At 32.1% G+C, this 71,100-nt stretch overlaps 6 protein-coding genes across 18 annotated transcripts in view; 5 read left to right on the forward strand and 1 right to left on the reverse strand.

The window, feature by feature from the left end:
- Positions 1–859: 859 nt before the first annotated feature.
- Positions 860–8,458, reverse strand: LOC7468530 (E3 ubiquitin-protein ligase COP1). Of its 3 annotated transcripts, none has more exons than XM_024585582.2 (13): positions 8,027–8,458; positions 7,751–7,828; positions 7,177–7,332; positions 6,605–6,955; positions 6,119–6,276; positions 5,935–6,000; positions 5,385–5,463; positions 4,481–4,636; positions 4,287–4,385; positions 3,326–3,430; positions 2,329–2,508; positions 1,670–1,780; positions 860–1,588 (listed from the first exon to the last, which is right to left on the reverse strand). In XM_024585582.2, the coding sequence occupies exons 1-13, from the start codon at positions 8,333–8,335 to the stop codon at positions 1,418–1,420; spliced, it is 2,019 nt and encodes a 672-aa protein (XP_024441350.1). In that variant the 5' UTR covers positions 8,336–8,458; the 3' UTR covers positions 860–1,417. The 3 variants fall into 3 exon arrangements, with proteins under 3 accessions (XP_024441350.1, XP_024441351.1, XP_024441352.1); XM_024585583.2 differs by having other exon boundaries at positions 7,177–7,336; positions 8,027–8,176; XM_024585584.2 differs by having other exon boundaries at positions 7,177–7,336; positions 7,751–7,865; positions 8,027–8,176.
- Positions 8,459–18,787: 10,329 nt separating this feature from the next.
- Positions 18,788–26,661, forward strand: LOC7455965 (protein argonaute 16). 7 transcript variants are annotated; one of them, XR_008057179.1, is made up of 23 exons: positions 18,788–18,957; positions 19,911–20,161; positions 20,247–20,452; positions 20,537–20,755; positions 20,867–21,003; positions 21,160–21,257; positions 21,339–21,436; positions 21,540–21,711; positions 21,812–21,928; positions 22,005–22,112; positions 22,242–22,304; positions 22,417–22,530; positions 22,636–22,801; positions 22,918–23,030; positions 23,114–23,251; positions 23,355–23,485; positions 23,873–23,938; positions 24,678–24,741; positions 25,170–25,284; positions 25,371–25,436; positions 25,790–25,884; positions 25,977–26,008; positions 26,120–26,135. XR_008057179.1 is itself a non-coding variant. In XM_024584591.2 (23 exons), exons 2-23 carry the CDS (start codon positions 19,931–19,933, stop codon positions 26,293–26,295), a joined length of 2,733 nt encoding a protein of 910 aa, XP_024440359.1. In that variant the 5' UTR covers positions 18,788–18,979; positions 19,911–19,930; the 3' UTR covers positions 26,296–26,661. The 7 variants fall into 7 exon arrangements, 3 of the variants coding, with proteins under 3 accessions (XP_024440359.1, XP_002320489.3, XP_024440360.1); XM_024584591.2 differs by having other exon boundaries at positions 18,788–18,979; positions 25,371–25,444; positions 26,120–26,661; XM_002320453.4 differs by having other exon boundaries at positions 25,371–25,444; positions 26,120–26,661.
- Positions 26,662–36,507: 9,846 nt separating this feature from the next.
- Positions 36,508–41,633, forward strand: LOC7468531 (zinc finger CCCH domain-containing protein 3). 2 transcript variants are annotated; one of them, XM_002320454.4, is made up of 7 exons: positions 36,508–37,123; positions 37,842–38,011; positions 38,183–38,236; positions 38,925–39,041; positions 39,151–39,462; positions 40,589–40,864; positions 41,066–41,633. In XM_002320454.4, the coding sequence occupies exons 1-7, from the start codon at positions 37,054–37,056 to the stop codon at positions 41,405–41,407; spliced, it is 1,341 nt and encodes a 446-aa protein (XP_002320490.1). In that variant the 5' UTR covers positions 36,508–37,053; the 3' UTR covers positions 41,408–41,633. The 2 variants fall into 2 exon arrangements, with proteins under 2 accessions (XP_002320490.1, XP_024441207.1); XM_024585439.2 differs by lacking the exons at positions 36,508–37,123; positions 37,842–38,011 and having other exon boundaries at positions 38,227–38,354.
- Positions 41,634–50,170: 8,537 nt separating this feature from the next.
- On the forward strand, positions 50,171–54,033 carry LOC7468532 (uncharacterized). The gene is made up of 5 exons (XM_002320455.4): positions 50,171–50,411; positions 50,659–50,731; positions 51,435–51,499; positions 52,072–52,181; positions 53,498–54,033. Exons 1-5 carry the CDS (start codon positions 50,307–50,309, stop codon positions 53,709–53,711), a joined length of 567 nt encoding a protein of 188 aa, XP_002320491.1. The 5' UTR covers positions 50,171–50,306; the 3' UTR covers positions 53,712–54,033.
- Positions 54,034–59,427: 5,394 nt separating this feature from the next.
- On the forward strand, positions 59,428–62,333 carry LOC18105344 (triacylglycerol lipase 2). Its single transcript, XM_006375481.3, has 9 exons — positions 59,428–59,876; positions 59,978–60,088; positions 60,173–60,313; positions 60,407–60,517; positions 60,607–60,750; positions 60,850–60,890; positions 61,519–61,598; positions 61,707–61,802; positions 61,888–62,333. The coding sequence occupies exons 1-9, from the start codon at positions 59,688–59,690 to the stop codon at positions 62,205–62,207; spliced, it is 1,233 nt and encodes a 410-aa protein (XP_006375543.2). The 5' UTR covers positions 59,428–59,687; the 3' UTR covers positions 62,208–62,333.
- An 8,605-nt stretch (positions 62,334–70,938) lies between these two features.
- The window catches only part of LOC7468533 (triacylglycerol lipase 2), a 2,487-nt gene continuing 2,325 nt past the window's right edge, over positions 70,939–71,100 (forward strand). For 2 of the 4 annotated variants that reach the window (XM_006375482.3, XM_024584931.2), the window contains exon 1: positions 70,939–71,100. This exon is cut by the window's right edge and continues 115 nt beyond it. In XM_006375482.3, coding sequence (XP_006375544.1) covers positions 71,027–71,100 — 74 coding nt within the window. In that variant the 5' untranslated portion in view covers positions 70,939–71,026. The other 2 variants (XM_052446795.1, XM_002320456.4) reach the window with 2 other exon arrangements.

A 71,100-nucleotide genomic window follows, 5' to 3' on the forward strand; every position in this document is an offset into this window, starting at 1 on the left:
TCTTCTTTTCAGTTTTTTTCTATGGATGTTATGGGTTTCTGCTTGTTAATCAAGCAATGTGCTCGTTGGCTGCATATCTTTTAATATACTCAACGAGTTCTGATCTCATTCGCTCAAGGAAAGAAAATCTACTTTAAATACAATTTGCATGGAAGGAATTTCACTACTTGTGTTCACAAGATATATAGTCCTTCGGTTGTTTCCTTTCTTTTTCACCACATTATGAGTAATATATATATATATATATATATATATATATATATATATATATATATATATATATATATATATATATGTGCGTGTGAGATGAGAAATATGCGCCGGCTAGGATGAGCTTACTCTTCTCTTTTCTGCCTGTATACCTCTCTAGTGGCCATGGTGAAAGGGAACTATTTCACCTTTCTTTTTTTCATTTTTCATTTCATGCAAGGGAAAATGATTTCCCTCTGCGCTCACAGAAAGCTTTCGCGAAGGCTGATGCGGTAGTAGCTGTAAGGGCTGTTTGCTCTGCCACAAAAAATAGAAAACGCTTCCTGTAAAATTGCAAATATTCTCTTAGTTTATTGACAAAAGGTCGACTGCCTTCCACTGCATTTAGGGCCGTTGATGGCCAAACCATATCTGATGCGTTTTCCTGGTTAAGTTAAAAACGGTCCATAAGAAAAAACCAGTCTGCAGATGTGGACTAATTAGTCGAGGGCTTTAAGCATGCTGAGTTGAAATTTAAAGCAAAAGCCATGTTTTCAGATAATTCAACCTTTTTATAATTTTTGTGGTTACGGATTAAAGGAAAAATCAAGAAAAAGCTAGCACAGATGCTTAAAAATAACCAAACTTACTTTTAAAGTTGTTGCCACAGTAAAAAAAAAAAGCCGTCTTTAACTGCATGAGCGAAGAGAATCAGTTCCAGCTACATCTCCATCGATTCTATGGAGTCAAATACAAAGTACAAAATGATGACGACGGAGATGATAAAAAGACCACGTTACTGCACCAACCCCGCGTGATAATTATTTTTTCATACAGTTATCCGCCAAGAAATAACAACATTTATTTACATGATCTATGAGATTTACTTACTTAGCCCAAGAGAAACCATTACACGGCCCTGTTGCAGCACCCAGTATTGATATTAGGGTCCACTGCACCAACCAATCGCAGTTTTGATCCGCATGAAACTGGTTGTGTAATAATTTTTCTTAAGGTAATTTTCCTTAATTCACAGCCTCCAGAACTGTAAAACCCCGACAAAATTCGTCAAGTTAAAAACAAAAGAAGAAGATCCACCCAGCTTCAGGCTCCAATTTACATCCACAAAACAGCGAGAACTGTCTCCATAACAGTAGAACAGACAATTCCAACACAGGTTCTCTCTGTGCTTGTATTACTTTCATTTTTTCTTGTTTTTATTACCTTTTCAAGCTGCAAGAACCAATACTTTTATTGTACCCTGACTATTTGCAGATAGCATTGTAGGACTGTCACTCTTCCAGCAAACAGCACTGATGAAGTAAGATCCTGCATCCTCATCAGCATCGTCCATCTCAGGGGAACCAAATCTATGCCAAGTCACAGGTTTAGAGATTTCCTGCAAAATAAAAGCCAAAACATCACTTTGATGAACTTGGAAATGAAAATTTACGAAGGCTGATGTTTATTTATAGCTAACCTTATGGTAGACAAAGACCTCATTTGTTTCACTCCCACATGCAATATATTCACTGCTTACTGAGAGACCCACAAAGTTTTTCTCGTTTGTGTGGCCTCTAAAGGTACGAACCTGAAAGCATAACTCAAAAGGCGTGACTTAGCTATTCAACTCTGCCTAATATATCATTTAAGCAATAAACAAAAAGAAACGATGCCAGTCACACAAAGCCAAGGGGAATACTAAAATAACGTGGATGAAAGTTAATATATTCAAGCAAGCACAATCTTCCAGTAATTTATCCAACAAGGAAAATTTTCAGACTTTAGGATAAGAAACTAATCCAGATTTAGAACTTAATCGGTTCAGTTATTGCAAATTTTTTACGAGGACCATCATTTGAAAACGATTTTCCATGTGTAATTCATGAACGGACTCGTTTTCCCATCAACAATTTGAAATTATGAAGTCCCAAGTCAAAATCCAATTTAGCTTATGAGAATCGATACTATGTATGAAGACTCAAGATACGAAATGCAAGATAGAAATAATTCTTTTGGGAAAAAGCAAATAATATTTGATCTCTTTTGGGGCTCAAGCATTACATTATTGCTAGTATAGAGTATTTATATTGAAAAAGAAAGGTGCAACCATAACTGTTTCGTGAACAGATGACTTACAGGCAGATTCTCTTTTACATCCCATAACCTTAATGTGCTGTCTGTTGACGCTGAAGCAAGCTCGCTGTTAGATAAGAATTTTACATATGAAACAGTTTTCCTGTGCCCGCTGAACACATAGAGTGGATTGGTGACATTTCTCAAATCATAGTAGTGAATCTGGTGGTCTGCTGAACCAACCTGAAAATAATTCAGAACTCATGCATAAGGTTATATATATTCTGTATGGAAATAAATAACAGGAGTACGTCCATTCCAGAGGGTGAAACTCCACGGTGTTATGAATTTGTGATTTAAATAATCAAAGGTACCTCATGAAAGATGTGCATTACACACATCTGATTAACCCAGTCTTTCTTCAAGGTCACATTAAACAAATGCTTTCACTAAGTTGCATTTGGTATCAGATAAAAAATTCGGAGGTGAACCATTTAAGAGGTTTAAGTTTTAAAAGATTAAGAGTGTAATAAAATATTAACTGCGAAGTGTTAATGGTGTTTGGTTGGATGTGTTGGAAATAAAGATGATTGATGGGACCCACATGTCAACAACGTCCCACTTTTCATAAGGAAAAATAATTGATGTATTGAAAAACACAGAGTTTTCAAAGGTACAACTTACTCTCAACGCACCTCACTTTTGAGGTTAAATGCTCCTCACCACTCCTTTTGTGTTCTAAACAAGATGAGAGGGGGTGGGAAGTTACTAGGCTAACTATTCCACCTCTTTCACCTCCTAACAAAAGAATCCTTAAGGTTAAGATTTTCATAAAAGGTTAGTAGGCCACATCATCCCACTCCCTTATCAAGTGTGCAAGGCCCAAAACCAAACACCAAATAAACCCAAAAGTGGATTTCAAATAGCAGAATGTCTTAATCCATGCACGAATGCTTGCTTTTGTATAGGTGCAAGGATTTGGAGTATGAGACCAAGTCAAGAATAGTTATTTGTCTCTTTGAAGAAAAAAAGAAGAAAGTTGTTCATTGCAGGAGCATACCGCAATATAATTGCTAGATCCAGGATTGTACTTGACACAACAAATATTTGCTTTCATGTCAATGTTTAGAACGCTCGCCTCCTGCTTTGTGCACCAAACTTTGACCTGGTTTACATAGAGCATGGATTCAAAATATTGTTAGTAAAAATGTACCTCCCTTTGAATATAATACAACTCAAGAGGAAGACCATGCCACCATATAATATTTTTACTTTGGTGTTGTTTGTCTTGCCAGCACATGCTTCACAACTTGAACTTTACACATAAAACTGTTTCCATGTAAAACATAGACTTTCCATTCATTATAGGCACTTTGCTAATTTATCTTGAAAAATAGGCAGAAGCATAACCCAAATTATCATCATTCAACAGCTCATCACAGCTATTCAATACCAGTGTTCATGCACAGGAACATGCACCTACCTGTGTATCTGAATTTTCCCGTGTGACACCAGCAGTAGAATTTTCATATTAAATTATTTTCTTCATGTCCACAATAAAAAAACAAATAAAACTTCATATTTCTGCAAAAAAGATATGGAAGGGCACCACTGATCTCTTTGCAAGCTTACAGAGGAAGTGCTTTAATAACCAAACCAAAGAAATTGCCTGGGGGCTTTTTCATACTAGCAATGACAAAAAAAAAAAAAAAAACTCCCATGAAAATGCAAGAGTTTGAATGCTATTGAAAATTATAGCATCATTATTGCAATTAGAAATAATGCAAATATGAAAAACCAGTATAACCAACTCAAACTTGGTAGAAAAGTAGAGCAGAATTTTCCAGAAGTACAGAGTACCAAATAAAATATGCACAATAATACCACAGGTTTGCCTGGTTCTTCTGGACAGCAATCCCATCCTAGATATTGCTTTATTTTTTTATTTTATTTTTTGGTAGAGATTCTAGACTGTGCAGTTGTAAGTAAACTAGACTTGATACAGATTAGTTTTAGCATACCTTACAATCATCGCTACCAGATACAAGCATAGAAGGTTCTGTGCGAGAAAAATCAACACTCCATGCACGTTTTTCATGCTCTTCGTATTCCATCACACTCTGCCAAGTTAATACATGTTTGTAAGCAAACTATGGTAATAGCACATAAGTAATATGATAGTATTAAAAGGTGACCACAATACTTCAATTAGTACCTGCCTGGTTGTCACATCCCAAACAGTTACTATTCCCTCGTAATCACTACTGGCTATTTGATTTTTAGTAAACTTGTTCCAACTCAAGCAGCTAAGTTTAGAACGTGTAGACATCTCCACAACAGGGCAGTGCACATCTGCAGGTTCATTCACAACCTGGAGGGAAATAGCATAATCAATGATAAATAACCAGCTAAAGAACACAATGATTCATGTTCAGACTATAATGCAGTAACTCGAACAACCAGGAAGTATTATATTAATGCTCTCCTCTGGTAGATTTCCTGAGTTCCTATATGGTAAAACCACCAGACCACGAGATGTGGGCAAAGTGGAATATATGTCCAACAAAATTGAATATGGCTTCCAATAAGTACCCAAAAAATTATTAAATGAAAACACTGCTCTTCATTTTTCATAAGCACAGAAGTTTGGCCTGATGTTTAGAAGGGTGTGCTCCTTCCTTAGCTACCAGTGTTCAAACCTCAAGCTAGAGAAGCAAAGTTTTCATAAATCCCCTAATCTCAATGTGGGTTACTGGCGCTCAAAAGTTGCACTCAGGATACCCCTGACTGCAAAACAAAAAAAAGAATGTTTCATATGTGCAGGTAGAACCACAGAAGAGTATTCTGGTCAGATTGAATCTAGCTCTCCATAGATTTTTTGTGAATGAAGAATTTTAAGATGTTAGTGAAAATACACCCATCAAACACTTGATCGGACTTTCTATTATAAATCCACAAACTACTCAATGGAATATGCCCATGGATGGTAAACACTCAAATACTACCATGATCAAACTGCAGGACATAACTCTGTCTACAGCATCTTTCTTTTTCTTGTTTCCCTAGACATTTTATGCAAAAATGAAAAGGAGTTTGAAATAAAGAGAACGTTATCTTACAGAAGAAAAGTCAAACACTTTGATTCGCCGTGAAACTCCAGCAGTAGCAAAAAATTCATCATCACGGTCAAATTCTATGCTGCAGTCCACATTTTAAGTTGATACAATTCAGAAGAATTGAATAAAATGTAAAAGTAAACATAAAACACAAGACAAAAAGAGAAGCTAGATTGATAACTCAAGTAAGAGTTTATTGGATCCATTAGAATAATAACATGTTCAACAAATGCTACAGGTAGCATTATGAAAACCAACCCTCCACCACTTCAACCAGTGAAGTACACCAACAACCAATTATTGCATCCAATTATTTTAACCATCAAAATGTTTTTGTAGATTACTTGCTACTTATTTAGGGATACCATTCACCAAAGACAAAAGCTACTTTCCTTATGAAGAAACACCACTTGTATATTTACAACTGACAATTGCTCCAGCACAATTTTGTATCTGAAATATAATAAAGTATTCAAGTATCCTAAAGAAAAATAAAACAATTTGTCATCCCAAATTCACCTAATCTGATGGGCATTCAATAGTGTTAACTAACCTTGATACTATATTGGCCGAGTGAAATATATCCCCGTGCCTGAGTTCAGCAATGACCCTTAACCGACTGTGTCAAAAAAACAAATGAAAAATACACATGAACCACAAACATATGAGATAAAATCGTGGTAATATGCCAACATAGAAAAATATTTCAAAAATGAAATGAAAATTGGTATTTATACCTGTACTGAGTAAATGTACCCAGCACAGATTGAAAATCTGCAAGACCAGCATTGTAGCCCTCTCTATGAATGACATTTTTATCCCTTTCTGACTGGTTATGTGGATGATTTGCCAACTGGCGGCGCTTTTGCAAGTAACAATCTTGCAGGTCATTGAACTGCAATGAGAGAAAAATGAATCAAGGAGAAAATGAAACATCATTTGAAAGTTTCTAAAAATGGTTCCTAAAAAGGAATCCAGGAAATCGCACCGCAACAATAATATACACATAATCAGCTCAATGTGAGTAGGATGAGATTCTTTCATGTTGAGCAGAGCTAGATTACTAGCTGTATTGACATCTAAAAACCAATGAGGTTGACCAATAGCATTAGGTTTTATGCTTTTGGCTTTTTGTTATCCACGCAATACTTGTATATTGAAGAGTCGGAGTTGTATACTTCCCATTAACAAACATGCACCAAACTCCATTAAAGATTACCAACCTGTGCATGCACGCGCTTTTTCTTCACTGCAGATAAACCTGAGTGATTATATTGCGGGTCAGACCCACCCGATGTATCCTTTCTCTGGAGCCCATGAGAGCTTACTTGAGCCTTTCCATCCATTTTCTTGATTGGAATATTCCCAGTAGTCAGCCCTCTGGCATTAAGAGAACTGGTGACAACACCACTGTGGTTCTTATCAATTGTTGAAGGCCACGGTTTTCTCACAGTGAGATCATCTCCAAGCATTCGCAATTTCATAGAATACCTATCCCTGGCACGATACAGCTCAATTCTGTGTTTCTCTACAGCATCTATGTCCTCCTTAATATATCGAAGATCAGTTCGTACCTACAACAGTAAGAATCCATCCATCAATCTATTTATCAACAAATATAACCATCTCAACAAACATTATGGATGGTAGGTCCATCAACAATCAAATAAGTCAAAAACACAGAAACACAAAGGAAGATTGGAAGATATTAATGGAAAGTAAGAATCCATCCATCAATCCATAATGGAAGGGAAGGGAGATGAGGATTGAACAGGCCAAGCATTTAGAAGCATACCTCATTCAATTCATCCACCTTTTGCTTCCGCAAGTAGTGCAAGAAGTCTAGCAGCACCTGCATATTTCTCTCAGCTTCTTCTTGTTCCATTTTTCTCTTCCTCTCTGCAAGAAGTGACATGAGGGTGTCCAGGTCCTTAATTGAAACTTCACAACCCTGACTAGCAATCACGAGAATGTGTCATTTTCACATGCATGTGAAAGGAAAAATCAATTTTGTGCATGACTTAATCTGTTTTCTGCATCTAAACAACCCCACGAAAATTTCAGAGATTGCAGAATAAACAATCACACATAGTTTTTCAGAGTAGTAAAAATTTCATGCAAATTTCTTACAATTGTTAACAGTGGTAGAATATCACTAAACTAACGTCTCAAAATACAACTATAAGCATTCGGTCCAAGGAGCTCTTTCGCCACTCTGGTCTTATCGGAATTATGTGAGTAATAAGCAAATCGCCCTTCCAACTCTATGCAAAGCTACAATTCTCCTAATCCTCTCATTTAAAATCACAAAAAAGTGATTTACAAGGTGAAGACCAAAATTAAAGTGATTTAGAATGCAATTGACTGACCTGCTGTAAGGATTGGCGAAAATGTTCAATAGGCGACGCATTCTTGGATGTTTGACGAGCAGAGGCCTTCTTTAATAGCTACACATGTGAACCGTACACAACAACTCACAATGAGCTGCAATTTCCAAGTGAATATCATTTCAAAAATTTTATTTATTTATTTTAGTTTTCAATCCCTTTTTTTCAAAATTGACAATTAATCAGTGTGTTAAATTAAACAAATCGATAATTTCAATTATTAGAGATATTAAAAAGCAAATAGAAGGTGGAAAAAACCTTTTGGAGCAAGAAATTAGGGAAGAGCTGATTGGTAGTGAGGTAATGGCTACAGCAAGGGCAATCGTTCTTGTTACGGAGGTGAGTGGTGATGCACATGTAGCAAAAGCTGTGACCACATACTGTGAGGAAGGCATCTTTTATAATCTGCATGCAAATCGGGCAGAGGAAATCCTTCTCTAACTCAGCTTCTTCTGCGCTCGGGGCGGAGGAGGGCTCAGGCGACGCAACTGCGGCAGCCGTGGATGTTGAGGGTTTCGGCTCTGGCTTTACCGCTGGGACGATGGCCCCCGTTGAAACCTCTTCCATTTATAAAAAAAAAGAGCTGATCTTCGTTGGTTGTTCCGGACTTCCGGTGTAGTGTAAAACAAAACAAAATCTGTGCTGTCTCTGTGCTTTTCTTTTGTGTTGCATACTTGCATTTGGAGTCGCAGAGAATGAGATGGTGGGGAGTAGATAGAGAAAGGGTGTGGGGTCCAGTGTGGGCTTGTGAGTTGTGAGGGTGAGAATGGTACACGTGACACGACCGCTTCTCTCGGGTTTTTTTTTAAAAATAAAAAACAAAATAAAAAAATCTCATATTAAGCTTTTTTTAGAAATGTGGTTGTGATTGTTTTTTAAATAGTTTTTCGTGCTAAAATACATGATAATAATATTTTTTTATTTTTTAAAAATTATTTTTGACATCATACATTAAAATGATTTGAAAATACTAAAAATATATTAATTTAAAATTAATAAAAAAATAAAAAAAATTTAAATTTTATTAAAAATATTTTTAAAATACAAAAATAAACAGTACCCTTAAGGAAATTAAAGGCATGCTAGCCTTGTTATCGGCGGTACACTGGGATAGAATTAAAAGGTAATTTTAAATATAATAAACAATATGTGAATGTTGTGAATGCATTTTTTAATTTTGTTTTTCATTGAGGAAGTTTGTTCACGAGAACATGTTTATTGGGTTTTAAGTTAGTTTTTAATATAAAAATTTTATTATAAATATATTTTTATTTATCATGATTTTTTTTAATTGAGAAACAAAAATATATTGTTTATATTTTATAAAATAAACTAAAAATATATAAATCAAATTCTTTTTGTTAATACTAATTAAATATTAAAATAAAAAACTAATTTTTACTGTATAAATAAAATATAGATATAATTACAAATGTTTTACACTAACTCTTTTTTTTATTTTAAATGTTTTTATTTATTTTATTTTAGTGGCTAAATATTGTTGCTAATAACAAATGATTTTGGTTTTTATAAAAACTTTATACAAATACAACTAATTCATATAAAATTTAAAAGGAAAAAAATTCAATACCAATCAAACTAATCTCTTTAAAGTATTATACAATTAAAAAATATAAAAGATGAATCATTATTTAAAAAAAAAATTTAATTCAATTTGTTTAGGAAATAAGAGCGAGAGAGAAAGAATGAAGGGATTGTGGTAGCGGTGGCGGTTCAAAATATTTTTCGCTTAGAAATTTATCAAAATAAAAAATTTTTTATTTTAAAAAATTTATTTTTAATATCAGCACATCAAAACGATTTAAAAATATAAAAAAATCATTTTAAGCAAAAATAAAATTAAAAATGTTTGAGAACGCGGTTTGCACCACGTTTCCAAACATACCTTTAAATAAAAATAATTAAATGAAAGGGTTAAAAATTAAAAGAAAGATGTAAGGTGTTGATAAATTAGGCTGCACATGGGTTTTTTTTCCTTTGGAACGGACATTGTGTTTTCTTTAATTTTTTAAGGAAGATAGCCTATATTTGACTTAGTTTTTTGTTTTTGTTCACCTCTAATTATTAGGGAATTAGAGTTCATATTTTTGGACTCTAAAAACTCTATTTTTAACTTGTTTTAACCTAAAAATATTTTCAAAACGCTATATAAACCTCAAAGAATCACTTAACAATCCAAAATTACTTTTAAAAAATAAAAATCATCCAAATTAAAATAAATCAGATGGAACTTGGTTTTCTTTTCTCATCATGTTTAAGGAAAAAGAAACAACGTCATTGAACTCCTTTCAGAAAGAGAAACTCTTTTACACAATTCTCTGTTTTGGTGATCGAAAAATGATCAACCGACAACTCTTTCTCTTTTCCTTGTTGTTTCCATAAGAGTTTCAATTAGTTAGAAGTGTGAATGGATTATGTAATTGTATTTAGGATGGCAACCTATAAAATAAGATAATCACTTTCAGTAAATAAAAAAATCTTATTTGTTGTTTAAAGTTGTTGATTACTATTGTTTTAAATTAACCATCAAACTTCAATATTATCATTTAATTTGATGAGTTTCAATCAAAATTGTTCTTTAAATTTTAAATTTTGATAATTATATTTTATTTTCATGATAAAATATATCTATATTAATTTATTGTGAAAATTTAATATGATTAAATCAAATTTTAATAAAAAAAATATATTTAAGGTATAAACCCTTTCAACCATATTTTCAAGATATGCATACTTATTTTTAAGTGTAAGTGAGCTTGTCTCGAGCGAGCATTTATAAAAACAAAAATTTTCTACTAATTAAATTACATAATTTGTCATTTTTCTTTTTATTTTTATTTTTATATGAAAGGATAAAATAAAATTGAAATAAATGACATGAAAAATAAAAGAGTCTCCATGTATTTCTTAACTAATAAAAGGTTGGCACATGAAATGAGATATTTAAAATATCTTATCATAAATACAAAATCTCACAAATATAGATCAACTAATAAAATAATGTCATGTGGCATTGAAAAAAAACCTAAGAACCCCTACAAATCTTTTAAAAATAGAGGGTCTCACCTTAGATATAAAAAAAATTCTTGGAGACACAAAATTTTTCTCAAGACAAGCTCTTCAAGTAATGAAGTCCTCTCAAAAGCTCTCAAGTTTTCTTCATCCATGCTTGAAGTTTAATAAGAACGAAGTTTTGTTGGATTAAACCTAAACATTTCATAAGAGTTCTTCTAACAACAATTTGAAGATAAGTTAAAGGTATTCTTCATAGTATCAGATGATCAAATTTGATTTCTTAATACATGCCAAAATTTATATTATCACAAAGTACAAATTTTGGCTTGATTTTATAAATAAATCATGTCACCATATATTAAATTTAAAGGAAAAATCAAAAGATTGTTTATTCTTTTATAAAAACATTTAAAATAGAGATTGTTCGCAGTTATATATCTTAGTAAATCAAATATTCACCTATCCTTGTTTAATTTCAAATGCTAAAGATTATATCTACAAACTCATATAACTTAAACACTAAATACCTCTACCTTACTAGATTTCGTGATGGTAGGTGATAAAGAACAATTAAATTTTATGATTGATTTTAGTGAAGGAGAACAAGAGATTGATGAAACAGGGGAATTGAGATTTGAGACAAGACAGATGAGTGAAGCATAATTGTCCAGTCTCTGTTTGCGTTTTGATCACGAGGAAATGGTTGCTAATGATAGTGAAAATGAAGAAATGATTACGTAAAAAAAGAAAATAACTAGTCATGAACGGTGATTTGAAGAGTACTACAGTACTCGCTACTATTGTGTGTAACGAGTACTTTGCATAACATAGGAATAACGAGTCATTAAAGAAGCAATAATGCTATGTAAAAAAAGTTACATGAACGAGCAATTATAGCTAAAGAATCACATTGGTTCTTACAGAAGTGAACGCTTTAGCTTAGGATGTAGTAGTTCGACAGCAGGGTCACGGGGGAGGATCCTATAAGTTTTGGAAGGAAGAGGAAAGTGATAGGAAAACTAGAGTACTTGCAAGAAAATAGATAAGGTGAGCACGTGTAGGGTCAGGATGGGATATAACAACTTATGTGGAAGGCTGAGAGAGAAGCATCCTCATTGGCTGACAGCTGGCAAGAATATTCAATTTCAAGCAACGACAACGTTTAATTAAAAGAAAGGGTCAACATGCAAATCAGATCAGGAACCCAGCAGACAAACCTCATCTTGAATTCAAAATTTAAACTCCTAGATGGTGATAATAAAAAAAGGAGGAAGGGTTGGCAGAAAGGCAGGAAATTGCTTTGTAGCAAATCACATTCACCCAAGGAGGCCCGGGCTGCCTCGAAGCTGCATAGAGATTTAGTTAGGGTGTACTTTTATTTCAGATTGTCCTTTCTATTCTATTCTTCATTTTTTTTCTTCAATTCCAATTTCCACAAACTTTTATTTGTAAGCCCAAGATTAAGGGAAAAGACTTATCAAGATTCATTAAGTGGAATAAATTCCATTTTCTTTTTAGAACAACAACTCAAACTCATTCTAAGTGGTATCAGAGCAACGTTCCTTGGATGGCTGAAGGAACCAGAGTTTCACGGTTGATAGAGACAATATCAGGGATGAAACAACAACAAGAGATGTAGCAACAGAATCAACAACAAATATTGGAAGATATAGTCCAATAATTAAGAAATATGTCTGTTAGGATGGATCAGATGACTAAAGCTAAAGGGAAAAGGCCCATGGGCTCCCCTTCTAATTTGCCTGCCAAGTCTGTCAATGGAAATCCAAGACATGAAGTAGTACCGCAGGAAGGAATTTAATAGGTTCAACTCAAATCAATCCGATTGGAGTTTCCCTGATTTAATGGAGATGATCCTATCGGTTAGGTATACAAGGCAAATCAATTCTTTAAATTTCACAACACCCTAGCCCAACACATGTTATTTATAGACAATTTTCATATGGAACGAAAGGCTATACCGTGGTATCAGAAACTAGAGGAAACAGAGATTCTTACCAGTTGGGAGGCTTGTGTAAAAGCCCTCGAAATTCGTTTCGGGACATCATCATATGATGACCCAATAGAGGCCCTCATAAGCATTAAGCAGACTTCAACAGTAGAGCTCTACAAAACCCAATTTGAGATGCTTTCAAATCGGGTCAAGGGGTTATCTGATTCCCATAGGCTCAACTGTTTTCTAGGAGGTTTGAAGGAGGAGATAAAAATTGGAGTAAGGATGCTAAACCCCCATAATTTAATAGCTGCTTATGAATTAGCTAAAATGCAGGAGAAGAATTTGACAATTATGAGGAGGTCCTGGAAACCTAGTTCTATAGGATTTTAAAGTCGAAACTCAATGCCAACTCAGCCTAAGGCTGAAAATAAACCAGTTTTTATACAGAAACTCACTCCAGCACAGATGCAGGAAAAAAAGAGATAAATGGCTTTGCTTTAAATGTGACGGCAAATGGGGTCCTGGCCACAGGTGTGGAGAACCAAAGATGTTTTTAATAGAGGAAGTAGAGAAGGAGACGAAAGAGAGTAATACTGTCACGACTGAAGATCCGATTGACTTGGAGGACCCTCAGAAAGAAGGCAAGGAGGGAATCAGTATATCACTTCATGCCATCATTGAGAGTCCAAATCCTAAAACTATGAGGGTAAAAGTTAAGCTGAGTGGCCATAACTTCGTGGCTTTGATAGACACATGGAGTACACATAACTTCCTACATCCAAGAGTAGTAAGGAGGGTAGGGCTGAATGTTTTAAAACACAAGCCCATTGGGGTGAATATTGTGGATGGTTCAAGGTTATGGAGTGAAGGAAGTTGCTCATATATCAAACTGGTGATTCAGGGTGATTAGTTTGTCACACAGGCTTACGTTATTCAGCTGGGAAGATGTGATATCGTGTTAGGTATCCAATGGCTTAAAAGTCTAGGACCAATTCTTTGGGACTTATCAACCTTAAAGATGGAATTTCAATAGGGTGATAAGAAGGTCTTGATTAGGGGAATGAGAGTTGAGAAATCAAAAATAGACTGCAGCCCAACTTTTTTACAAGAATTGAGAAGAGTTGAAGAGGGCTTGATTCTGCAGATTTGGGAGATAGGTTCAGTTCATAATGGGATTTCAAAACAAGTTAAGAATTTGTTGCTAGAGTTTGAAGAAGTCTTTCAAGAGCCAAAAGGAATACCACCAAGCAGGTCATATGATCATTTTATAGTTTTAAAGGAGGGTACCTCTCCGATAAATTTTGTCCTTACATGTACCCATATTACCAAAAATTTGAGATAGAAAAACTGGTAAAGGAACTGTTAGCAATAGGCACCATAAGACCCAGCCAAAGCCCCTTTTCGTCGCCAGTCCTACTAGTTAGGAAGGCTGATGGTTCTTGAAGAATATGTGTTAATTATCGTGTCCTTAACAAGGAGACAGTAAAAGACAAGTTCCTCATACTAGTAGTTGAAGAATTATTAGATGAGCTTCATGGTTTTTAAATCTTTTATAAGCTAGAGCTCCGGTCAGGTTTTCATCATATCAGGATGAAGGAATAAAATGTTCCCAAGACGGCCTTTAGAACTCATGAAGGGCACTACGAATTCTTGGTGATGCCTTTTGGCCTCACGAATGCCCCTTCCACCTTTCAAGGGTTGATGAATGACATTTTTCGACCCTATCTCAGAAGGTTTATGTTGGTTTTCTTTGACAACATTCTAGTATACAGTCACAATGAGGAAAAGCATGTGAGACATCTAAGGTTGGTCTTCGAGACTCTAGTATGATATAAGTTATTCGCCAAACAGTCCAAATGTAAATTTGCAAGCAGTGAAATCGAATACTTGGGTCATATCGTCTCGGGTCAAAAAGTATATGCTGACCTCGGTAAAGTGGAGTCAATGATCAAATGGCCTAAACTGAACACACTCAAATCACTAAGGGTTTTTCGGGTTTAACAGGCTACTACCGAAGGTTCATCAAGGGTTATGGGGCTATTGCAGATCCATTGACTAGATTATTGAAGAATAGGGCATTTAATTGGGATTCGAAAGCAGACCAAACATTTGAACAATTAAAAAAGGTTGTATCTACCCCTCCACTCCTAGCATTACCAAATTTCAACCAAAGTTTCATAGTGGAATGTGATGCTTCAGGTCTAGGTCTCGATGATGTGCTAATGCAAGGGGACAGACCTATTTCTTATTTCAGCAAAAGTCTCAAGGGTCGGGAACCATCATTATCCACTTATGAGAAGGAATTTTTGGCACTAGTCACTGCTATTCAGAAAATGAAGGCCTTACTTATTGGGCCAAGCCTTTAAGGTTAAGACAGATTAACAAAGCCTCGAGTATTTACTAGAGCAGCAGGTTATGACACCCACACAACAGAAATGGTTAACAAAGTTGATCGACTATGACTTTGTGGTCGAGTTTCGGACATGAAGGGAGAATCTAATAGTTGATGCACTCTCTAAACAGGAGGACACAACAGGAAAAGGTATATTATGGGCTATCTCTAAACCGCTAGTTAACTGGGTTGATCAATTAAAGAATAGTTATAAAACGGATTCTGAAATTCAAGATATCCTACAACAACTAGACAAAGAAACTATAGGATCCTTGAAATATCAACTTAGGGGAGGTATATTGTACTACAAACAGAGAGTCTACATAAGTAAATCCAGCATTATAAAAGAAGCTATCATGAATTATATTCATGATAGCCCAATTTTGGGACACACGGGTTTTGAGAGAACACTAAAAAATGTAAGGAGAGATTTCTTTTGGGTAGGGATGAAGTCAGACATACAAACATATATTAGACGTTGTGAAGTCTGTCAGAGAGCAAAATGAGAGAACACTAAACCCTCAAGGCTCTTACAACCTTTACCTATACCCACCAGACCATGGTCATCCATATCCATGGATTTTATAGAAGGGTTACCGAAATCTAACTAATATTTAATAATTATGATAGTTGTGGATAGGTTTACCAAGTATGCCTACTTTTATTCCTGTATCTCACCCCTACAGCGCTACAAAAATCGCTAATTTATTCTCACAGAATGTAATGAAGCTTCATGGACTACTATACATCATAGTATCAGACAGGGATCCCACCTTTACTAGTAAGTTTTGGGGAGAGTTATTCCAAGTTCAGGGGGTTAAGCTACTAATGTCCACAACATACCACCCCCAAACCAACGGTCAGATAAAAGCAACCAATAAAACACCAGAAGAGTATTTAAGATGTTATGTAGGGGATAACCTTAAGACTTGATCAAACTAGCTGACAATGGCCGAATACTGCTATGATACCAGTTACCATACCTCTCTTAAATCCACCCTATTTGAAGCAACCTATGGTTATCCACCCCCAAGCCTTACTGATTATATCCCAGGGTCAACCGAAAATCAAGTAGCAAAGGAATAGCTACAACAACGGACAGAACAAATTGCAGAAATTAAGCACAACTTAGCTCAAACGCAAAAGAGACAAAAGAAACAGGCAGACAAGGGAAGAAAAGAGATCCAATTTAAAGAGGGTGAATGGGTTTACCTCCGACTCCAGCCATTCAAACAGTCCAGCATGCCAAGAAACAAGGATGGGAAATTAGCATATAAATACTTGAGCCATTCAAGATCTTGAAGAAGGTAGGATCGGTGGCTTACCAGTTAGATCTTCCTAAGAAAGCTGGAATTCACAGTACGTTCTACGTCTTGTTGCTGAAGAAATGGGTCGGGAAGGGTACCATTCCTGAACCAAGGCTGCCCATTCTTGAGCCCAAGTAAAAGTCTCAATCTGAGCCTGTAGAGATCCTTGACAGAAAAAGCCAATTCTCAAGGAGGAAGATGAGAGGAGAGGTGTTGTTAAGGTAAGAAGGAAAGCCTAAAGAAGATGTTGTCTGGGTTGAAGAAGCATGGTTAAAACATTCTTACCCTCACCTTGAGGGCAAGGTTTTCTAAGGGGAGGAGTGTTGTAGTAGTCTGGTAGTAGGGTCACGAGGGAGGATCCTTTGGGTTCTAAAAGAAAGAGGAAAGTGATAAGCAGACCAGAGTACTTGTAAGAAAATAGATAAAGTGAGCACGTGTAGGGTCAGGATGGGATAGAACAACTTACATGGAAGGCTGGGAGAGAAGCACCCTCATTGGCTGACAGCAGGTAAGGAGATTCAATTTCAAGCAACGACATCGTTTAGTTAATAGAAACGGTCAACATGTAAATCATATAAGGAACCCAGCAGGCAAACCTCATCTTGAATTCAAAATTTAAACTCCCGGATGATGATAATAAAAAGGGGAGGAAGGGTTTGCAGAGAGGCAGGAAATTGCTTTGTAGCAAATCGCATTCACCCTGACCTCGAAGCTGCCTAGAGATTTAGTTAGGATTTACTTTTATTTCAGATTGACCTTTCTATTCTATTCTTCATTTTTTTTCTTCAATTCCAATCCCTACAAACTTTTATTTGTAAGCCTAGGATTAAGGGAAAAGACTTATCGAGATTCACTAAGTGGAATAAATTCCGTTTTCTTTATAGAACAGCAACTCAGACTCATTCCATAGGATCTATTTGTAGCCTAATCACCCCTAATAAGACACATGTAGGATTCCATGTTAATTTCTAATGTAATAAAAAAATACCAATGTTAGAAATATGTGTTTTAAATATTATGATTTGTTAATTAAAAAATATAAAAATAATATTTACATTTAATAAAATAAATTAAAAAAATATATGAATCGATGAACAGAGAACTAATTTTTCTTATAAAAGCAAAAACATATTCATATGCAAATAATTAACACTAATTGTTATTTTTAATTTTGATATTTTTATTTATTTTATCTTAGAGGTTGATTTAAGCTAAGAAAAAATGTTTTTTTTATATTTTTATAAATATATCATACAAATACAATTTATCTATATAAAATATCAAAGGAAAAAGATAAAGTTATATCACAACAATCTCTTTTAAAGATTATAATATTATAACAAATTAAAAAATAAATACTATTAGATTATTAATTAAAAATTAAAATAAAAAATTTATGCATTGTAAAAAAATAAAAAGAAAGGGGTATTAATTAAAATTAAAAAATAATCAAGATTTAATAAAAAAATAAAAGAAACCATACGCATAGCCAACCTAGCAATCCGTGCGTGCCTCGGCTTGGATGCCTAGGGTGCTTTATTATCGCATCCATTATGTTTTTTTTTACACTAGATTATAGGTTGTTTGCTAATAGACTAGGTGTCACTTTTTATAATTTTCTTGATTAATTTTTGTGATGGAAAAATTAGAATCTAAACTTTTTTATATAGAAAAAAAATAATTTTTAATTTACTTTCACCTAAATATATATAATAAATATTATTATAATACAACTAATATATCAATTCAAAACACTTATAAATTGATTACTGAATACAAAATTAAATCAGATAAAAAATCATCACTAGGTCCAATTTCTTTTTTAAAAACATCTTAATAATTTTTTTTTATTAAATAAAATTTATTGACATAAAAAAACTTTTATAATAATTAAAATGTGACCAATAATTTTCTTATTACTTCATATTTTCAAACAACTTTTTTTTTTATCTTAAACCCAATAATTTAAAAAACTAAATAAAATGAATTTTTTTAATTAAAATCAAAACTCTAAAATTTTAGGGTTGGTCGGTCACATATATTTTTTTATTTTTTTAGTCCTCTCTTTTAATTTTAAATTTCTACTATAATCTAAAACTTTATCTTAAATAATTAGATTCTAAAAGAATTAATTAAAAAAAGTTCCAAAAAAAATGAAAAAAAGCGGCTGCACCGAATTGTTTTTTAGAAATTTAGAAAATTTTTAGTTTTAAATTAATTTTTTTAAATCAAAAATAAAATTTTAAAATATATTATTTTAATATATTTTAAAATAAATTACATTTTATAAAACAACTACGACAGTGAGAGTCAGTGACTTGTTACTTTCCTAAGAAGAATCGTTTCCCTCCATTGCCTCTCTCTCTCCAGCGAGCATTGACAGGCAGCAGAGAAAGCGAAGAGCCGGTGTATATTCTCTAGCTCGCTCCTTCTCCAAAAAAAAAAAAAAAAAACTATCTGGGTACGATTTCTTCTCATCTTCTTTTACGCGATTATCTGGGTACGATTTCTTCTCAAGCTCGGTTCGTTTTTAAACTCCATTTTACCTTTTGCTTATTTTTTTTTTAAAAGATTCTGGCCTCGTTTTGCTTGAATCACAGTGTCTTGCGTGGGACTTTTTCCTATTTTGCTCTGCATTGCTCTTTATTTCTGTGATTATGCCGGTGCTGGTGTTTCTCTTGCTACTGCGTAGTTTGTTAGCTAGAAATTGTTTATTTATCGTGAAACTATTGATTTTAAAAGTAATTTGTCTGTGCTTCTGTTTTGCTAGTATTGTTATTCCTTTTTATTTTTATTTTTTTAAATTAACAGCAATGTGTTCTTCTCGTTTTCTTCCGCATCTAATTCTCTACTCTTTTTTGTGTTGATTTGGTAGAATTTCTTTTTGCATGCCATTGTGGCTCTGATTCAATATCTATTTTATTCTGAGTTTTTTTTTTGTGTTTTTGTTTTTATTCTCGTGGCTGAGAGATTTTGCTTTTCTTTTTTCCAAAATTCGTGCATGATTATTACGGAAATGGGTACTTTAATTACTTATTTATTTATTTAACTCATGTTTTATATTAATCTTATGATTGTGGGCAGCAAAATAGTTGTCTGTTTCTGTTGCTGTGCTTTTACTTTAGTGCTGACATTATTATCTTGGCCCTTTTCAATTTGTTCTTCCGCTGGAGCTGTTATGGCCTATCTCTTTTCTTTTCTTTTTTTTAATCCTTCTTGCGTTTGAGGTGTTCATCATCTTCTAGATATTTCATTATGCCTCTCATTTTACAAAATACAGTGGCCTCTCATTTTTATTTTTATTGTTTTGATTTTTTTTAATACGTTCTGTTTGTGTCAATGTTGAAATTTAATGTGTACTGTACAGTTTGAGAAAATGTTATTGCAGTGTTCATATAGTAATGCTTTTTGAATCTTAATCTTCTATTGCTGTTGCATAAATGTATACTTCAGGTTGTTGGTTCAACCAAAATATGGAGAAAATATCAGGTGGATCTCCACCCCCACCTCCTCCACCGTCAGTACCAGCAAACATGAACCCAGAATTGGTTGAAGTTCCCCGGCATCCAGAACGATCAGCCATTCCCAAATATTCTATGATCAGTAGGCGTGGGGTTGGGACTAGTGGGCGTCACATATCTTTGCTCACCAACCACTTTAAAGTTTCTGTCAATGTTCCAGATGCAGTATTTTACCAGTATAATGTATGTTTACCTTATCTTTTCTCTTATGTTCTCTTGGATTCCCCATCTTGTTGTTCTGAAACTTAGTGTGTGGCATAATTTGCAGGTTTCCATTACCTCAGAAGATAATAGAGCTGTTGAAAGCAAGGGAATTGGGAGGAAACTGATCGATAGGCTTTACCAAACTTATTCCTCAGAATTTGCTGGTAAAAGATTTGCTTATGATGGGGAGAAAAGTTTGTACACTGTGGGCCCTCTTCCACAGAACAAGTCGGAGTTCACAGTGGTGCTTGAGGAATCTTTTGCAAAACAGTATGTGATTTTGCCACAAACTTCTCTGGTTTTTTTATATCTTTTGTGGTTCTGCATTACATTGCATTCCCTTTCGTGTGGTAGTGAAAGTGGGAGCCCTGGTGGTGGTGAGAGCCCTCCTGCAGCTGTTAAGCGATCAAAGCGCTCTTATCGGTCAAAGACTTTTAAGGTAGAAACAAGCTATGCTGCTAAAATCCCCTTGAAGTCAATAGCCCTTGCCCTCAAAGGAATTGAGATAGACAATAGCACTCAGGATGCACTCAGAGTGCTGGATATTATCTTAAGGCAGCAAGCAGCTAACAGGTTCTATAGTTGCCTTACTTCTCATACTTTCCTTTTCCTTTTATAGCTTGACTATGGTCAGTTGCATAATATTTTTGTTGTGTGATCCCACTCTCTTGAAATGTGGAAAAGGGGGTGCCTTTTGGTTAGGCAGTCGTTCTTTCATGATGATTCAAGGAACTTCAATGATGTGGGAGGTGGTGTAACTGGTGTTAAGGGTTTCCATTCTAGCTTCCGTACCACTCAGGGTGGCTTGTCTCTTAACATGGGTACTCTTTCTGTTCCTTCTTTTGGGTTGTTTTTGGATGATGCTTGAATGAGTCGAGTTGAGCTGTATATTACAGTTGTAATTTTAACAGTGTAATCCTTTGTTGTGGACTGTTAATTAATGTTGCTATCATCCTTTTCTTTTCTCTCTTGTAAAGATGTGTCCACTACAATGATCCTAACTCCTGGGCCAGTAATTGATTTTCTGATAGTTAATCAAAATGTCCGGGAACCTCGCTATGTTGATTGGGTGAAGGTAAGAAATTGCTAAACTTCATCCTCAGAATTCAATACTGCTCTTTGTCTGAATCTCAATTTGTGTTAGCTGTAATGTCAGGCCAGAAGGATGTTGAAAAATTTGAGGGTGAAGACGAAGCATAACAACATGGAGTTTAAAATAATTGGTCTGAGTGAGAAGCCATGCAATCAACAATAGTATGACCTTCTTTCTGAGTGCCTTTTCCTTATTTTAGCTTCCATTCTCATTTGTTATACCCATGAAAAGAACCTCTAACTTCAACATTATCCTCTGTCATAGTTTTCCTATGAAACTGAAAAACAGGGACGGAGCTAATGTTGAAGCACAGATTGTTGAAGTTACTGTATATGATTATTTCACTAAACACTGTGGCATACAACTTGGTTATTCTGCATACCTACCCTGCCTTGATGTTGGTAAACCAAAACGTCCAAACTACCTGCCACTGGAGGTCTGTGAATTTCTTTTGCCCAAGAATTGTTCATAATCTGATACACTTTAAAACCTATCTCACTCTTTAAGATATTCCTTTTCTTTTCACTGCGTTCCAGCTTTGTTCACTTATTTCACTTCAACGGTATAAAAAAGCTTTATCTTCAATGCAAAGAGCATCTTTGGTTGAAAAATCACGACAAAAGCCTCAGGAAAGAATAAAAACTGTGACTGAAGTAAGTATCCCTTATCACCTGTATGCTTTTCTTATTTGTTATCCTGACTCATCTAAGTCTTCATGTAATCTTTCAGGCCATGAGAAGCTACTGTTATGATGAGGATCCTGTGCTTTCTTCATGTGGTATTTCTATAGAAAAACAAATGACCCAGGTTGATGGCCGCATCCTTGAAACCCCAAAGGTAGCTTTGTGCATTTCTTTCTTTCTCTGTTTTTTTCTTGGGATGTTGGTGGGGGGGGGGGGGGGGGGGGGGTTAAGAAAATTCTTAGTTGGTTCTCGACAATATAATGTGTGTCCATGTAATTCACAGTTGAAGGTTGGTAATAGTGAGGATTGTATCCCACGAAATGGGAGATGGAACTTTAACAATAAGGTGCTGTTTTGATATCCTGTTACATTATTTTGTCATTTCTGCCTTTTTTTGGGGGTTGGAGGGCATTAACCGAGGTTATCTGATTTAGTAACTTTTGAATTGTGCTATGCAGACACTTTTAAACCCCACCAGCATCAGTAAGTGGGCCATTGTCAACTTTTCTGCTCGCTGTGATATTAGTCACGTCTCCCGTGAGCTTATCAACTGTGGAAGGAGAAAGGGCATTGTAAGCGACAACACTTGTTGATTCTGTTCTTCTTTTGATTTCTTTGTTCCATCAACTTTCGCTTTTTAAAAATCTCTCATTTAAAAAATGTACACATCCTTCAAGAATATTGAACGCCCACATACATTAATTGAAGAGGACCAACAATCTAGAAGAGGCAGCCCTCTTGCTAGAGTTGAAAGGATGTTTGAGCTGATCAGAGAGAAGCTTCCAGGGCCTCCTGAATTTATTCTTTGTGTATTGGCAGAGAGGAAAAACTCAGATATTTATGGTATGGATTTATCCAGTTTCCTAGACCCCTCTCTCTCCAGCCAACATCCACTGTCATTTGTTGGAGTTGGCTCGTTTAAATTATTTAACCAATTTGAGTTTCCTCTCATTTTGAAGGACCGTGGAAGAAGACAAGTCTCAGTGATTTTGGCATTGTTACACAGTGCATATCCCCGACGAAGATTAATGACCAGTATCTTACAAATGTGCTTCTTAAGATCAATTCTAAGGTATTTATTGGAAAATGAAGCTAAAAGTATCTTTGTATTTGTGTCCCAAGGATGGTATTGATGTTGCCTTCGCTTTTACATAGCTAGGAGGAATAAATTCTCTGTTGGCAATTGAGCACTCCTCACATATTCCATTGATAATGGATACTCCTACAATGATTCTGGGCATGGATGTCTCTCATGGCTCTCCAGGTCGATCAGACATGCCATCAGTGGCTGCGGTAATTCATCCATGATATTCCTTTCTGTCATGTTGACTTCCCAATTTGTTTGGATGGTGCCAAATAGGATGCTGTTGCTGATTTAATTTTCTGGAATTTTGAGGTTGTTGGATCTCGATGTTGGCCACTGATTTCTAGGTACAGAGCATCTGTAAGAACGCAATCTCCTAAGGTGGAGATGATTGATGCTTTGTACAAGCCTTTAGCAAATGGGAATGATGATGGTATAATAAGGTATTACACATGAGATTCTTGTCTAGACAGTGTCTTTATCTTTTTAAAATCTTTTACAGTTTACACAATGCATTCGAGATGCCAGCTGTATTCATCATGACACTCATGTTTTAGTTTTTGCCAATCCTTTGTTTTTAGAATATCCGTACATCCATTGCTACATGTCAGCCCATGAACCTAAATATGTCCATAATATGAGAATTTTTTATCTTCTTAGAAATTCAGTTGGTGGTAGATTCCAAACATTTTTAATAAAGGCATCCTCCAACTCTCTCAGATGATGCTTTCATCAGTATGAAACTATGAAAGAATCAATGGTAGATTTTTTAGCTAAATATGAAAGCAAGCAATCGAATTTCTGCTTGACATTGAATCACCTTGTTGCAGGGAACTGCTCGTGGATTTCTTTCAAACAAGCAAGGGGCACAAACCAAAACAAATTATTGTGTTCAGGTATTACTATATTATCGTGGTAGTATTTTTTGCACTTTGTTTACCATGACTAAATAACGAAGATGGTTAGAAAATCTGATATCACCATATTGAAACAATTTCCAGTTATTAACTTGGGCATCCTACATTACTGTTTTTAGTGGTATATAACCAAATGATATTCTTCTAGAATAAAGATTGCAATGCGATTCTTTTAAACATTTTAATTATTGAGCAAACTTTTATTATTTGTGACATGTTCTTAGTGTTTGCTTGAAGTGTGAACACTGAACCATGGATTTATCATAATATAGTTTTCCTCATTTAGATTTTTGTTGTTTTTTACTGCTATGGCTGGACTTTTTAATGACATCAAGATAATTGTAGCTGTCATCAACTTCTTCAATGCAGCCTTAAAAGAATTACTTTCTTTTCTGGTATGCTCAGTTGTACCAGAGACGCCTTTGAAATTGCATTTCATTTCAGGTTCCCTTGAGAGGACTTGATTAAACTAAGAGGCAAAGAATTATCATTAATGAAGATAGTCTTGTTTTTATTCATGGCTTAACAATGAGATCCGAATACCTTTCAAGTCTTGCTGTGGTGAGATAGCAGCCTATTTTTCTGTTGGAATCACTGCGTCAAGCATCAATCTGTTGCTTTTGACAGATGTTGTGGATTTGTTGTTGGGATTCATTCTTCTTTATGGTGTGTTTTCAAATACTGAAATCTTTAAATCAACGATCTTGTTTCTGTTTAGGGACGGTGTCAGCGAGTCACAATTCAATCAGGTGCTGAACATTGAGCTGGAGCAAATTATCAAGGTTCTGCTACAGTAATATACAGTACTATCTTTTGTAAATAGCTACAGTAATTTTTAGTTTTCAAATAATATGCTTACATGAAACTTTTAATATTCAATTTTTTCATACATTTAAAGTTGATCCTTCTTGATTCCAAAACTGCTTATTCCTAGTCACCTGTATACTTGAACTGTGGTATGTTGTTGCTCATTTACGATGATTTAGATTAAATAGAGTTTCTGATTGCAACATAAATCCTCCCAGCATCATTTTTTCTGATAGGATGTAGTAAACTTCACAGCTACTTGAATTCTTCACTCTATTCTGCATTCATGGCTTTGGTTCAAGAGCCTGTAATTTTTGGGTTGCCCTTGGATTGCTAACGGGATATGAGCTTTTTGGTTCTTTATTATTATCAGTTTCAAGATTATCTTTTTTTCTTATTACAGGCCTATCAACATCTTGGTGAGGTTGACATACCGAAGTTCACAGTAATTGTGGCTCAGAAGAATCACCACACAAAGCTTTTTCAAGCTGGTGGTGGCACTGAAAATGTTCCTCCTGGTCTGACACTTTCTCATACTGTTTATTTTAATGTTTTACACGGTGCTAGATGTGTTTACTCTCTCACTCTCTCTTTCTCTCCACAGGGACAGTTGTTGACACAAAGATTGTTCATCCTAGAAACTATGATTTCTACATGTGTGCTCATGCAGGCATGATTGTATGTTCTTACTTCATTTGTTCTTTCACGTGGTTGGATAGGTGCTAGGTGGTCATGCATGTCATTAAATGACATATTTGCACATTCTGTTGTCACATATTTATGATGGTCTCTAGTGTTCTTCCTCTCCTTTTTTTTGGGGGGGGGGGGGGGGGGTGGTGTATAAAGTGGTTAAAGCTTCCATTCATTCCTCTTTGCTGTATATTTCTGAAGCTTAAAGGTCACTAGCCAGTTGATACTAGTCCTCAAAACTGCTGCATTTGCTGCGAGCCTTTATCACTGTGCCCATAATCATAACTCAATATTCCATAATTTTCCTTAATTTTGCATCTCCTTTTTTGACAGGGAACTTCAAGGCCAGCACACTATCATGTCTTGCTCGATGAGATTGGTTTCTCTCCAGATGAATTGCTAAATCTTGTCCACTCTCTTTCATATGTGTAAGCCTTCAATTTCGAATAGCTGCATATCCACTTTGGAAATGTGAAAACCATCAATTGACAGGATTGTTCTATGATTTTATTTTATGCAGGTATCAAAGGAGTACCACTGCTGTTTCGATTGGTAATTTCATCAACAATTCCTTTTTGCGTCTTCAGAAAGGCAAATTGATATGAATTTATGCTTCATCACTTCTTATGAACCCATCTCTCTCTTTCTTTTTTCCCCTTACAGTGGCTCCCATATGTTATGCTCACCTGGCTGCAGCACAGATAGGGCAGTTTATGAAGTTTGAGGATTTTTCTGAAACCTCTTCCGGACAGAGAAGCATGACATCAGTTGGAAGCACCCCTGTTCCAGAGCTCCCCAGGTTACACGAAAATGTCGAGGGTTCAATGTTCTTCTGCTGAGGTGCTGCTGAAAGGTTGTTGTAAATACTGTTATCTTGCTTAGCTTTCCTACAATGTAGATACTCGGCCGATAGGAATGTGATTCACTTAGACAAACCCTAGTGATTTTGGTAGGGTGGAGAAATAGGTGTAAGATTCAACAAGCAAGCCTCCAATCTCTTGCAGATAGTAGGTAGTGATACTAGTCAGTCCAACACCAATGAGTTGACATTTTATAGTTTGATCCGCCTCAGTTTCCTGACTGGTAATTGTGCTTAGGTCCCTGGCACTGGCCTTGGAAATTTTGTTGATGATCTGATCAAAGAACTACTTGTATCGAATGAACATTTTTTAAGGGAATTGTTCTTTCAAATTTCTTGAACTCAACCTCATATCTTATGACACCATCGTTTTTCAACTTATAATCTTATATTTACTGCCTGTTATTTGCTTACCTTACAGAAATTAGAAAGGTCCGTAGAGGTTGATTGAGGCACATGATACTTGAATTCTCTATCTTCACAGACCCTTACTGCCATCTCTAACTTTATGGACATGCTCGTTGACTTGAGTTGGGTTTTCGATATTGGATTAATTGTTGATATAAATGCAGCTCGTTGTCAACAGTTCCGTGTATGGTTAATGGTCGAACCATTTTGGCCTGGGCCATGTGTCGTTCAGGCGGTCCTCTTAACGAAGCTCAGTGAGTCGGGATATCTTGAGTGCCTTGATCTGAAAGATGATGGTCAAGCTCAAATCTCTGGACTCTGTCCATAAGATCGGCCACATTCAGGCTTTATATAACCAAATAGCACGGTCACTCAGTGTCTTGGGTTGAATGAACATCCAGTAAGGGAATTTTTTTTATTCTACTGTAATTTCAGAAGAATTTTCCTAATAATATCAATACGAAGTTATGGACAACACAACTAGTAAGTCATGGTAATCAATAATATATCTATAGGATCCAATTATCCTAAACTTTATCCATCTCATAATTACATCTAATCCTACAATTAAATCGCTTCACATTTTATCACATTTTATATCACAATCTCAACAAGGATCAACTCAAATAAAATAAACAAATTTATAGAAATCATTATAAAATAAATACATGCATTCTTAAATCTATTATATATAAAAGTAAATTCATAATATCTTAAGAGTTTAATGAATAATTACTAGTTCAATATTACATTTATCATTAATTCTAACATTATTTATATATCAAAATTAAGCCTCTAAATTACATTGTAAAATAAATTAACAATTCAAGATTATATCTTCATCTTTTAAAACAAAAGATATACTAAGAACATTTATTGCTTCGCACGAGACTCTGATGTACCTGAAATTAATATAAAATATAGTATAAATAAACCACATAATTAATTCATATAGCTTATTTTTATTAAGTTCAACAATATATTTTAAAAAACTGAACACAATTATAAATTACTCTTTCAAGCCAATGTTATGGCTTCTCTAAATAATTTCACCAAATCAGGTACTCAGATCATTAGTCATACTAACATCACTGGCATTACCTAGGGTAACCAGTCAATTAAATTCATGTTTGTTAGACATACTGACGTTACTAGCACTAACTTGGGGTAAGTAGTCAAATACAAATCCTGGTTGTCACACATACTGAAATCACTAGCCCCATTTAGAATAACTAGTCAAATACTAATCTCTGTCATTAAACAAATTGATACCACTAGTCTTATTAAGGGTAATTAGTTATTTTTCTTCGTCTCTTCAATGTTCACATCATAATTAATATAATTGCGTAGAACATTTAAAAAAATTGTATTTATCTAACATTAAAAAATTTAAAAGAATAATTGGTTGTGGTGCAAAGCATCTACCTAACGCTCATGCTACTGCTCCTTGTTGTTGTCCTGATTCGACAACCTCCCTTGTACCAATAGAAATACCATCATCATAATAGCCATGTTAACCATCATACACTTCATTCAATTTTCTAAATAAATTCATATTTTCAAGGCACTAACAAGAAAATCTTAAAATTTCCAATACATTCATATTTTTATGGCCACATTTATTCTTAAAGGTTCACATGTTTAAATCCTTGTTTAACAACAATTCTAAAAGGATTTAATAAACAAATTGGGTCCTCTCACTCGTGCCAAGAATTTCATCCAAAAGTCCTTTCATAGACAACTATATGTTGTTCTTTATTTTCCATTTTGATAAGCCATTTCAATTTTATTCGAACACATTTCAACACATATTTCACACTAAAAAAATATATATAACTTAACAAGCCCACCCTTTTTTCTTTCCAATGCAGCCAAAACTTTAAAGATAGTTTCCTTGAGTTTCCATTCAAGCTTCCTAGTAGTTTAACCATGCAAGCACATCCCAAAATCCCTATTTAACACAAATATCACATAAGTTCATGACAACAATTTTGTTTCTTTATATTCTTAATTTTGGTCGAACCTAATGATTTAAAAAAGAGAATGGAAATTACTTTCAATTTACCTCATTATCAATTCTTATCACTCCTAATTTTACTCGATTCTTCTCATAATTCAAGACAATTAAATCAAATGAACTCAATTTTCAGTGTCACTCTCTTGGCTGAATTTTCTATAATAAAAGAGGATTCATTTTCTTTTTTAAAAACATATTATTGAACCTAATGATTTAAAAAAGAGAATGGAAATTACTTTCAATTTACCTCATTATCAATTCTTATCACTCATCATTTTACTCGATTCTTCTCATAATTCAAGACAATTAAATCAAATGAACTCAATTTTCAGTGTCACTCTCTTGGCTGAATTTTCTATAATAAAAGAGGATTCATTTTATTTTTTAAAAACATATTATTCTCACATCATCAAACTCTTTTTCACATGTAATAACATATCACAACATTAATTAATCAATCTCATTCATTCTCCAAAATAGTCTTAAGGTCGAATACATTCAATAATAAAGTCATATATTTTTCTTCATTTTTCATACAAAACAACCCTCTCTCATACTTCACATATCTCAAATAAACACAATCAAACACGATTTTCATGTCAATTAACTCAACAATTTTCAATCTTTTTTTTTTTCTGGTAATGGGCGAACTATGCTTATAAATGGGAAGACATGAATCTTTTTTTTCATTTTTCTTGTAATTTAGTCCTCACTCTCACATTAAATCCTTTAATTAACACCAATTAACACACATTTTATGTTAATTAAATCAACAAATTCCACCTCCCTACTCAACACTATGGTTAACACATGCATAAGAAAAAAGTACCGAAACTTCTTTAAATTTCTATAACTCACCCATTAGTAAGTCATTTTACCCCTAAACCAACACAACTCTACACAATTTACATATCAACTAAGTGAAACAAATCCAATTCCTTTATTTAAGATTGGTCGAAACCCTAACTTTCAAGTTTTAAAATGCAAGAATGCAAGAACAACTCAAGTTCTCTTCACTTTTCCCTTCTTTCCTTAAATCCCTCTAAAACCCTAACTTTCAAGTTTTAAAACTCTATAAACCACCCAAATTTCTCTTTTTGATTACTTAATAACTCTTTTGATCACTCCAATTTAGTTTTTTCTAAGTGACTTCATCAAGAATTGAGAAGGAGAAATCAAAGAACCCTAACCCCCTTTTTTCTTCTTGAAAACTGTCGGCCATAAAGGGTGGGAGGGAGTATTTATAGTTTAATTGTTTGTTATTAACATGTTGACCCCACTTTGTATCCTATATTTCATTTTGTCCCCACTAATTTTTTTTTTTGACAAATTAGTGTTATATTATCATTTCATTTCATTTAATTTCACCATTTTTCATCTAATCAAGTTTTCTTAGTTTAATTTAACCCATTTTATCTCCGAATTAGATTTTAATATTTTAGTAACTTGGGAAAAATTCTGACCGGGGTTTACATCAGGTCTCTATTAGTGTCCCTTTCATTTAATGAAATGAAAGTTGCACCTCTCATTCAATAAGACATGACATGATATAGAGCTGGGCTTCTTTGGATTGCTCTAAACAAAAGTAGTCTATGCAACACTTTTTACTAAAAAAAACCTACTCTTTGAAATGAAGAGTTTCTAATCCGCGAAGCAATGGATAACTTACTCATCAAATGTGTGGATAAACTTGACATAAACAAATATAAAAAAGAGTAAAGGCACTTAAAAGAACGAAATAAAAAGAACATGAATGGACAAGACATATGGATCAGGATTAGGTCTAAAGCCAGATGACCTATTAAGAAATGAGCCTAGTCTAAGGCTTCATGTTTAGGCACATCATCAATAGGAGGTGGCTAACCCAGACCCGAGATGTTCCTTTCTTAGAGAGTTGAAATTACAAAAAATTTATAAGCCCTTATAACATGAAGTTAACCATCACAATAGTATATTATTTGCCATCTGTAAAAGACACATGATACTCCTAACTTAATCAACCTCATGCAAAAATGGTGGTATAAGTGATGATTTTATCCAAAGAAACGTCTCTTTTTAACACTTATGATGGTAAAAAATCATCATGAATGGGCTTACCATAAATAGAGGTACATAAATGACCCCTATACTTTTAGGGTTAGCATAAATACATTCCTCAAGTTTAAATACTAGCAAAGGTAACACCTAAAAGGGCATTCTTTTCACCCTTGATATCTACTAACAACTTGTAAATTCAATAGCTTAAACATTGTTTGTCTCCCTTAAAATTATCTTATGAGTGCCATGAATTGAAGAAACAATGTAAAAGCTCCTGGTTATCCACTACCTAAGTAACAAACAAACCCAAACTTGGTGAAAGGCACTTTGTCATTATTGTAAATTCTAAACACACGTTTAACTAAAGGATTTTATAAAAAAAAGATCTGAAAAATATTAAAGTTAAATTGATTTAATCTTCGAAACCCATGATCCAGGTTATGAGACTTGGATTACCTCATAGAAGGTAAACATGAAAAAATCACGAAGCAAAATTTCTTATCATCCAAAATAAAAAAACAGCACTCAAAATAATGAGAATCAAATCTGGTATAAAAAATAAATTAAAGAAAATAAGGAGGGTTTAAATTGAAAAATAAATAAATAAATCAAGAAAAAGATAAAAGATAAAAAAAAATAGAAATAAAAAATAATTACCAAATTGGATACAACAATTAAATGAAATAAAATGCTAAGGGATGAAATTAAAAAAAAAACAACTTAAAAAAGCATTAAAAGTAAAAACAAATAGCAATTAAAAAAATAAGGATAAAAATTGATACAAATATAAACTGACACAACACATTTAATTTTTGGAATGGTTGACGTTAAATCCAAGATGAAGAAAGAGAAAAGAAGAAGGCAAAGAAAAAAAAAGTTCATCGGAGTCCAATTGTTGCTCTTCAGTGCACACACGCTTGACTACCTTGAAGAGGATGACATAATGCTTCCAACACTATCATGAAAGATAATATTTGATCGTTAGGAGATGCTTCATGTGTTGCTTGAAAAGCACGGGTACCTCCCACTTTCTACCGCATGTTGTTTTTATTGTTTTAATCATGTTTATTTATATTAGAAGACTGAAATATCCCTCATGCAAATTCATTATAATTAAAAAATCATGATAAAAAGATGAAAAAGCCCCTAGATGTTTGTTTGTTTTTTTTTTTTTTTGCTTTTAAAGGCAATGTTGTCATTTCACTTTGCAATCAAAGTGTTAAAAGATCAAAAATCCCTTGAATCACTTTTTTTTTTTTTGCTTTTAAGAGTATTTAAGTTATTTTATTATGTATCTGAAATGTTAAATGATTGATATGCTCCTGATCAATACGAGAATGCCAAATGAACCCTATGAAAAAGATCATTTTATCCCTAGTATCTAGTTAAATGAGTTTGTTTGAGGATGGAAAAATGTTCATTTCATCTCTTGGTGTACATTGAAAGATTGATCTTTTTTAGCCTTTGTTTGAATTCCACTTTATAATAAGTTACACTCAAATTTAACACAAACTATTATTTAAAAAAAACACAAACTAGGGATAAAAAAGTTAATGTAATGTGATGCAAAGTGTTTTTTAATTAAAAATATATTAAAATGATTTTTTTTCATACTTGTATTTTTATTTTTGATATCAGGATATCAAAACTATTAAAAAATATATATATAAAAAACAATTTAATATTTTTTTTGATACATATTCAATCACGTAAACAACTAGTTCTGTACAAATTATATTGTACACCACTAGAACAACTTTTTAGCTAAGTAAACAAGAGAGTGCAATCTAAACAAATTTGAGGGGAATATATATCTAATGGAAATCTTCTTTTTTTTTTTTTTAATTTCGATCTGCAAATTAGCATCCATATCAAATAAAGAATATCTATTTTAAGCTGTTGCGTAAATTGGTTAAAAGAATACACTGTTTTTTTTTTTTTTGAGAGGGTAATCTAAACAATGCTATGCTTGGATCGGCAGTCAAGCTTATTCATACATGTTCACACGTGGACAAGTGAAACCAGAGAGAAAGCGAACGAAAGGATTGGTCGTTATAGTCAACAATCACAAGACTGGCGGCAGCAAATGGCACTTGAAGACGAAGAAGAAATCCCCTTTTTTGTATTTTAAAAATATTTTAAATTAATTTCTTTTAATACATTCAATTATTTTGATATAATAATGTCAAAATTTATTTTAATATATTTTAAATAAAAAATATTTTTAAAAAATAAGTATCACCACCAGAGCACATAAAAAAAAATATTCCTGTGGAAAAATTGGACCAACCCCCAAAAAATATCGAGAGAAATGATTATTGGTCAGGTCAAAGTGGCAGCGTTTCTCAACAGGAAATATTGTTGACGTGTTTGTTAGATAGGTCATGAGTGTGCTCAGCAAGGCAAAGAGAATTCTTTTCCTCTTTCCAACACAGTCCCAGGTAAATTTATCATGGTATCGTTAGCGGTTGTTTTTATTTAAAAATATATTAAAATTTAAAAATATAAAAAAATTATTCTAAAGCAAAAAGAATTTAATTTTTTTGAAAATCACAGTAATACCACAAAAATAAACATTTTTTAACTTATTTAAAGGGTGTTTGACATTGATTTTCAAATTTTTTTATTAGATTTTAAATTTTGTATTTTAAATTAAAATTTTTTAGTGTTTTTCAGATTATTTATTAAAAATAAAATTTAAAAAATAAAAAATATTATATTAATATATTTTCAAATAAAAAACATTTTAAAAAATAAGTGAAATAAGTAACGTTACCAAATATGCTTTACTGGAAAAATCAAACTGTATCCGTTTGACACGACGCGTTTGATGAACGCAATTGCATTTACTTTTGGAGGCTCGGTACGATTAGTATCTACCTCCCCTCTCTCTAACCTGACACTACGAAATAATTTCACTTTTTAGGGACCCACTTCATGTCCTGACAGTGTCTAGGAGGGGGCAAGAGATTTCCTGGGCCAAAATTAATTCAGCTGGACGATAGTACCCTTTCAGGATCTTGCCAGTCATTTTTAATTTCATTTCTTTATCCAAAAAAACACACACTAATATTATATTTTTATTTAAAAATATATTAAAATAATTTATTTTATTTTTTAAAATTATTTTAACATAATTATATTAAAATAATAAAAAATATAATATAATTTCAAACGTGTTTGGAAGCGGTCACTTCACCTCATAATTAAAGGAATATTTAAAAATATAAAAGCAGTCATTTGACTTTACTAGTTATATTTTTTATTTTTTAAAAAATATTTTTGACATCAACAAGTTAAAAATATAAGAAAACAACAAAAAAAATAATTTAAAGTAAAGAAAAAAATAAAAAAAAAATTAATTTTTTTTTTAAAACATTCTTATAACTCAAAAATAAAAACAGAACGAAAAATTAACGAATTAATATAACGGGTGATATATTAACTAGAATTTGGATTGCATGAGAAAGCTACCATCCCATGTGGTGTTTAATCTTGACCAAAGTGAAGGGTGTTAGAGTTGGTGCTATGACAAGTGTAAGTGTCTTGTCCATGTTTTGGTGGGAGTGGAAGTGCTTGCGTGTAACCAATAGGCTTTAAATGCATTACAGTACATGGGATGGTAACACGCTCCAATCATGAGTCGCCACGACCACATTAACTAAATTAAGGATGGCCTTTTCGTGGCATGTGGTTTAGAAAACCATAATGGCCAGTGGTCCCACAGAATGGGGGGTTTTCAAAACGAACGCTAACAAGCTACTGTTCATAATCCAAGCATTTCTGGTGCCCATCTGCTGCCTTATCATCTATAAAACATGAGCCCCGCCTCTCCTGCTCATCCAATTAGCATTTCTCAGGATTATTTATTTATTTTAATTCGCTTTTTTTAATATAATTTTTAAGTTAAAAATACATTAAAATAATAGATTTTTAAATTTATTTTCAGTATCATTGCATTAAAAACACAAAATAAAATTAATTTAAAATAAAAATATAATTTATTTTTTTTAAATATTTTTAAAACATAAAAATGAAAAATGCTGGGTTGTTTAAAGGGCGCCATCTGTTGCCCGTCGGTTGTTAATTCGGCGAGTAAATTGGCCATAACAATCTGATAAATGTCGGGACCCACTTCCCTCCTCCACGCAGCGAATCCGAGACAAGCTCTTTTCTTTCCACTTCCCGGGGATCTATGGGTCCCATTACCTCATTAAATAAAAGAAAGAAATTTAGATCCAACGGTCCATGTCACTCTCCCATTAACGGCAACGATTTTTCACATTTTCTCCCTGCAGCCAGAAAATAAAAAAACAAAACCCATAAATTAATCGACGAGGAGATATTTTTCAGTGATTTGGCGCCTTTAACGTCCTCAATGACGCAAATGCCCCTACATCACCATCTTCTAATAAGAAATAACTGTACTATGGGGATAGTATTGTTATTTCTCTGAGAATCAGCAGTGGGAACTTCACTTGGGTCCCACCAGGAATTTAAATCCGATGGCCCACATCTCATCGCCGCTCCCTCGAGTTCGCGCGCTTTGACGGTGACGATTCCCGTTTTTATTAAACCGTGATACCCACGCCTACTTTTGTGTCCATTTATGTCAAGTAAGAAGACATGAATACCCTCTGCTTTTCTTGTTGGAGTATTTATTCATGATGTCATGTTAAACGGTAGCTGGCCTAATGATATACTCCTGTCTTTTTTTTCAGTATTTTTTTCACATTTGAACTTTCCAAAGCAATTTTTTTTGTGGTTGACCTCGAGTTTCTAGAACAACAATAAAAATTGCTTTTAAAATGTTTTTTTAGGTTTAAAAATATATTAAATTAATATTTTTTAAAATTTATTTTTGATATAGCTAAAATGATTTAAAAAACAAAAATATTTGAAGAAAATTTCAAAATATTTTAAAAATAAATTAAACCGCGCTCCCAAATATATTTTAAAATTATAAATTGTTTTTTATCATCAAACAAATGAGATGAACTGTTCCACTACAGGGAGTACAAATAAATAAATAAAAGCATGTGTTAGATGCTAAAATGGAAACACATTATTTTTAATTTTAACATCACAATTTTCCTATCATGAATGACTTGCAAAGAGTTACAAGGGATTAAATCCATAATTAATTAATTATTTGAACACACAATATTAATGTAAATATTTTTAAACTTATTCAGAAAAAAATCTGTTTTGCATAAACTATATTCACTATTCGGATAAAAAAAAACTATGTGAGAAGAAATAATAAAATATAAATTTAAGCATCAGTCTGAAAATGTAGTTGCGGTTACTTTTTAAAGTATTTTTCACTCAGAAATATATTAAAATAATATTTTTTTATTTTAAAAAAATTAATTTTGATATCAGCGCATCAAAATAATTTTAAAATATTAAAAATATATTAATTTGAAATAAAAAAATAAAAAAATTTAATTTTTTTTAAAATACTTTTCAAACGTAAAACAAAAAGGTTGCATAGACAGTACCAGGGCTACTATGGTAATCTAACATCCAAATAAAAGAGTAGATAATAGAGGACTTGCACGACGGGGATCCATTCCTCACGAAAAGAATCAACGGTCGAGAGGATTTCCTTTCACAGAAAGTAATAATCAGCAGCAATTCATATTCTTAAATGACTGTAATAAAATGAGAGCACGCCTCGGAGGAAAATCGTAAATTCAAGAGACGAGAAAAAAACAAAAAAAAAAACAAGTAAAATAGGAGAAGAGAAAGCAAGAAACTTACTTTGATGTGTATACACGCACACATATTTGTTTGTTTGGTTTCACACACATTCAAAGAGATCCCGACTTTCCTTCCCCCTTCATCATCACTCCACCCAAAAATAAATAAATAAATAAATCAAATCAAATTCACACTCGTAAAAGAGAAAAAAAAAGAAGAGAATTTTTTTCTCTTTTGTATAAATCTAATTGGAATATATTTCTTAGATTTCTTGACTATTGGATTCTTCTTCTTCATTTACCTATTGTCATCCCTGTGTTTCACTCACATTACCTCCATGACTAGCACCACACAACACATCCTTTGATTTTTTTTTTTCATTTTTCTTTCAGAATTACACCCATTTTTCCTTTTCTTTTGGGTATTTGGGGATTTGTGTCAAGGGATGAAAAATTGGGTTGTTAATTAGGGGGTGGTTTTGATTGTTGATTGTAAGTGAAAGCTGAAATTTACTAATAAATTAGTGATAAAATAAACGCTTTTTTATTGTGTTATAGAAACTGTGCTGTGATGCCAGACCACAACAACAGGCAGGTTAAGAGCAATGCTGTGTCAAATCAATCCGCTGAAAACATTGAAGGTAGGTATTAGCATCATATTTCCGTGCACTCTTTATTCTAAGCAGTGAAGATCTGCTTCTTCTTCTTCTTCTTTTTCCTTTTTGGGTTTTTCTAAAGTGATGTGATCATGGTTTGGTAGTTTGCTTCTGTTGTTGTCATCAGCAAATACAATGCTTTAAATGCTTGATTACAGAACATGTTACAAATTACTTTTTTTTTTTTTTGTCTGGAAAACTGTAATTTTATATTCGTGTTTTTCTTTTGTTTGTGATCATGTTAGATGTTTCAGGCTAAGTTGTTATTGAGTTTCTTATCAAATTTCTTGATCACTGGTGGGTTTTTGGTTTTTAAGAGTTTTGGGCTTTGATGTTATTTGTATTTTGATGAAATGAAACTTTTGCAGATTCCACTTTGTTTATTGTGATCCCTATTATGATCAATATGTTGATGAAGCTGGAAAGTTTGTTACTTGCTTGAATGATTTTAGTTTCTTAACAAATTTTTAATTTAGGCTTCTTTTTGAGGCATTGTTGTTTGTTATTTTGTGAATAGTAGTATAATTCATGTTATAGTTCTTTTCGTTTGGAAAGTACAAACTTGTTACAAATGGAGTGCGTTGAACTTTTGATGTTTGGTTTCCTGTGGGTTTGTGGCTACTGGTGCCGTAGTGAATGATGTAATCCTTATGGAGGCCGTGAGTGGTTCTAACTTGATTTTCTAACCTTTTATTTGTTGCAGAAGCAATTTGGCGATTGAAAATACATGATCATCAAGAGCAAGGGGGTATGGCTCAATCAAGTCCATACCCAGATCGTCCTGGTGCACCAGATTGTGGATATTATTTAAGGACTGGATTATGTGGTTATGGAAGCAATTGTCGCTTTAATCATCCTGTTTATGCTGCACTGGTAATATGCGTTGTTACTTTAGAAGTTGTTATTCTCTCTTTGGCTCATATCTGTGGTTTCAGTGGGACTAAGCAAGCTTGGTTTATATTCCATCTAATGTGCATATCTTCTACTTTTGACCTTGATTTCTCCTTATATTTTGTGGTTCTAATTTTGTTATTCTCTGTACAGGGCGCGCAATTGAGAGAAGAACTTCCAGAGAGAGTTGGACAGCCTGACTGTGGGGTAAATTCTTCTCCGCTCTGTCTCATGAAAAAAAGCTCACCCCATTTTGAGCATCATGTGATTGATGACCGTGGGAATTTTCCATAAAAAGAAAAACAAAAAGATTTGGCTTGTTTACGTATGTATATTGTGTTTCTCTTTTATTACTTCTCTCTTGCTTGCTATCTTGGTTAATTGATAATAGTACATTTTTGTTGTGGCTCCAATGGAAGAGGAGAAATTCTTATATTACCGTGGGCATATATTATCAACCACCTGTCAGTTCATTTGTTTATTAAACTAGATCAAATCATACTTGTATTGCGTGACTTTATTGTTTGATATTTGCTTTTCCACAAAGGGATGGCCTTTTGGTTGTTTGAGATACCCACGATGGCTGATGTCAAATACTACATTATTCTCAGTGCACTCCTTGAGCCTTTCTTTTTAGAAGCTCATGAAGTTTTAGATTAATAATAAATTACACATGATTTAGAGTGAAAGAGTTTGATTGGGCTTGATCTTCAGTACATCTGTTTGGAATTCTATGAGATTGGGGAGATTGAATTGAAGCTTAACAATTTATCAGTGGTTATTGGTAAACACAAGGAATTCCTCCTTGAGGGAGTACTTGTTAAATTCTTGTAAGAGAATGCTTTCTAGAAAACTTTGTAATTTATTACTTTCTGCTTCAAAATGTCCATTGCAGTATTATTTGAAGACAGGGACTTGCAAATATGGATCTACTTGTAAATATCATCATCCAAGAGACAGGAATGGTGCAGGACCAGTTTCATTTAACGCGTTGGGTCTTCCTATGCGTCAGGTGTTTCTTGACATCTGGATTAAATTTGTTTTTCCTGGATTTCCTAATATTTATTAAATGCTGTAGACAATATAAATTCACTTTCTAACTTGGAAATATTTACTTTTAGGATGAAAAATCATGTCCTTACTACATGCGGACCAGATCATGTAAATTTGGAGTTGCATGCAAATTCCACCACCCCCAGCCTGCGTCATTGGGAACTAGCTTCTCCCTAACTGGAGCTGCTGCCTTTGGATCTACGGGATCACCAATTGTGCCATCTTCAGGCCTGCCTTATGTAGGTGGACTTCCAACATGGTCGTTACCAAGGGCACCACTTATGTCTGGCACAAATTTACAAGGTCCACAAGCTTATATGCCTGTTGTTGTATCTCCTTCTCCAGGCATCATTCCTGTCCCAGGCTGGAACACCTATGTGGTAACTAGATGATTTCTAAAATTTCTTTTGCCATAAATGATTAACATAAATGTGGCATGCTGACAAGGAAGGTTATGCTTTTCAATGATTTGGCATTGCATCTTGGTTGCTTTACTGTTGAATGGAAAAACTGTGTGCGTTAGAGACAATGATTTGTCATTGCATCTTGGTTGTTTCAGAGTTGAATGGCAAAGTTTTGTGGGTTAGAATTTAGATCTTTATATTATGATGCCAATAATCAATGCATGCCATTTCGCACTATGTTCTAGTTCCCTTTGTGTGATTGAATTTCATTGGTATGCTGTTTTGAAGCAGCATGAACTGCGCCATATTATAAAAAAAATCTTGAAAGATCTAATGATCTGATTTTACTGCTTTTGAGAAATAAATATTTCTGCTTTTCTACCAATTTCCTCTCTATGGTTTGGGGTTTGATATATTAATCTGGAGTTGGTACGTAATAAGATCAATGCAAAACCAGAAGTAAAATTAGTTACTTGAGCGGCTTGAGCCTGTTGTGCTGACTGAATCGGTTTTTGAATGAGTTGCATTGTTAATGTGAAGAAAGTTATAGGATGATACCTCTACATCCAACATCAAAGAATTAATTGCCTATTTGCTATTATCTGGCAAAGGCAATTGTTTTGGAGGTGTGAAGTGGTTGGGTTTCGGGCTCCATCTCGAACAGTAGTACTTATAGGATGGACTCGAACACAAAAGTATAAAGGATTTAAGTATTTTTTCTCATGTGGGTTTGAATTGAAATCCGAGTGTGAAAGGGAAATGATTATTTCTAGATAAATAACTGATCTGTCTAAAGAATATTGGATGCAATAAATGATAAATCATCAGGTAGTGCTCTCTCTCAAAAAGCAATAATAAAAAAACCTGTGGAAAAGGTTGCGAACTGGCTCTGAGACGTAATAAATTAGTACTGGGGCATATGCATGCAGTAGCTTTACTGCAACGTGGCTTTGATGTAGCCAAAAGAAACTTATATAGAAACTCTCTATATTTATTTACTCATTGGCTCTTTTAATAATGCATCTAGTTATTCCTTATCATTGCATTTTGTTGGGGGAAGTGTTTTGTTTTTTTCCTCGTCACAGTTTTATTTGTTAATCAGGGAAACTTGAATCCAATGTCCTCTTCCAGCATTCTGGGATCCAATCGTGCTTATGACTCCAGGAACCAAGGTGACTCTGGTTCCGGTGGGCAAGTGCACTTGTTATCAACAGTCAGCCCTATTCTCCCTGAGAGACCTGGTCAACCAGAATGCCGGCATTTTATGAGCACTGGGACCTGCAAATATGGTTCTGACTGCAAGTACCATCACCCAAAAGAAAGGATTGCACAGCTAGCAACCAATACTATGGGCCTGCTTGGACTTCCCTCGAGACCTGTAAGTTCTCTATATACTTCACTTTTGGTGGCATGCAGTCAGTACATTACATGAAATAATACTACTGAATAATTGTGGTCGTTTCAATTTAGTGGGCATCCTAAACTTATTGGTGAACTATTTATATATTAAAAAAACCAGTTTATATGGCAAGACACTGAATGTTGTTGCTATGATTTCTTGCTGTTCTTTTATGTGCAGGGGCAAGCCGTGTGTCCAGACTACAGTATGTATGGAATCTGCAAGTTCGGCCCAACCTGCAGATATGATCACCCCATACATACATATCCTTATAACTATAGCTTGAGCCTGCCATCTTTATCTATAATGGATTCATCTCTGATAACTTATCCAAGAATGGCACAAGCAGCTCCTGTTACCTTGTCGAAACTCCCTGATTTGATCCACAATCCTGATGGTGCAAGCTACAATAAGCATCAGAATCCTGATACAAGTACAAAGATTTCAGATGATCCAACCGAGCAAGCTGGTTCCCCACCACCACACTCTTCACAGGCTTCTTCAGAACCTTCACACGATTAATTCGATTCAGTTCAAGTCTCACCATTTTGTTCTGGTTTGTATTTTTTTTTTTTTTTTTGATACTTGGTACTCGTAAAGGAGATTTTTGTCACAAGTACCTCCAGCCCCTCTTTTCACCTGTGTTTCCGCGGAGTGTGATACGTGGTTTGAAAATGTGTTGAGCAAAGATGATGGGAGTATGGAAGGGCATTTTTTGTTGTGAATAAAATGCAGGTGAAATTTGTAATATGCGTCCCTGGATGTATTCATCTTCAGTGATATCTATCAGAAACAACATTCCACTGCCTTGCACAGCTGAAATATTGGCCTTGTGAATCGGAATACTTTAGCTGCGGTGACGGTAAACGGGAGAACCAAGTAACCTTTAGGATAATGACCTGGTTTTTGGTCGCTAAAATATATGAGCCTCTATTTCTCCATCTTAATTTTGTTTTTTTGTCGCTGATGGGGATAGGCAAAAAAAGCGTGCATAATCTGCGATGAGTAGCAGGGTGTGTTTAGTAAAAAGTAAATAAAAAAAGCTATGGAGAAATTTAAAATATGTTTTCTATAAATTTAGAAAACTAGTTTTCCTGGAGAATAAGAAATTCTAATTTTTTCTTTTTCAACTCTAATTTATCAAAAAATTTAGGTGTTAATCTATTTCTTTTTCTATCAGTCCCTTAACTAATTGGTCCGAAAGCTAACGTGTTGTAAGAAATCTTCGGTCCTTGGTTCCCTTTCGAGTGATTGATAAACTGTTCTGGACGATGTGGTCTGCATCTTAAAATGTGTCGTGGTTTTTGCTTCCCTCTAATTATTTTTACCATATATTTTAAAATAAAAAATTACATTTATTATGTTTTTTTAAAAAAATTTATTCTATACATGGTTTGAACTATTTTTAAAATTTATTTTGTGACTTTTTTTGTTTCATTTAAAATAAAAAATATTGATCTCTAAAAATATGGCTCGTCAATAAATTTAATATTAATTTCTAAAAATAAAAGATTTTGTCGGGATTTCAACAAAGAATTTTAGAGTTAATCCTGAAAAATAAAATATTTAAGTGATTTTGGTTTTTTAATAATTTTTTTTATATTATTCTCTAAAAATAAAATATTTTATCATTTTATTTTTATTTTATTTTAATCAATTTATTTTTATTTTAATTTAAAAAACAAATATTTATACATTCATGCATATGTAAAAAAGCAACGACATGGTTTTATGAAATTATACTAAGGCTATTTTGATGTCATTAAAAAATAATAAAAAAAATGCATGAATGTATAGTAACATGAATTTTTACACATGCGGACATAAAAATGAAACATAATAGTTTCATGAAATATACCTAATGCTATTGCGAATCCAGTAAAATTATATATATAAAAAAAAAAACATGAGTGAAAAATTACAGTGAGAAGCTTCTATGGTGGTTGATGATGGCCTCTGGTGGCAGAGATGGCGGTGGTACCAGAGGTGGAGAGGTTTCTAGGTGTATTCTCTTTAATATGAAGAGATGCATATTTAATTTTTTACAGCTTAATTCATTTTGCTTCAGCATAAAGACTTGTGTTTTGAACCAATCATATTAAGATGGGCTGAACCAAAGCTCAGTTCACATGGCTATGCTCAGCCCTTTATTTTTAATTGGTCTAAAAAAAATATTTTTTTTATGATTTTACAACGTATTTGTCAAATACAATTTTAAAATATTTTTATACCTTTAATTTTTGGATAAGAGCATGCTTAGAAAATACACCCTACTATTTTCTTTTAGCACTAATTTGTCCATTACTTTCTTGTTTTGTCAAACAAACCTCAAATAATTTTAAAAATCTTCAGGGACCATTTTAATTTTTTTTTGAGTTCCTCACGTATTTTTCCAATCATTTCACTTAATATTGAGACTAGAGAGTTACATTTTAAAAATATCTAGTTTTCTTTAATTTTTTTTTAAAATAAAAAACAATAAATAAATAAAATCCTTATTGTAAAACATAAAAAAATATATTTTTATTTGTGTGCATACAGATAAATTCTAAAAAACAATTCTTGCATATATTATATATAAAAAATTGCATTAAAATCTGGGCTTTAAAATGATTAGGTTTTAACTCGATAAGGCAGAAACCTCCTTACCGATGAATATTTTTCTTGAACCTTAGATAGACCAACAAATAAAAACATGACCTAGAAAAAAAAAACAATCAATCAATAATGCAACTTACCATATGTAGGGTGCCTTATGGGTGGTGTGTCTTTTCCATACACAACTAGTCTCCTTACCCAAACTCTTTCATACTAATAGATTTTCTAGTGACCATAATACTAGATAACGACTACTCAACCATTCAAATCATAATTTTATGATTATTCCCAACACTTCAAAAACCCCTCGATCTAGGAGGCAAATTCATCATTCAATGTCATGCATATCATGACACTACCTACCAGTTCAAAACTACAATTTATTTAGCCCAAAAAATCTCCTTTTCTTCTTTCTCTTTCTAACTTGATATCTTCTCTCTCTGCTTGGATCCTCTTTTTTCTTGCTTCCCCTACTATTTATAAGTAAGGATGAAGATTTTGTAACCTTTCTAGGTGGAATGATCATGGTCATTGGCTTTATTAGGTCAATCTCGACCATCCACAATGTTTGTGCCATTTGGCCGAACATGCTCGGGTTAATCTTTTTACGCCACTTTTGCAGCTATTTCAGAGGGTATAGGCACATATTTTTAGCTGAATATGGAGTATATCTGCATAAGAGGAGAATGATGTGTTGTTTGTAATTTTTGACTGGCGTGGGAGAGAGAAACGAGTGAACAAAGTTAACAAAAAAAACATGCAAAACAAAGCACTTTTATAGGTATATTACAAGGAAAAAGGAGGACTATTTTGGAATTTAGCCTAAAACAACATTGTTTTGGGTTTTTTTTTTAATAAAATTGCGTCGCTTTATTAAAAGAGAGTTTTTTTAAACAAAACAGTCCTCCAAGTTTGACGCCTTTTCCAAGTTAATCCCTTGCTTTATTTATTTTTCAGCTAGTTTTGACTATTTTCTCAAGATTTATATCAATTTAGTCCATAATTAATTAAAACAAGGTCCCTCAATATTAACATCTTTTCCAATCTAGTCCTTGGCTTTCTATTTTTTTTTTATGAATTTCAACCTTTTTTTTTTAATTCGCCTCCGATTGTAGTAAAAATGGCCTTTCAATTTTGCTGCCTTTTTTAATTTGATCATTGGCTCTCTAATTTTTAATTTTTAGCCAATTTCAACTGCTTTTTTTAATTGTTTTCTCACTTTCATCCTTAATTGCATTAAAAATAGCCTTTCAATTTTAATGCCTTTCTCAATTCAGTCACTGGCTTTTCAATTTTTAGCTAATTTCACCCATTTTCTCTCAATCTCTTCACAATTTCATCCTCTAATTTATTTTTTCTTATCCCTTAACTTCTCTACCCCTTCTAATTTGGTCATTAGTCTTGCAAATCTTTAATTTTTACTCAAATTGGATTTTGTTTTTTTATATATTTCTTTTAATTTTGCCCATGATTCGACCTAATTAAGCTCCTATATTTTGTTATGTTTTGAAATGCAGTCCTTAGTTCCCTAATTTGTGCATTTGCGGTTAAATTGGCTATAAATTCCCATTTTTCTCTTCAATTAAGCCTTGATTGAATTAATAAGAAACTTAAATTTTTTCATCTCTTTCATTTCGGTCCTTAGTATTGTAATTTCTTGAATTTCAGCCAATTTCAACCCCTTTCTTATTTTTTCTTTAATCACGCCCCCTAATTGTCCCTAAAAAATTATTCCTGACCTTTTTGTACTTACCCTAGCTCAATCAATGCTTTGAGTTATATTGTTTGTCTGATTTTATCCCTAATTGTATTTTTATTTCTTTTTTTATTTTGATTATTTTAAGTAACTAACCTTTTATGCAAAAATTCTATCAAAATTTGCATGTAAAATATTTTGATGTGAATTTTTGTTTTTGAAGGGGGGAAAATTTGGGTTATGACAACATTGATACCTTTTAATGTCTTGCTTGTCAAAAGTGTAGTGTTTCAATGACTTTTCAATGTTGCAAATCATCATAGATAGAGTAATAAATACTTTATTTTTTTATTTATTTTTATAAGCTATAAAAAAATGGCCATTCAAGAATAAATGTATTAGTAAGATAAGGAAAATTCCTTTTAATCTTTTTTAAAAGTTGTAGCTTGATTGTCCTTTATTACAACTTTAAAGATCTCACCAAGCATAAGTTCTAAAACCTCATATAGCAAGCTATAATAACAATAATTTCTAGTTTTACTCCATCAAATCTTTCAAGTTGTACATGTTATTTCTTTTGGCTCTTTAATAAAGTAAAAAGTTAGCAAACCACACCAACAATTAAAGAATAAAATAATCATTGTAGAGCTTTTAACAAAACAGGTTAGACCATAACCACATTATCAATGAATTCATCTACAATAATAATACCTTATGGTTATCAAAGAAGTTATTATCAGAGTATTAACCATGGTTTGGTTAGAGAACAATGGAACGAGCTAGGAGAGGTGATGGTTAAAAGGTCTTGGTTTCACTATCTTGCCATATAGAGAGATATTAAAAATTATTTATATTGATAAATTCATTTCTTAACAATAACGAGTGCAATTCAGTGAAAGATACCAGTTCTGCCTGAATTATAAGAATAGTTATAAGGAATTTATGACCTATAGATCCTAATGACATGTGATGATTTTTGTGATGATTTTTCTAACAGACAAGCTTGACATTGAAAATTGAAATGATGAGAATTACAAACAACCTTTTTATTTGACGCTAAGAGAATTAAAACACGTGAACTAGGATAACAGAGTCGACGATGCCAGATATCAGAAGAGGTAGACACGCTAGCAAACTAAAAAGCTTAAGGCATAAAAGTTATGGAAAACTCTGAAAGGACATAGATGCCATCTTTACTTTGACCGGAAAGAAGAACTTTCTTGGTCATGAGATCATTGACATAAAAAATAGAGAAGTGAATTTAAAAAAAGACAGTTTTCACGATGAACAAATAAGAGTGGTTTTCTTTTTAATCTGAGGCACATGTAAGATATTAGACAAAATAAATATGTGTTTTGGAGTATGTAAAATAGTGTGAGCAGTATTGGATATGACAAATCCCTTACCATCACCAATATGCAATTCATCATTACCAAGATAAGGTTCTACACTTGTCATACTTGCAATGTCCGGAGTAATATGCTGATTTGCACCTGTATCAGGGAACCAAATGATAGAGTTGGTTGCTGAAGCATCAATGAAAAAGAAGTTGGAAGAGACTTAATTTTCATAGGTTAATAATTGTGAACACTATTATGCTGAGTAACAAAAAATGTTGCATAGTTGACACCTAACCTGACGTGTAAGATGCTACTAACTTGGTGAAGAATTCTGGTTGTTCTGTTGGTGTTAATTTCCCTCATAGCCACTGTTCTGTGGCTAATAACCAACACTATTGCCACAATAATTTTGACTAACCGAAATAGTGAAGAAGTTATGGGTATTCCTCCAGCCACCACGACGTCCTCTGCCCTAATTGTGAGAGGATACATTTCCAAACAACCAAAGTAAATAGAGGCTACAAAAGAGTAGGCAACAACGATACAACAATAAGAATGGATTAAAGAGAGCTTTTGTGTAAAAACTCATGGGTAAGAAGGAGATTATAAAACTTAGAATAGGGAAAATGCTCAACCTTAGTCAATAGACTTGTGACCGAATCATGGAATTCATTATGAAGGCCTCAAAAAACATATAAATTAAAATCAACAAGAGAGATGGATTGGTCTGTTGCTACTAATTCATCAAATAAACCCTTGTCTTTCTGCAAATAAATGGTGACAATATCATTACCTTGATAAAGATCTTGAATGGAGCCATGTAATTGCATAATCTGAGAATTGGATGGAGAAGTAAGGACGTGTTTGAGTGTGCTCCAAATATTAGCAGAAGTTGGACAATTAACCACAAGATAGAGGACATTCGTGGAAAGAAAAGAGAGAAGAACACTAAGAATGAGTTGATATTGTTGTTTTAATGAGAGAAAAGCTTGATTAATAATTGAACCGAAGGTGATAGGGGTAACATAATCAGCATTTGTCATGATATGGGGAGAAGGACATGGAAATGAGCCATCAATAAATGTAAAAACACCCTAACCAATTAGATATTTTTTTCATCTGCATCCATCAATAGAGATAGTTCGTGTTGATGAGCATGAGATAAATCACTTGTTGTGTATTAGAGAGAGGAATGATGGCTGTTAATGGATTAGAGACTGCTGACATAGAAAACACAAACGTGAAAGGAATGGGAACAAAAATCGTAGCATCAGAGAACAAAAAGGAAAAGGGTTGGATGATATTGACAAACCGAGTGTAGGCAGCAACACTACTAAAACAGAAGAATCAAGAGAAGAATAACTGATATGAAGGCCGAAATTAGTAGTAGGAATTTGCTGGTAGATAGAATTTATTGCTAATGGAAAAAAATCTGTTAGGATAAAGACTCTGATACCAAATTGAAGAAGATAATAGAATATAGTTTTATGTAAAAATAGGAAGCTTAACCTAAGGTGGCAGCCATCCTCTCTCTATTTATGAATAGGAAAACATATAGAAGACAATGTAAACTATACTACCCGGAATAACTTTATACAATGTAAGTATAATATTTAATATAACATAGCATATTACATAATATGGAAGTTGTTTGGTTTTCGCTATATTTTTGGGAAGGGGAAAGGAAGACTTCAATCATAAATTTGTACTTTTTGCTTGAAAACTATGAAAAATTTTGGTAAAGCGATCGAGTTGACAACATCAATGACAAGTTGATATGGATCAAATATTACTAGACACATGTGAATGGTACCTTTTTTGTTCATATCAGATGTGATTTTTAGTCTATATATCTATTTTCCTTGCTAGAACAAATAAAAAAATAGCAGCTAATAATTAATTGTTCAATACTTGTTTGGGTTCAAAGGGCCTTGGAAGGAAATGAAAGGTGATCTTATTAAGTTGATCCTCTTTTCTCAAGCAATGGCTTTCTCATTCAAAAACAAAAATGACACATTATATGGCCCAAAATGCTTAGTGGTTTGCGAAATTGTTGCAAATTGTGCTGCTTTATTCTGATGTAGGCAAACCAAGTTTCCAAGGGTTGAAATCAATTTAATATAATCATTTACCACTTTACATTGTAGAGATTGGTAGCTTCGTACTAAATGATTTTTTATAGCAGTCACTAGATAGTTACCCTGCGCTTCATTGTGGCCTGAACTGATTTTTTGCAACGTAAAAAAACAATGCTCAAGCACTGGAAGCTTAAAAGAATGAACAAAAAAATAAAATCCACGACTTGACATCATAGAAAGAGAATTGAAAAAACTAACGAATGTCAATCCCTAAGAACCAAAATGTAGATGGATGAAATTGAAAAAAAGATTAATGAAAAAAAATCTTAAAAAACAAAGCACCAGCAAAATGAGGCGAGTTTGCCAAAAATTACGAGTAGGATCATGCGAACAAGATAATCCAATAGACAACAAAATATGAAAAAAGACGAAGTCTAATTCTAAAAAGAATTAAATTTGAAGGACAAAATAAAAAAGAATAAAAAAAAAACGACCTAAAAAACCCATAGACCACCAAGACAAACCTCGTACCTTGATCATAAAATATGGATAACTTGATTGAAAAGAAAACCGAAGAAAATAATAAAATTTATTTTTTAAAATGAATAACTTCAAAAGATGTAATCAGGAAATAAAATGATGTCTACTTATGTTAATTTTTCAAACCCATGACCCTAGTTAGTGATTAAATTAAAAATATTATATCTGAAAAACTACTATTTTAAAACTTAACTCACCCAATAGATTTACCCGTGACCCAATCCATTGATTCCCTTTTCATTTGTAAGGTTTCTCCATCAATAAGATCGCATACACTTTTTATGTATGCAACAACTTTGTAACCTACTTTCTAGTGACTTTTGCATGCCCTTTGGTTGGTGCAGGTGCAACAACACATTGTTTGGCTTTCTTACAATGCATTATTGCTCTTTAACATTGATGTGGCATCGTTTTTTTGTTCATTAATATAATACATAGCTTTTATGATGTTTTTTTTTGCTATAGAACAATGCATATGTTCTTACTTTTTTAAAAATGATCAATTAATCAATCGGTCCCTCCAATTACATAGTTTTTTGCTCTTGCAATTTTTGTACAATATAAAGCTCTTTCACAAACTAGATTTTGCTTATATTTACTTAATTTTCCTTCACTTATATAGTTGATTTTGCTTATATTTACTTAATTTTCCTTCACTTATATAGTTGATTTTGCTTATATTTACTTAATTTTCCTTCACTTATATAGTTGTTTTAGCTTTATGTAACATTTACTCCATCACACCTTTGAATGTTTTTTTTATTTAATTTTAAATTATAATTATAACATTATCAAACATATTTGTTTTGCATACCCACAACAATACAAAAACAATGCAACTAGTTGGCACCCAAAAAAAGAAACGAATAAGGCAATATTCTAGTCCATAGTAATTACTCTCTAATTCCATAATGTTAATACCAAACCTCTAAGGTTTTTCTTTAATTAATAATAATTTTATAACATAGAAATTAAATATATAATTCTTAAATTAATCAGTTTTATTAAGTAAAAAAAATACAAACAATAGTTGACTCTTCATTTATCCCAACTTCACTTATTTGACAAGTCGTGGACACCTCGAAAATACAAGAAAAGGAAGAAGGCAAGAAAAAAAAAGCAGGCAGGAACTTCCAGTTTGGCTTCCGACGTGAAGCGAGTCATGCAGGATGCAGCAATTGAGAAGTAGAGGGAGCTCACTTTTCGGTTCCCAATTGAAGAGGAAAACTCTTAATTCATGGACTGCTATTCAGGATACCTATTTCTCTACCAAGGTACTTTTATTTATCTTTTTTTCATTCATTACTATGTTCTTTGTAAACTTGAAACTAAACTAAATTAAATTGAATGGGCATCTCGTATCTGTAATGGGTTTTTTTTTGGTTCTCTTGTTCGTTGGTTGGTTTTGATGGGTTCCTTAAGTTAGTTTCAAAGTGCCTTCTTTTTGTTTGGATTTAGAAGGGTCTTGTACAATTTCTTGCCTGCTTGTATCTTATATTTTGTGTTTCTTCTATGTGTTAGGATATATTTGAGAGGCATAAGGTGGTTTTTACTATTGGAACTTCTGTAGCATCTGTTGCTACAGCTTGGGCTGGTGAGTTTTTGTTCTAAAATAATTTATGTTTAGTATCTTTGTTTTTCCCTTTCTTTATTGCTTTGTGGGCTTTATGTTTCGTCTGAAGCGATTTTTAGGGTTTTCAATTTTCTATTAAGTTACCAGTGTTTTAAATGGGAGTTTGATGCATCAGTGTGAAAACCAGAATGAGTCCCATACGGCCAAAAACCGTTACTTCAATTTAGTGTGTTTAGTTTGAGAAAATCTAAAGAATGAATTCTAATGGATTTTGCTATTACAATGGGCAAAATTTTATTAGCAATGACAGCCTCAATAAAAGAAAACCTTATTTATGCACCAAATTCATTTGGGAACATCCTCCTCTTCCAAGAGTTGCACAACTTAGTTTAACTTTATGAACTGATTTTCATGGTCCATCCTCCATCCATTGATCAATGTGGCCAAATATTCCAAAAAGTTTTTTTAAAATAGTTAGTGATGGGCATCGTATAGAAAATTGAATAAATTATGTTGCATGGTTTTGCAATTAATCTATACAGTTATGGCTATTTCCATAACAAAAGAAAGAAATGTTTGCTTGTATATATCAATCATGATCAACACATTTTGCTCAGTGCATGTTTATTTTTGTGTCAAGATAAGTGTTTGTTTCCAATTTATGGGTGCTGAATATTTTTTCTTCATTACTCCAGAGTATCTTATTAGTACTCATAATGTGCAGGGTATTCTTTACACCATCTCCGTGATTCAAAAGTTGATCAAAGGCTCGAAGGAATTGAAAATGCTGTGAGTCTCTGTTACATAATGTTAGATAATAAATAGTTGCTGATGCTTATGTATTTTCTTCTTTCCTAACAAAATGTATACTGATTCCACAGAAGAATATCTTATAATCATGACTGGTAAACCCAACTTAGATCAACTCAATGAGTCTTAATTCCTGCTATTGAGAGGCATTTGAAATCCAACTTAGATCTGCTCAATGATGTCTTAATTCCTACTATTCAGTGACACCTTCTTGAATTTTGTGAATTTCTTATCCTATAAGATTAGAACTGGCTTATAAGATGAGAGTACCATCTTGATTCATCTTCTCTCATCTTGTATCATGTCTGATTCCAAGTAAATGTACATGATCACTTGTGATATGCAGGAGCCATTCTGTGCCAGTCTCTTTGTTTGCTCCCAAAGTTTTAGTTTTTAAAGCTAGGACAGACAGTTATATGGTTTCATTTACATAATCTTTTTTCTACCCTGCATGTTTTCAACCTCCCTTCAAATGGTCCTTTCCGATGCCTTTGGTGTTGATTTGTTTTCTAATAGTATAATTTCTTTTTCCTTTTTTTCTTACATGGCAGATGAAGAAAAACTATCATATTGAACATTCAGAATTTAAAAAGCTTGTTGATCCAGGACATTCCAGTGTTGCTGCCTGCATTGCTACGGCAGGGACAGCATTTGTCATTGGGTTTGTTCCTAACTGCTTTTCCTTTGTTTATTGTGTTCTTGTTTCTGTTTTCTCACAGGTTTAGAGTTATACACAACATTCCCTGTTCCAAATTGATTTAATCACCTTGTCATTTGGTCACTTGCTTAGCCAAGCTTCATATTTTGAAAAGATGCACACAATGATAATACATGCTTCTCAGCTGGGGAAGGATGATGGAAAGTTGGTCGACGGTCACTAAGGAAATTACATATGAGAAAATATCTAATGTATACCTGAGTAATTAACCGAAGCAATGTGAATTCTGTAAGGTCAGGGTGGTTTCATGCATTCCAAATGAGACTGGGAGCTTGCTAATTGGTTTGAATCTTCTTCATAATTGATTGGAATAGCATTGTACTTTGGGGGCAAAAACATGCTAAAATGAAATCCAGTACTTTAAGCAATAATCATATGTACTGCACTGTCATTATCTACATCTGGCTAAATCCACTGAATGCTATAGCTTTCCCTCCTCCTGGGGAAATCAACACCAGGAACATCATAATATTATCTTGGACGTGGATAAGTTGTGGCTGTTATAGTTGGGTTCTGACAAAAACAAACTTGCACCTTGTTTTTCCTGGAAACACTTTCCATACTTTTTAGTGTGTGGTGACTTGGTAGAAACTACGTCAAAAGAGTGTTTTCCAGTCAATGAAAAACACAAGGCTTTGATGGAGGGAAGTGTTTCCCTTGCTTAAGATTGGAAAAACACTTTCCATTTTGCATGTCACATGTTAACATTATTGATGTTTGCGTATTTGCCATTTTAAACTATATTGAAGTTTATTGTTCTTCAGTTTTTGTTTAATAAAACTTCTTTATTTGTTCTTTTTTTAAGCTATACTGCTTCTCATCCTCATTTTTTTTTTTTATTGTTTTAAAATTTTAACTTGCAGTATTAATTATAAAATAAATGTATATTGGCTTTTTTATTGGCCCTGTCAGAGACTACTAATGCCAGGGCTTGGTGGCTTGTTGAAGCTCTCTATTGTCATTGAGCGTTACATATTTGGCCTGTGTTTTATCATTGTATGTAGAATTGACGATGGTTTTATGTGCTGTTGAGAATAATAACAGTTGGATATCCTTCATGGCCTGTGTTTTATCATTGTATGTAGAGTCGATGATGGTCTTACATGCTGTTGAGAATAATTACAGTTGGATATCGGAATAGCTGCTTTCTTAAGCCATGTCTGTCTTGTGATATTCTGACTATTTCACATTTAGTCTTCAACTGAAGAACTTAATTTGAATTTCTTAATCGTATCTTTACCCCCTTTGCTCAATTGCAGGTACGGTTTTGGTTGGCGAGGTGGAAGATGGTATGCAAATAAGAAGTTCAGGAAGGAGCAGATGAAATTGTCAGGGCAGATAAAACCTAGAAGATGGCAGCTGCTAGGACGAATAAAACCTAGAGGATGGCAATTCCAATTTCTCAAAAAAAGATTACCAAGGTCCATAGCACCTGAAAATGCTGTTAAAACATCTGAAAAGATGGCCCTGTAATACATAATCCCGGGGAACTTCATCAGTCTTGTTACTGTGATGGCATTTACTCTACTTCTTCAGCTTAGATATCCCGATATAAATGAATTTTTTTTTGATAGAGTTAGATGCTCATTTAACATTTAAAATTGTTCTTTGTTCTAGTTTTTCGGGCAAGTAATGAACAAATCGTTTGTCATTTTGCTGCTGTTTGCTAGTATCTTCTCAGATACCCTTACCCCCTTAATACTGTTGATTCAGACAGTACAAGCATAAGAGATATTATGCTAACAAAATATTCTATTTTTTCTGATTAGTATCTATGGTAAGCCTTCTTCTATGATATGCTTTTCTATCATCACGGCACTTGTTGAATTCAGAGTTATCTTCTCTTTGCTTATTTGATTTTTGAAATAATATGCTCTCGAACTCTATTTAACATGGAAATTTATTATAATATAGTTTCATATGTCTAGTATCTTCTTATAAATCTCAATCCAATATATGACTTGAGAGATATGTTTGATCTCATAAAATTGATTAGGAGATATTTTTAAGGTTAAATTCAGATTTGATTTAGTTCGTATTAGAATGAATCTCTTACTCGAAAAAGTAAAAATTAAAAATAAAATGGTTCTAGTTCGATGAATGTTCTGAATCATCAAGAACATTGATATCTGTTATGATTAGTTGATTTGGAAAAGAATAATGTTCAGATTATGACATTATTGATTTTTCTTTATGGAATGAATGTTAGACCTGGAATTATTCAAATAACTTTGCTTTCTATTTTGGAGGGAAATAACTGGCCTAAGGTTTCCATGTGACTGGCCGCAGTGCAAAATTATGATGTGTTTTTCAGTTTGAAACAGTATTTCCAATCAAGTCTAGAAGAAAACCAAGATATTATATATATCAATGGAACAGGATTCCTGCTATGACACTTACTAATCAAATCTGCAAAACACCAGGCGTGGACTGCAGCAACTTGCTCACCTCTTTCACAGGTATTGTACATGTTGACAATTTGCAAATCAGCACTTGCCTTCAAGTAAGTTCATCTTCTTTTCTGACTTAGAATGTGTATCTTGGAGTCCCAATTAGTGTGTGGACAGTTCCAGGCTAGGCGCCAACAAAGAACTTGATCTGTGGCTCAGAGCAAGTGTATTTAAATTCCAATAACGCAAAGCACCACTGCTGAATCAGTTCAAATAGATAGATGGTACGTAGACAGATTATTAGCCTTTTCTACAAGAATGTTAGATACTCTTAATTACTAGTTTGGAAAATGATACAAATTGGATAATCCTTCAATAAGATGTAGTTTTTCAACTTGTTCCATGGCCTTCTGGACAGTGGCGAAAGTAGCGTGGTAGATTCTCTCTTCGATGGCTCATCCACGGGGGTTTTGCTATTTGCAGAAGGGAATTGTAAATAAGTAGCATAGTGGTTGATGAAAGGAAAAAGCACTTCCTCATGAACAAATTAAAGAGCAAAATACCTTAGTTGAGTTGGAAGATATATGCTTGCTATGAGGGGTTTCAATCAAAGATGTAAATTTGTAGAGAGTTTTAACGTACGCCCTTCTACTGAGAGGGAACACAATCATCTTGTCAATATTCCTAAGATAACAGAAGTTGCTTTAGGCTTTACTAGATATGGTGCCAGGCCTGAGTCACCGGTTGAGAATTTTTTTTAATACAAAAAAGTGCTAGACTAAAAAAATGCAAGAGTAATTAATTCAAGTGGTGATTTAAATAATATGAATAAATAAATAAATTGATCAAAAAACAATGAAAAAAGATAAAAAAAAATATACCTGAGTCTATTTGGATTATCAAATAATCTAATGCTAACATAAAAGAAGAAAAAACGTAAAAAAGCAAAACTTCAAGAAGAAGAAGAAAAAAAAGAAAACATCAGCTTAAAAAAAAAAAATCAAGAAAACTCAAGCGAACCTTCTAAACCTGATCTAGTCTTAAAAACTTACAATTCATTGAACTATAGACCCGAGTTCAATAAAAAAACTAAACTATTAACCAATTTAATTTTAAAGGATGAAATTATTGGAAAATACTAATAAAAACACTTGCAAAAGAAAAAAAAAAAGTAACAAAAAGAATAAGGATAAAATTTTAAAGAAAAATAGCTAAGGAGGATGAAATTTGGAAAAACAAATATCCCAAATAAAATAAATAACAATTAAAAAAATGAATACTAAATTTGAAAAATTAAAAAATCACAGGAGATGAAATTCAAAAATATTCGCAATTTGATAGATTATTTATATATTAAAAAAATGATAGACGGTGAAATTGTTAAAAGTTATGAGGGCTAACCTAATAGAATCAAACTCTAGAAATAAGAAAAAAAAATAATAAGAAAAATAAGCTAAAAAAAGGGAAAAAAAAACAAGCAAATCTGGACGAACTTTTTAAAATTGGTTTAATCTTTAAAACTTGTAACTTGTGAAATCCTGGACATGAGTTCAATTAATAAACTTAACTCTTAACAAATTTAATTTTGAAGGATGAAATGAGTAAAAAAATATTAATAAAAAAACTTGCAAAAGAAAAAAAACAACAAAAAGAATAGGTATAAAATTTGACAGAAACAAATCTGAGGAGGATGAAATTTGATTTTTTTTAAAATGATCTCAAACAAAATAAATTGCAATTTAAAGAATAAAGATCAAATTTGAAAGATTAAAAATCATAGGGGAGAAATTGAAAAATATTTATAATTTGATAGATTATTTATAGATTAAAAAGTGACTGGAAAGAAATTGTTGAGGGCTAACCCAATAAAATCAAAACGTAAAAAATAACAAAACATAACCACAAAAAAGAGAGGATAAAAAATAACAAAATATCGATTTAGAAAAAAAAAAAAAACAAGCAAATCCGGTGAACCTTTTAAACCTAGTCTAATCTTTAAAAGTCATAATCAGTAAAATCTTTAACCTGGATTCAATTAAGAAGCTTAATTGTCAACCAATTTAATAAAAAATAGCAAGGATAAAATTTAATAGAAAAAACCAAAGGAGGGTACAATTAAAAAAGAAAATAAAAAATGATGCAAAATAAAATAAACAACAATTAAAAGAATAATGACTAAATTTTAAAAATAAAAAAAATCATAGGGGTGCAATTGAAAAATATTTATAAAAACCAAGTAAATATCCTAAACCTGGTTAAATTTTAAAAACTCGCGATCCGTGAAACCTTGGATCCGGATCCAATCAAAAAGTTTATTATGAGCTAATTTAAAAATATAAATTTTAAAAACTTGTCAAAGCAAAAAAAAAAAAAATAGCAATAAAAAAAATAGAGATCAAATTTAATAGGAAACAAAAACAAAGGAGGGTGAAATCATAAAATAAAAAAATCATTTATGAAATAAAATAAAAACTTTTCAAGGCTAAAAAATTGACAATAAAAAAAAGAGGGATTGAATTTTATAGGAAAAAAGAGAGCAAAGAGAGTGAAATTGTAAAACCAAATCAATTAAAAAAATAATTCCAGATAAAAAAAAAGTTAGCAATTAAAAGAACAATAACCAAATTCAATAATTTATTCAAGAAAAAAAAATCATAATAAAAAAAAAAAGAATCAAGGGGGGGTTTGCCGCTGGTGCCAAACCCCAAATTGTTTTTTAATTATATTCAATAAATATAGTTTACAATACTATCCTTCAATATCTTTAAAAATTACAATAAAAACAATGTAAAATAACAAAAGAAATACCTGGCTTCAAGTTCAATGTAATAAATTGGTTTTTTAATTATTTTTTCAATTGAGTTCAAAATAATTATATTATTCTGAAAAATTAAAAATACAAAAATATCCTTAAGTAGTAGGTATTAGAATATTTTATTTCAGGGTTAAATTAATAATTTTACTGTATAAAATAAAATAAAATTACTAATTTTACCCCATACAATTTTAAAAAATACAGTTGTGTCATATAAAAAGACAATCTCACCCCTAATGTTTATTGCATTGCAATTTTTTTTTCTAATGGTAAATTCATAATTATACCATTATAATAAATAATAATTTGTGTTTTGATGCACATTAATAATTTCTTATGGAGATTTTTTTTAATGATGCATTGTGAAAAGAAGTAACAGAGGATACCTTGTTAATTTCTGTTGATTCTTGAAATGCAACTGATCAAAGTGAGCCTCATTTGCTAGTCATCCCTTCTTCATTGCTTCAGCACTTCTTCATTCCCTTTTTTTTTTTTTTCTTCCTAGTGGAATCTTTATAGTGGGGCATACTTCTCACATCCGACCCGAAGATTAACCTGGTAAAGAAATTAAACCTTAGATTACATGAATTGACCGGATCAACCTGAAAATTAAAAGAAAAATATTTGAAGTTTTAATATTCCATATGAAAAAATTAAAAAACAATCCATGTGAATATAAACTAAATATATTATAAATAATAAAATTTAAAAGATTATTTCAAAAGATTTTTTTGTCCTACATTGAAAAGATACTATGTTAGTATGTTATTCTTTTAAGTTGAAGTATTTAAACAAAAAAAGTTTTTTATCCTACATTGAAAAAACATAACTTTTTTCTTGTGAACATAAAATATATATACTATAGAGTTTCAAATCCCATATTAAAAAAATAAAACATTCTTCTAGTATTTATATAGTGAACTTTGAAAGGAGTTAATAATCAATTAAAAAATATATAAAAAAAGAGGTTTTTGGTTAGGAGAAAAAATACATTTGAAAAAAAACGGGTCTCAACTGAATTTTACCGAGTTTTTGCTCACTCCAATCTTTTATTTTATCCAAACCAATTTAGCAACCGAGTTAATTGGATTTTGGGTCAACCCACTAAACTGATGTGGATTTAATAAGCATGTAAAGAGGTCTATTTTGCGTACACACTAATTGTATGGCAAACTCAAGAATGTGAGCAAGGATTTTTTTTTTTTACCATTTTTTAATATGAATGTGGTCGAGATAATTTTATTGATAATTAGAAAAAAGTGGAGATCATGGCCATAGAAACTTCAACTAACAGGAAAATTAGAAAATAGTTTTGTGCAAGACTTTGTCTTACGTTTGCAAGATTTTCTACTCTTAACACTTTTCTATATTTAATTTCTCTCAAATTTGTTCAAGATTTTCTCAATAAGACTTTCTTTTACATTATTTTTCTCTTATTAATTATTATTAAATTAAGCATAAAAGAGTTTCTCATCCCACAAATATCTTATTTCTTCAGAAATACTCAAGTACAAACCCAAGACCTAGCGCCCCCAAATAATATAAATTACATTTTATGTGAGAAGTTTTTCTTACAATTTCATCCCTAACGGTGTAAGTTGTTTGGCAGGAAGGGGCCACCAAAAACAAAAAAAAGCATTATTATTCCTTCAAACACTCAAGTCCTCCAATCAGACAGTTCTGATAAAAGATTATGCAGCAGCATTTTTGCCTTAAAATAAAATTGCAGGTGTGTAATTAGATATCCTTAACGAGTCAGAATCAGAACACGCCAATGATATGGTGGTAAGCAAGTTGCCTAGGAAATCCATTGCTTGGAGGGCATTTGAAGAGCCTTGTAAAGTGTCAACAGAAGGTGACAGGTCTTTGTTCTTTCTGATTCCATTGGACTTGCATCCTCGGAGTTTACTGATGGGACGAATGAAAAAGTCCTGCACAAATATTATTCTTATTGCCATGTTTTGGCTTATATATTTGCCACATATTTCTGATCACCCCCTTAGTAAGAAGCAATCTAGGATATTACGAACATGGAATAATTAATGCCAGCTAGGAATTCTAAATCATCAGTGAAGTAGATGATGAAGACTTCTTCTACGAGGAGAGGCTCCATTAGATACCTTATTTAGACCACTATTGTTGTCTTAAGATCTCGTGATCAAAATATATACTCCTTTCTGTTCGTATCCTTGATTATGCTAGTATAAAATTTGCCAAACATGAAAGAAAACATATCATAGGAACATGGCCAACAGTTTAGCCTTTGTACTTACGCTGACACTTTTCTGTGGGTTGGCAGTTGGCAGCAGTAGAACAAAGTTGTTTTCAGACAAAAGTCAAAATGGCATGGCTGCTGCATTGGCCCCATCAGTCGGTGATGGCGTTTGTGCATCAATGATTGAGCCACAAGATTATATCTGCGAAGAACACACGGTAATCTGTTTGTATTATACACTCTTCATTTTGTAATTGTGGCAATCAGTTGAAGACTTGAAGTGATGATTTATAGTGTGTAAAATTCCATTGGGTTTCAGGTGACAACAGAAGATGGCTATATTCTCAGCTTGCAGAGAATCCCAGTAGGGCGATCCGGCGGGACTCGAGGAAACAGACCCCCAGTTCTGTTGCAGCATGGACTACTAATGGTCAGTAATTCCGCTGGAAACTGGATTAGTGTTGGTATTCATTTTATATAATATGTATTATAAGAAACAATGGTGTTATGGCAGGATGGAATTACCTGGCTGCTGCTACCTCCAGATCAATCTTTGGCATTCCTCTTGGCTGATAATGGCTTTGATGTATGGATTGCTAACACTCGGGGAACCAAATATAGTCGCGGCCATGTGTCCCTCAGTCCAGACGACTCAGTAACATCTCTTCCTCTTTCTAGCAATATTTTGTTCTCCCTCTTGTCACTTGTTTCGTGTTCTGTATAATTCAATGATTCAAATGTTTTCTAGGCTTATTGGGATTGGACTTGGGATGAGCTGGTCACATACGATCTTCCAGCTACCTTCCAGTATGTTCATCATCAAGCAGGACAAAACCTGCACTATGTTGGACATTCACTGGTGATCTTTTATGTCTTCTAATGCTTGAGTTGTTTTTAGGATTCTGCTAACAACAATTTGCTCATACTGAGTTTTGAATTCTTTTCTAGGGAACTTTGATTGCTCTAGCTGCCTTTTCAAAGAGCCAGCTGGTGAATTCATTGAGGTCAGCCGCCTTACTTTGTCCAATTGCTTATGTTGGTCAGATGTCCTCTCCGCTTGCAAGAAATGCTGCCAAAGATTTTCTTGCTGAGGTGAAAGCTTATTTTCTTGTTTCTATGTGTCAAGCATCTAATTATATAATAGTATCCAAGTTCCTGACAGTGATCTGCATATATATGCTTGTTTAACAGGCCTTACACTGGTTGGGTCTCAATGAATTTGATCCAAGAGGGTAATACTGCAAACTCTGCTCTTTTGACTTTCCTCAATCACTCCTCAACATACTGACAATGCTGGAGATACTTAAATTATTTGTTTTCACTGTAGCCCCTCACTGTTCTTCTTCTTCTTCTTCTTTTTATCATACTTTTTTCATGACAATTGCACCCTTTTGTGATTAAATTAATGACTAAATTATAATAAATTGTTATATAAATACAAAACTTAAATATAGGGGACCAATGTGTAAAATACGGAAGAGTAGCATGTTCACCCTATAATTTGCGCACCAAAAGTTTTTAATCCTCTTATGTTTCTTATTCTTTCATCACAGTCTTTTTTGTTTTTTTAGATATTTTATTTTGATTTAAAAATTTATTTTGATTAATTGATTAATACATTATATTATAATTATTATTGCATCACTAAATGTGATAAGATTCACATTAAATACTTTTCGTATAACAAATGCCACGTCACATAGTAAAAAAAATATTTATAAAATTTATAAATATCTCAAGCATTATCTAAACATAATGCATTGGAAAATAGTAATATAATTAGTCAGGAACGATTTTCTATGAATTTAGTCCTTATTTATTTATTTATTTTGCTGCTGCACCCTTTCCAAAATCAAACAGGGAAGCTGTTGTAAAATTGCTTAAGATCATCTGCAACAAACCAGGTGTTGACTGCACCGACTTGTTAACTTCTTTCACAGGTATTTCCTTTTTTTTTTTTTTTTTTTGCTAATTAGCTATCTCTAAGACTTTAAACAGTTGAATTTCTATTACCGACTTGTTACCGTATGCTATCATCATTTTTACAGGCCAGAATTGCTGCCTGAATTCTTCCATAGTGGATGTGTTTCTCAGCCACGAGCCTCAATCAACAGCAACAAAGAACATGATCCATATCTCTCAGAGTAAGTGCTTTCAAGCTAGCTGGTCACTTTTTTCTTCTGTTTTTGTTGAAAACAAGTTCGGAATTAATTTTTAAGTTGTGGGCAGTGATCAGAGAAGGAACCATTGCAATGTACGATTACGACGACGACGAGAAGAACAGAGAACACTACGGGCAGACAAGTCCTCCAGTGTACAATATGACAAGCATTCCAAATGACCTCCCTCTCTTCCTCTGCTATGGAGGAGCAGATGCTCTTTCTGATATTAATGACGTGCAACTCTTGCTCGATAGTCTGAAAGATCATGATGGAGATAAGCTTGTAAAGCAGTACAGAGTTGACTATGCTCATGCAGATTATGTTATGTCTGCAAATGCTAAGCAGGATGTGTATGATCCTCTCATAGCCTTCTTTAGACTTCAGTAAGAATTTCTCTGGTCATAGAGAGAAAAAAAAGAAAAAGGGGGGGCGGGGGTCAATTTGTCATTTCATTACATGGTTGCCTTTTTCTCTGGGTGTAATCAGAATTTAAATTTGTTCAGTTTGGATTCTTTCCTGTTTCTTTCGTTTTTTAGGATGAGTTCCGGTTCAATTGAAATTCTTTTTTAATTTGAAATACAATTAAAGATGAATGAGAATTTATTCTAAAAAAAACTTTTTAATAACAAAAATTTCAAACTTAAAATAACCCAATGAATTAGACAATCGGCGTGTGGGTTCATAAGTTTATGCTTGAGTTTGGTTAAGGAAAAATATTTGCTATTAAATCTTTATCAATTTACTTAGTAATTTCTTTTAATTCTTTAAATATCTTAGTATATGAATTAATACATTAATTATATGATAAGAATAAATGTTATTATGAGTAATTCATGAACTATAAATATTTATGATTTTTTTCATGAATTATGAACATTCATGAATTATCATCAACTATGAACATTTATTCTAATTAATAAACATTCATGAATTATGAGTAATTAACATTTTAGTTTTCAAGTCCTATAAATAGATGTCATGAAGTGGTGACAAGATAATTCATAAATGTTTTAAACACTTTCCTCCTTTTGTTGTTCTTGGACTTCTTCTCATTCTTTCTATTCTAGAGCACAAATTTGTAGAGTGATTTTGAGTATTATTCATTTGAATTTGTTGGATTTTATTTAAGAGCCTAAATAAGAAGGAGTTATTAGAATCCTTAGAAGTTTAATAAAATAAATCATTTTGCACCAATAAAATTTTAAGAACAAATAATTCATTCTTCAAAATAACAAAAAAAATGTAGTTTAATTAAATTCTAAGAGCTTTAACAAATAACATGACTGTTATATTTATTGATTTTTAAATCATTGAATTTAATTTAAATAAACATTATAAGAATAATAATAACTTAACTCTTTATTGTTTTATTTATGTAACCTAATCTAGAATATCTAAATTGAAAATCAATTATTAAGAATGTTTGCTCATTTCCTTGATTTTCTTAGTTCCAACCTTGAAATTAACATTTAAATAAATAAATTTATTTTTATTAAAAAAAGTTATACATGTATATGCAACAAATTAATTAACAAATGATGAATCTTTAAGATTGTGATTAATGGCTAACCCTTGTCGTCTAAAAAACTAGAAGAAAAACCGTACTATCGGATCCAAATCTTATTCACGAACTCAAAATCCAATTGTATATACATATCTACGTGGAGGAATTGGTTTTAATAGTTGCCAAACATCACCCTACATGAAAAGAAATTAAGAAATATCAGGCGAAGATCTTAATTAGTAAGTGCATCAGGCTCTAGCATTGTATGTTATTTCAAATTTAGAGAATAAGCTAGCGTACATACGATTCCACTATCCCTGGATATGGGTAGAATTTCAAGTTACTTTTTAGCATAAAAAAGAACAAAATAATTATGTTTTGGATATATTTTTATTTATCATAATTTATTTTTAATCGAGCAATAAAAAAAAAGTTGTTTACACTTTATAAAATAAATTAAGAAATATATGAATGCTAAATTCAAAAGGAGTTATTAATACTTATTAAATTTTAAACTAGAAACCTAGTCTTTATAATAGAAATAAAAAATAGATATACTTGAAAATGTTTTACACTAACTGTTCTTTTTATTTTTAACATTTTATTTATTTTATTTTAGTAGATAATTAATTGTTAATAATAAATTATTTTTTTTTTATAAATATTTCATTCAAATACAACGAGTTCATATGAAAAATAAAAGGAAAAAGATTCGAAAGCAATCAAATTGATCATTTCAAAATATCATGCAACTAAAGAAAATATAAAAGATCCATTACTATTTAAAAAAACAAAGGTAATTCAACTTATTAAAGCAATAAAAGAGAGTACATAAATCAATATTTAAATGAAAACAATTAATGAAAAGGGAAACAAAATAAATACAAAAGAAAGAGTCCAGCTATCAATGAGTTAAGCCTATATGTCTGACCTACATATAAAAGCCTAGGCCCGCTCAGGCCTTGAAGTCTAGGCATGTGCATAGGTTTTTTTTCTTGCGCAGGAGCAGACGATGCACCATCTACTCTTAATTGTTTTTTAATTTTATATCGAGCGACAAGTCATCTATAGTGGCAGACACCCTATTGCTTACTATAACATTTTATAGTCACATGAGATGAACGGAATATTGTGGTCAAAGATCTTGGACCCCACAAGCTTAATTTTAAAGTCATTTTAACATGAAAAAAACTAACACAATATGATAAGGACCTCCATGAACCATCCACCTCTTTCAAAACACCTCTCAATCACTTAAAAAAACACAAATATCAACTAAAATTGAAAAATCTAAATGGACACCGATCTATTTTGTTTTTGGAAAAAATAGGGGCTAAAAATCACTATAATCAAACTACTCTTATTGAATAGAACCCTTTTACACAAAGCTTGACCATTTTGGTCACAAAAGCATGAAAATCAAAACCTTTCTCTCTCGTACATCTTTTTAGTGACCTTATTCCTCATTTCTTAAAATCATACATTTCAGTCATTTATCTTTTAGTTTGATCTCTCTAGCACAATTTCAAACTTAATCTCTTGTAATTAGGCTACAGAAAGTTTCAATTAAAAGAAAAAAAGTGAAAGACATAATAAAAAAAGATGAAAAAAGGAAAAGAAAATGAGAGCTAACTGCTACACTATTTATATAAAAGTGAAAGAGCCGGGGGAAAACCCCAACTCTTTTAGTTTATATAATAATGTATTTAAACCCAGCAAATAACACTTAGGTCTTGGCCTAGTGAAATTATCACCAACGCCTGCCCTTTACGCTTCATTTTTCTCTCATTTTATTTCTTTTTTGTTTCTTTTCATCTTATTTCCTTCTCATCTTATTTCTTCTTTATTTTTCCAATAATTTTAGATCTAGCTATTAGATATGATGTTTTAATAGTCCAAATAATTATAGATTTATATTTACATATGATCTAACATATATGAATTTGTTTAGTTTGTTGTCCTCCATGTATGATATATATATATATATATATATATATATATATATATATATATATATATATATATATATATATATTTGTTTATCATTATTTTATGTTGGCTAGAGGTTTGTTCAAAGATACATGATGGATCAAAGTATATATTTGCAGTTTTAAATGAATTTCTAGTAGTCTAGTTATCGAATCTGTAGAGAAAAAAAGGTTCCGATACCTTATTAAACTTTTGTTACTTTCATCAATAGAGCTTGATAGTGTGGCCCATTTCCTCATTAACAAGTGGTGGCAATATATTTCTAGGTTTGAGACATGAAAAAAATCACACATGGACAACCTAAAAAGATGCTACTTGAAAGTTTAATAGTTAATGCCATAGTAAGCGAGTCTTTTTGCACTTGATTAGAATTGAGTATCATTTTTGTAATTTTTAACATAAAAAAATAAGATGTTCAGGCGATGATAATGTTTTTAAAAGAGCAAGAAAAATCTAAGACATGGAACATTGATTTAACTGGATTTAATAAGTTTGATTAATTTAATAATATGATTTTAAAAAAGACATTGATAGTAAATATAGTGAAAAAAGGTAATAATTAACTAAAAATGAGTTGTCAATATCATATTTGGGATGAAAAGAAAGAAAAACTCTTTGGAGGTAGTTCTAATATCACTGTGAAACATTATACGACGACACTAAAAGAGATCGCGTATAATGTTAGAGCAACAAACTCGAAAAACAAACCAAATAAAATATCTTGAAGTGAGCACCTCGTGCTTATATTTAATTATCAATTAATTTAATTTAATTCATAAAAAAAATTTATTTTTTAAAAAAGATAAATTTAACAAAGAACAAAAAATAAAAAGACCTGAGATAACCCGAGTTATTTTTAAAAATAAACAAAAAATCATATAGAAATCAAATAAAAAAAATATATGGAGCCTAATCTCCAATTAAATAAATGTTGAAGGATGAAACATAAAAAAACATGAGTTTTTTTTTTTAATAAAAGTAGATTCATTCAAATCTCTTAAACCTAAGCTAATCTTTTAAACTTACAACTTGTCAAAAAATAACATTCAAAAGAATGATGATTAAATCCGATAGGAAAAAACTGAAGGAGGATGAATTCATAAGAAAAATTCAATTTTAAGAGCTATTTCAAATAAAACAAATGAAAACTAAAAGAATATTAATCAAATCTAACAGATGAAAAAAATTGATGGAGGATGAAATTGAAGTTTTTTTTTTAATTTTATAAATTAATTCAAATAAAATAAATAGGAATCAAAATAAAAGGAACCAAATAAGAAGAAAAAATAAATTGAAGGGTTGCTTTTAAAATTTAGAGAGTTAGGTGTGAAAACCTAGGAGGAGAAAGAAAAGAAAAGAAAAAAAGACCTTTGACGCCAAACCGAAAATCCGTTAGCTAGATACACTGCCTAGGGATGAAGTGGCAGTTGAGAGGCTTCGAAAGCCGCCTCAGAAGCCACCTTTTAGCTGTTGCAATATTTCTGGCACGCTGCCCAAAAAGCGCAGGGGTATCCAACACTTTGGTGTGTGCTTTGTACATGCCGACTACTTTTAATTTTTAAATAATATTTTATATTTATTAAAATATTAGATTTTTTTTATTCAACTTGATTATAACTAAAAAACCAGGATAAAAATATGAAAAAACACCTAGATACCAATTCAATTTTTTTTTGCTTTTAAAAGTAATAGAGTTATTTCATCGTGCTTTAAAAAAATAAAAATTTTAAAAAGCTCCTAGATGCAAGTTTAAAATTTTTTCTTTTAAAAGTAATTTTGTTTATTTTACCATGTTTTAAGAAATTAAAAAGGCTATCTTGCTCTCTATCAATCCTAAAATAACCAATGTCCATAAGAAAAATACCTTATTGCTTCCAATTGAAGGTTTAACAGTTTTTTTTTTTAGAAGTGTAAAATTATCATCTTTACTGTATAAATCTACAATGATATCTTATACAGTAAAAAGCTAACCACTTATTTTTTTTTTTGAATGAATGATGGTATATATTAAACATTACTAATACAACTGGACCACATAGACCTTTTGATGTATCATTAATTTGTAGGCACTGTGCACAATGACTCTGCAGCATATTTAGATGAGCCTGATTTGTTATCAATTTATATTTAATAAAATATAATATTTAATGTCATTTGATTTTCAAAGATAACACAAGAAAAAAAAGGGAAGAATGCATTAAAGTGGCCTAAGAGAATTCCAAAAATAAAATCTCCCTTTTATTTAATATTTTTATGAGTTTATTTTTAAGATTAGTATTGAATTACTATTGTAATTCACAGTGCATTGGGTATGAGTGAATATTGAATTTTCCACACCCTTTAATTTATTATTTAATTTTTATGAGTCCATTTTTAAGATTAGTATTGGATAATTATCTAAATAATTATACACACACATGTGTACGTATTGGAAAACGATTAACTACGCAGTCAGATGTCCAAGCATGCGAAGATTAAAAATTAAAAAACCAAAGGAAAATTGTTTTCCTTTAGTTTTTATGGAGGGATATTTCTTGGGGGGCCATCTTTCCTTTATGTTAGTTTTTCTTTGTACGCTTAGCTTTTCTTAATATGCTATATCATTATTCTCTTATTTAATATTTTTAACTCCTGAGAAATTAAAAATTCAATTTGACATTTAGAGATGCATAAATAATTATTACTACATGAATATCTTACCTAAAAATAATTCTTTTGGAATGTCCACAAAAATTTGGAATTTATCACAAAAATATTTATAACATTACACATAAGACAATGCACTATCTAAAACATGTGCAATGATGGATATGCATCATTTAGTTGGGCCCATTTTATAATCAATCTAGAAAAGATAAAAAAGAAAAAATCTTTTGGGATGCCCACTAAAATTTAGAATTTATCACCAAAAAATTGCAACATTACACATAAGACAATGAACTATCTAAAACAAGTGTAATAATGGATACACAACATTTTGGGCCCGTTTTATGATCAATCTAAATCTGATAAAATAAAATATTTTATGTTATTGGATTTTTGAAGATAATATGAGAAAAATAGGAAAAGAAAAAAAAAGAATCTTTTGAGATGCCCATAAAAATTTGGGATTTATCACAAAAAAATCACAACATTACACATAAGACAATGAATTATCTAAAATATATGTAGTAGTGGATACACATTATTTAGTTGGGCTCGTTTTATGATCAATCCAAATATGATAAAATATAATATTTTATGCTATTTGATTTTCGAAGATAATATGAGAAAAATAGGGAAAGAAAAAAAAGGAAGAATCTTTTGAATTCCCATAAAAATTTAGGATTTATCATAAAAAAATCGCAACAATACACATAAAGACAATAAACTATCTAAATTATGTGTAATAGTGGATACACAACATTTAGTTGGACCTGTTTTGTGATCAATCTAAATTTGATAAAATATAATCTTTCATGCTATTTGATTTTCAAAGATAATATGAGAAAAATAAAGAAAGAAAAAAAGAAGGAATCTTTTGGGATGCTCATAAAAATTTGGGATTTATCACAAAACAATCGCAACATTACACATAAGACAATGAACTATCTAAAATATGTGTAATAATGGATACATAATATTTAGTTGGGCTTGTTTTTGTGATCAATCTAAATTTGATAAAATACAATATTTCATGCTGTTTCATTTTTGAAGATAATATGAAAAAAAATAGGAAAAGAAAAAAGAAAGAAATAATCTTTTGGTTATGCTACAAATATTTGGAATTTATCACAAAACAATCACAACATTACACATAAGACAATGGACTATCTAAAATATATGTAATAGTGGATACACAATATTTAGTTGGGCTTCTTTTGTGATCAATCTAAATATGATAAAATATGATATTTCATGCTATTTTATTTTCGAAGATAATATAAGAAAAATAGGGAAAGAAAAAGGAAAAATCTTTTGAGATGCCCATAAAAATTTGGAATTTATCACCAAAAAATCGCAACATTATACATAAGACAATGAACAATCTAAAATATGTGTAATAGTGGATACATAAGTTTTAGTTGGGCCCGTTTTGTGATCAATCTAAATCTGATAAAATATAATATTTAATGTTATTTGATTTTCGAAGATAATATGAGAAAAATAGGGGAAAAAAAGAAAAAGAATCTTTTGGGATGCCCATGAAAATTTGGAATTTATCACCAAAAAATCGCAACATTACATATAAAATAATGCACTATCTAAAATATGTGTAATATATAGTAGATACATAAGTTTTAGTTGGCCCGTTTTGTGATCAATCTAAATCTGATAAAATACAATATTTCATATTATTTGATTTTCGAAAATAATATGAGAAAAATAGGGAAAAAAAAAAGAATCTTTTGGGATGACCACAAATATTTGGAATTTATCACTAACAAATCACAACATTACATATTACATATAAGACAAAAAATATGTGCAATCAATGTAATGCTAAGAAAAAAAAAATATTAAAACGGCAAGTATTTGAAATAGAAGATAACTTGGAAATAATTATAGGATTAATCAATGTTTAAAGACAAATTATAACTTATTTATAATATATTATTCTTTCACTCACATAAAAATAGAACTCACTATGATATTCTAGTTTTTAATGCTCGTAAGAAATAGTACCTCAAATTCTTTTCAAAAATGTTATTATGATTGTATCCCAATGTAAAGGTGTACGGTTGTGATTGGAATAATAATCATGCGTTGGCCCTTCTAGTGCATAAAACCAAATGTCCTAGCCTTATCAGTCATGCCATATCATATACTATATAGTATAATTATAATTATATTGTTTTTTGTCTGTCATCCCTCTATAAACATTTGAATATTCAAACCCCTGTCTTATGGTCACAATATTGCTTGCAGCACAAAGTGACAGACGCAAAGCTCCTAACTACAAAATCATGGCTGGTCCTTAATTTGTCAGCACACATCCATGGAAATGTACAAGAACAACCTTTATTAATGATCCAAACGTGGCGTTGACGAAATTGATTTGAAGTTTAATATTAAATTGATTTTTTTTTAATTCACGTATTAAAATATTTATATAAAATATCTTAGATATTTTTTAACATATTTATTTTTAAAAAAATCATATAAAAGTTATGAGAAATCCATCACAACTTATCTTTATAGACTTTATAAAATCTAATAAACATTAAAATCTAGAAAATATTTATTTTTGATATAACCTGAATAAATACTATATTAACTTAAGTTTCGGAATGTTTTTCATGTGAGTATTGTCGGGCTGCTATCTTGAAGAAAAAATCATAACCAATCACCTTCTACAAAATTATTAATAAAGAAAGAACAACTTAAAATGGTTCTAAAGAATTTTTGAAATATTTCTTGTAAGAAAAATTTCTTGTATTAATTTATCTTATTAAATTGTAAGTTTGTACATAGAGAATTTTTACAATTTACCATTAATTAAATTTCATAGTTGTATCATAGTTGATCTTTTACTTGACTCTTTTTTTTACGGTAACTTGCATTCTAATTTTATTGATTTTATATAAAGAAAATTCAAGAAACTCACATCCATAATAAATGACAGAGTTCAGGTTATATATATGTGTGTGTTGGTAGTCTATAAAAGGAAATAGATTTGGTAAAATTTGAAAACAGAAAAGTATAATTGCTGTATTTTGTTACTAAGTTTTAAATGGCCGAGACTTTAGCCACTCAAATTCTAGCGATCCTATTCTGTTTATCGGCAGCTGCGGCCGCTGCAGGAAC

The sequence above is a fragment of the Populus trichocarpa genome, chromosome 14 (genome assembly GCF_000002775.5).
Source record: "Populus trichocarpa isolate Nisqually-1 chromosome 14, P.trichocarpa_v4.1, whole genome shotgun sequence".
Classification (NCBI taxonomy): domain Eukaryota; kingdom Viridiplantae; phylum Streptophyta; class Magnoliopsida; order Malpighiales; family Salicaceae; genus Populus; species Populus trichocarpa.

Excerpts from the sequence above, each read along its gene's own strand:
- LOC7468530 (XM_024585582.2), bottom strand. The coding sequence starts at position 8,335 with ATGGAAGAGGTTTCAACGGGGGCCATCGTCCCAGCGGTAAAGCCAGAG. Across the intron at positions 7,829-8,026 it reads CTAATTTCTTGCTCCAAAAG|CTATTAAAGAAGGCCTCTGC; the intron begins GTTTTTTCCACC and ends TCACATGTGTAG. Across the intron at positions 1,589-1,669 it reads AGGTCTTTGTCTACCATAAG|GAAATCTCTAAACCTGTGAC; the intron begins GTTAGCTATAAA and ends TTTATTTTGCAG.
- LOC7455965 (XM_024584591.2), top strand. The coding sequence starts at position 19,931 with ATGGAGAAAATATCAGGTGGATCTCCACCCCCACCTCCTCCACCGTCA. Across the intron at positions 21,712-21,811 it reads CAAACTACCTGCCACTGGAG|CTTTGTTCACTTATTTCACT; the intron begins GTCTGTGAATTT and ends ACTGCGTTCCAG. Across the intron at positions 26,009-26,119 it reads TACCACTGCTGTTTCGATTG|TGGCTCCCATATGTTATGCT; the intron begins GTAATTTCATCA and ends TTCCCCTTACAG.
- LOC7468531 (XM_002320454.4), top strand. The coding sequence starts at position 37,054 with ATGCCAGACCACAACAACAGGCAGGTTAAGAGCAATGCTGTGTCAAAT. Across the intron at positions 37,124-37,841 it reads ATCCGCTGAAAACATTGAAG|AAGCAATTTGGCGATTGAAA; the intron begins GTAGGTATTAGC and ends TATTTGTTGCAG. Across the intron at positions 38,237-38,924 it reads TTGGACAGCCTGACTGTGGG|TATTATTTGAAGACAGGGAC; the intron begins GTAAATTCTTCT and ends TGTCCATTGCAG.
- LOC7468532 (XM_002320455.4), top strand. The coding sequence starts at position 50,307 with ATGCAGCAATTGAGAAGTAGAGGGAGCTCACTTTTCGGTTCCCAATTG. Across the intron at positions 50,732-51,434 it reads TGTTGCTACAGCTTGGGCTG|GGTATTCTTTACACCATCTC; the intron begins GTGAGTTTTTGT and ends CATAATGTGCAG. Across the intron at positions 51,500-52,071 it reads TCGAAGGAATTGAAAATGCT|ATGAAGAAAAACTATCATAT; the intron begins GTGAGTCTCTGT and ends CTTACATGGCAG.
- LOC18105344 (XM_006375481.3), top strand. The coding sequence starts at position 59,688 with ATGGCCAACAGTTTAGCCTTTGTACTTACGCTGACACTTTTCTGTGGG. Across the intron at positions 60,089-60,172 it reads TGCAGCATGGACTACTAATG|GATGGAATTACCTGGCTGCT; the intron begins GTCAGTAATTCC and ends GTGTTATGGCAG. Across the intron at positions 60,314-60,406 it reads CCCTCAGTCCAGACGACTCA|GCTTATTGGGATTGGACTTG; the intron begins GTAACATCTCTT and ends AATGTTTTCTAG.